This window comes from Eretmochelys imbricata, chromosome 20, assembly GCF_965152235.1.
Source record: "Eretmochelys imbricata isolate rEreImb1 chromosome 20, rEreImb1.hap1, whole genome shotgun sequence".
NCBI lineage: Eukaryota > Metazoa > Chordata > Testudines > Cheloniidae > Eretmochelys > Eretmochelys imbricata.
The window spans coordinates 2,739,402-2,795,846 of NC_135591.1; the positions used below are offsets into that span (position 1 = coordinate 2,739,402).

Sequence of the window (56,445 nt, forward strand, 5' to 3'; positions counted from 1 at the left end):
TCCTCCTTTGCCCTTGTCTTTGTGGAATTTCATCTTGTTCTCAGCCCAGTCCTCCGACGTCTCGAGCTCAGTTTGAATTGCAGCCCCAGCCTTGCCGCCCCCCGCCCCCAGCTTGGAGTTGTTGGCAGATTTAATAAGCACACTCTCTGCCCCATTATCCAAGCCGTTCATGAAAATATTGACAAGGACTAGAGCCAGGACTGGCCCCAGCGGGACCCCCTAGCTGCGCCCCCCAGCGAACCATTGATGTCTACTCTCCGGGGCCTGTCTGTCTTTTGTCTGGTAGTTTCATGTTGACCACTGCTCCCTAGGCTGCTCACGAGAATGTCACATGGGACTGCGTCAAAAGCTTTACTCCAGACAAGATATATCACATCTGCTGCTTCCCCCACCCACTCAGCCTGTCGCTACGACTGTTTGGGCTCCTTGTACCGTCGCTCCTGCAGGTTTCCTACAGCGTGCAGAGCTGGAGTAAGGGGTGGCGGCTGGGGGAATCAGCAGGGCTGGGACACAGAGCCCCCAAAAGGTCTGTTTGCTCAAGGGGGCTGTGGGCAGCGTGGGGAGGGGCAGAGCTAGCAGCCCTCCTCGGTGTCAGGGTTTTACGGACACACACCCTGTGAGGTAGGGACGTAGCCTTAATCTCCGGTTACTGGTCGGGGAAACTGAGGCATCGAAAGGGCGCTGGCCAGGCCCACCGTGAGATAGCAGCACAGCTGGGAACAGAACCCAAACTGTTCACACAGCGGAACACTTAAAGGGAAGTGCATGCTTTTCACGCCACTTCTGGCAGGCCAGGGTCTGAGCCCCCTTCCCTCCCCGCCGGCAGGGACTAAGCCCACCTCCTCCCCCAGCATCGTCCCCATTTAACAGGCAGGGACAGTGACTGGGGGGCGGCAAAGTGACTGGCCCAAGGCTGCAGAACAGAATTGGGGCAGAGCTGGGGTTCGGCCTTCACAGATCCCGGCTCCAAGCTCAGTTTGAAGGCTCCTCCCGACAGACTGCTGAACAAAGGTTCCCAACCCAACCCGGGGAGGCCGGGCAGTGTTCTTATCCCCATTGACAGAGGGGGAAACTGAGGCACAGGAGGGGCCTGACTCACCCAAGGGCAACAAGAGAGCTGGGCATAGAACTCAGGAGTCCTGACTCCCAGCCCCCCCCTGCTGTAACCACTAGACCCCACTCCCTTGCCAGAACCAGGGAGAGAACTCCCAGCTCCCACCCCACATTAACCCAGTAGACCTCAATCCCCTTACTCAGTTGGGAATAGAACCCAGGAGTCCTGACATCCAGCCCCCCCTGCTCTAACCGCTAGATTATACTGCCTCCAAAGAGGGGTTTTTTTGTGGGGGTGGAGAATTAAATTCACTGACAGGATTGACACACGGGGGGGGGGGCAAGTAAGGGAAACCGGGAGGGGGGCATAGATGTAGTTTAACCCTTTCCTTCCCCCTCCCCTGGTCGCACACACAAAAGCACCCACACACGGGGGCAGTTCTGGACACTGGGGGCAGTTCCATGGGGGGGGGGCATCCCCAGCACCAAGTACAATTATTTCCAAGGTTTTATCACAGCAAAAAAAAAAAAAAAAAAGAGAATTAAATTAAAAAAACAACAACAACAAAGAGATACCAGACCCCCTCCCTGCTGCCCGCCCCCCGGGTCCCCCGGACCCCCTTTGCCGTCCGTGAGCGAGCGCAGCACATTCGGTCCCTTCCATCTCCCCTCCGCTGTGATTCCTACCGGCCAGTCAGAACTACAGTCCGGATACTGGGCCAGGCTTTGCCGCCGGTTCCGTCCCCGCCCCGGGGGCGCAGCGTGTCTGGGGGGCGCTGCCCGGGCTCCTCTTTATAGTGCCTGCGTTTTCAGCTCCATGGGCTCCCCGGGGGACTCCGAGGGGGCCTGGCCTTCCGCCGCCTGCTCGCCTTTGAGGATGGCGAGCCGCTCGGCCAGGCCCCGCATCCGGGGGCAGAGGACAAAGTCGTAGAGGAGGCCAGCCAGCGTGGCCCCTAGGATGGGCCCAACCCAGTACACCTGGGGGGAGGAGGCACAAGGGGCGCGAGGGTTAGGCAGAGCCTTGGGGGGGGGGGTTCGTCCATCCCTGAACAACCCACGCCCCACGCCCTGCTTCGACCTCCTGTCCCTTCACGCACTCCCCACCCCGCTGCTGCGGGAGCCTCCCTGTCACCCTGGATTTCTCTCTGTCCTCTTCCTTTGCAGTCCCCTGGAGCAGACCCCGCCCCCCCCCCGGATCTCCCCGTCTTGTTTCATCCCTGAAATTCATGGTACTGGGGGTGGGGGGAGAGCCCGCTGCTCTGAAACGCCGCTTGAGCTGGCGTGATGAGACCCAAGACACAGGGGTGAGCTGTTCTCAGTCCACCCAGCAGGGGGCAGCGCAGCACACTGTAATGCAGCCCCCTCTGGGGACGGACATGGCAGCTGTTTATACAGGGATTGTTCCACCCAGCACTGATCTGCAGCCCCCTCTGGGGAGAGACACGGTACCTGTTTGTACAGGGATTGTTCCACCCAGCAATGAAATGCAGCCACCTTTGGGGTGGAACATGGCAGCTGTTTAATGGCTGCATGAGCATGCAGGCCAGGGCATGAAGGACAGTTGAACCCTCAGGGTAGGGTATCTTGGGAAGTGGGCCAGGACACCAGGGACGTCCAAAGGCCGGTGTGGACCCAAAAGAATGGCTGCGGGGAGCAGCACACCCCTCCCTGCTGCCCCCTCCTTACCCAGTGGTTGGCAAAGTTGCGGGTGATGACGGCAGGGGCAAAGGACCGCGCGGGGTTCATGCTGGCTCCCGTGTAGTACATCTGCAAGAGAGGCAGCGGGAAAGTGAGGTTCCCCCAAGATCCGAGCCCCCCCACAGCGCTGGCTGGCCCAGGGGTGGGGGCAGGGGAGTGGAGCACCCATGGGAGAGGGTTGGGGGTCCCCAGCTGTAGGGTTTATTAGGTCACTTTGGGTGCTATGCCCAGGGCTTCTCCCCCCCCGGAGGCACTCTAGCCCACCTCTCTATAGTCATAGCCATTTCTAGGCCCCCCCCGGGGGTCTCTATGGTGAGTCTGGCACCCCAAAGACCCCGCTGCCAGGGAGGAGCCGGGGGATGCAACCACAGAGACCCAGCCCAGGTCATAGCATAGCCCCTGCCCTGACCCCCCAGTCATAGGGATGTGGTGGGGGAGGTTTTATGCAAAGGCCAGGAGGCATGGTTGTACGTATGCAAATTAGGGCATTGCCTCATTTACATAACACCTGGAGCCCTCTGGGCCTGGGCTGGGGGTCTTCGCTTTGCAGCGGAGATGAGTGGGCTGGGCTCAGGCTGGGCACGGCCTGCCAGGACCCCACGGAGCAGGGCCCTAGGTCTCGGGGCGGGGGGAGCCCGCGTGCGTTACCCCGAAGAGGTGTCCCAGGGCGAGGGAGAAGCCGATGGCCAACGCCACCGAGCCCACGCGCCCGTCGTGCCGCTCGTCGCACGTGGCAAAGAAGCAGAGGACGAACTGCAGCGTCAGGAAGATCTCGACGGTGGTGGCTTGGGCCAGGGTCACGCTGGGGTGGATCTGCAGAGACGGGGGAACGACACACAGAGAGAGGGATCCAGCTGGGATCAGCAGCGCCCGTCCCAGCACTCGGGGCGGGCAACCTCCCCAGCGTAGCCCCTGCTTCCAGCTCTCCCTCCACGTAGGGGTCCATCGAATGTCCCCGGTCAGTACCGTGCCCCTCGCTGCAACGCCTCCCTTAGCCCACACCCGGCCAGGTTTCCTGCACCCCCCGTCCCAATGCTGCAGACACTGTTAGCAGCTTAGAATCGTCGAGTATCAGGGTTGAAGGGCCCTCAGGAGCTCATCGAGTCCAACCCCCGGCTCAAAGCAGGACCAATCCCCAATTTTTGCCCCAGATCCCTAAATGGCCCCCCTCAAGGATTGAGCTCACAACCCTGGGCTTAGCAGGCCAATGCTCAAACCACTGAGCTATCCTTCCCGCTGCCGCGCTTCCAGCCCCCGTCCGCAGCGGGCGCTGCTGAGCGGACTCACCCTCCCGGGGCTGGAGACGCTGGCTGCAGAGGGCGCCTGCCGCTTGGGCTGGGCCTATCACATCCACGCCCCGGGGGGGGCCCTAGCTGAGCTCATCCAGCCGGGGGCTGTGCTGGTGTTAGGACCCTCCGCAGCCTGCGGCGACACCGGGGGCCACAGTTTCCCCAGCCCTCGGGCAAGCAGAACCCAGTGTCCTGTGGAGGGCACAGGGCGGGAGGAGAGACCCCGCGCGCGAGGGAAACCCACCCCCCTGGGGGGACAGGAGGAAACAGCTCCCAGAGGCCCACGCTGGCCCAGCCTTTAAACGGGCATCAAGGTGCGGGAGGGGTAGGGTCTAGTGACAAATCCACTTTGCCAGCGTCACCACGCTGAACGCCGTGGGCCATGCAGGGCTCCCCAGAGACGCAGCTCAGATCCTGCCGTGCTAAGGGGAATCTCCCCTACCGGTCAGCTGCACAGGGGCTAGGACACACTACAGAGCAGTTCCGCTGCCGATCCAGAAAAGGGCAGCATGAGCGTGTCTCTCCCTCTCTCTCTCACACACACACAATTGTACATGAAGTCAGTGGAGGACAGGACTCTCCCAGGCAGCCACCACCGCCCGTCCAGCCACGCTTGCTCGCACGGAATAAGCAGCTCTGTCTGGTGCCAGAGGCACCGCACCCTGGCCGGGGGACTGAGCCGCTTTGCGGTCTCCTGAAGACACTGGGTGGGAACAGCGCCTGATCAGCGGGGATCTGCTGTTTTACTAGATCTATTGGGGGAGCTGCTGAAAACTGCAGGCAGGTCCGTGCTCCGGCTGCTGGCGCTGGGAGCAGAAGAGGAAGGGTTTGGCTCCCGGGGAAACTGAGGCGCGCAGGGACAGTGGCGCGATTCTATCCCCGTCGTGGTGCCAGCACGGCTCTCGGGTGTTCTGGAGTAAGGAGTGACTCTAGGCCCTCTGACCCTGGGCTCGGGATCCCCACGGGCGCGACGGCAGCCCAGCTATCGGGGCAGCGTTACTCGGCTGTCTTCCTGCCCGTCAGTTTCCCCGTGTGTGGCTGCAGCGGGCCCTGAAGGGGGAAGAGGCCCCACTGCTGGGTTCGGGTCTCCCAAGCCCCGTGCGCTCAGCTCCCTGCACAGCTCTCAGGCTGTCCGGACGTCCCGGCATGGGACCGTCGGGTCTCGCCTGGCCAGGAAGATAAACTTAGGGGCACAAAGCCGGCCTTGGGAGACAGCTCCCCCTGCCCCCAGGGATCCTCCCTGCCCTCTAGCGCGGACCCTCACCTCACCCAGCCCTGGCACCCCCAAATCACTCCCTGCCTTGGGAACCACTCCTCCACCCTCACCACTAGGTTCTCCTTCCCGAGCCAGGGAGGGAACCCAGGTGTCCTGACGCTGCTGACTGCCCCCAAGCCAGGCCCTTTCACAGACTCCAGCAGTGGCTGCCGTGGGGCTGTGGGGGGCGACATGACATGGAGGGGCATGGGTGCTCATTCCTCCCACGGCTCGTGGCGCAGGCAGCCGCAGGTCCGGGCGGGGATGGGACGACGGCTGTGCCCAGCATGGGGAGCGACTCACTGCTCTGGTCCCCGTGTCGCTGGAGATGGGGCGGGGGGCTGGGTCTGAGCCCCATAAACCAACCATCTATTCATGTTGGCATTATGAGGTCAGGACCCTTGCTCCCCCAGGATCTGGGGTCCCCCTCACCCCCACTGTAGGGTCCTTTCCCAGCCCATCTCCTGGTCCTACCCCAGCCCAACCCCCCCAGAGACAAGCCCCTCCTGAGCCCCTCCCCTTCCCCCCAGGGTCCTGAGCCCCATCCCGGCACCCCCAGCAACAAGGAGCCCCCCCATTCCCCTCCAGGTTACCGTGTTGAGTGCCAAGTTGCCGCGGATGGCAGCTGGCGTGAGCCCGTAGAGCACGGCTGCCCCGGCCACCCCGCCCAGCACCTGGGCCACCATGTAGAAGACGGCGCGGAGCAGGGAGAGCTGGGCGCCCACCAGGAAGGCGAAGGTGACGGCTGGGTTGACGTGGGCCCCGCTGACGTGGCCCAGCACCTGCACCAGGGTGGCCGCGGCCAGCCCGAAGGCCAGGGCCACCTGCAGCACGTTGAGGGGCCCGACCCCCCAGCGCAGCGAGGCCCCCAGCCCAAAGAAGACGTAGATCATGGTGGCGAAGAACTCGGCGAAGACGGCCCTCCAGAAAGAGGGGGAGCGCACCTCCCACATGGCGGGGGGCATGGGGGGCGCGGGCTGGGCCGGGCGCCTACAAACTCACTGCCCCCACCGGCTCTGGCTCCTTTCTACGGGGGACGCCCAAGCTGGGGGGTTTATATGGGGCCCTTGGTCCAGCCCAGGAGGTGGGATTCGGGACTGGGACTCTTAACTCCTTCATTGCCTGCAGCTGGGATGGGCCGCCCTCGGCTGTATAAAGGCTCCCCCTCCCCAGCTGATGCCAAGAGGGAGGGACAGGATGCGGAAGGGACTCAGGGGTGGGGGGAATCGGGGGGAGGACATCTTTCAGGGAACCCTCCTCTGCCCCCCACCCTGGGAAGGGCCCTCCTGTCCCGCCGACCCAGAGTTCAGCCGCTCCCCACCACCCAAAGAAGGGGCAGAGCTCAAGACTGTCGCCCTGGCTGGGCTGGGGGGATGGACAGAGCTGCCCCCCAAGTCACCTCTCCTATTCTGTGGGGGAATCAGGGTCTCCTTGTCACTGGCCTCCAGCAAAGTGTGGGGGGAGGTAGGTGCCAGGCAAAGGGGGCGTTATGGGCCCGCGATGGGCCGAGGGGGGTTGGGTTATCTGGAGCAGTGTTCGGGGCAGCACAGATCGCTCTGGGGAACCACCAGACCGTGAGGGGGGAGTGCTGCTGGCCCCATCCTGGGGCATCCGAGCCCCTTGGGACACCAGAACGACCCAGCCAGGGGGCCAGGCCCCGTCTCCTGCCATGCTGGCTCCTCACGATCGCCCAGGAGAAACAAGGCGTTATACCTGGGCCTCTCGGGGCAGGAGAGCAGCTGCCAGGACCATGGCACGGGGCTGGGGGCACGCTGCCCACCCCTCGTATGTCCTGCCCTCCTTACACCCTGTGGCCCCGCGCCATGTCTTGGTGGCTCTTGCCAGCGGTGCCAGGCTGGGGGCACCACATCAGCATCTGGCAGGGACCAAATTGGGAAGATTTTTTTCTCTTGGCCCCGGGCAACAAAACCCCGAGGGCTGCCCCTGCCCTGCCCTGCCAACCCCTGAGCCAGGCGGGCTCTCTGCACCCCAGCAGTGCCCAGCACCTTCGGGACTGCCAGGGTGGGGTTCTGGCAAGGAACTGGGTGACTGGTGTTACCCTGAGAGGAGGGGCCAGGATTAGGTCTGAGCCCTTCCCGCGCCACTGCCTGGATCCCCTGCCCAAGCTGGAGTCACGAGGTCAAACCCCATTCCCATCTGAAGCACCCCCCTGGATCAGTTCCCTGGGGGCTGCAGGATCAGGCCCTGCTGTGCCCCTCCCTGCTCCCTCTACCCATCCCCCCAGGGCGGGATTTTGTCTCTCCAGCACTTTGCAGCCCATTCAATGGGCCCGGTTGTTTGCCAGGAAGGTTTACTCAGCGCTGGCTTAACGGGAGCTAATTCCCCCAAGCCGCGGGGGATTAGCCGCGGCTGTGCCATTGGGCAGGAGGGTGAGAATCTGCCAGGCCTGCAAGCGGCCAGGATAATGGGTTTGCTTCACTCAGCACCGAGCGCCCGGCCGGGCCTCGGCTGTCAGACCTGGGATGGGGGGATGGGAACCAACCTGCCCTCACTCGCAGCCACTCCACTCTAGCTCGAATTCGGGAAGGGGGAACCTGGGGGGGGGGGCTATTTGTGTCTGGTGCTGAACACCCCTCAAAAGCTTTATGCACCCACAACCCCCCGGGCTGTTCTCCCTCATTTCCAAGTAGGGAAACTGAGGCACACAGACTAGAAAAGTGACTTGCCCAAGGTTACACACAGTAAGTCTGTGGCAGAGCCAGGGACAGGGACAAAACCCAGGAGTCCTGGCTCCCAGCCCCCCTGCTCTACCCACTAGCCCCACTCCCCTCCCTCTCCTGGGGACAGAACCCAGGAGTCCTGGCTCCCAGCCCCCCTGTTCTAACCCACTAGCCCCATTCCCCTCACGCTCCTGGGGACAGAACCCAGGAGTCCTGGCTCTCAGCCCCCCTGCTCTACCCACTAGCCCCACTCCCCTCACGCTCCTGGGGACAGAACCCAGGAGTCCTGGCTCCCAGCCCCCCTGCTCTAACCCACTAGCTCCATTCCCCTCACGCTCCTGGGGACAGAACCCAGGAGTCCTGGCTCTCAGCCCCCCTGCTCTCGCACTTTGGTCCCTGCTCCGGTGCCCGCTGGCATCCAAGCACGGTGTGAAGACTCCCCAGCGATGGTTGTCATGGTTGCAGGGCTAGTTACCCCTCTGCTCCCCCCCCCCCCGCAGCGTCTTTTCTTAGTCCTTTACCCCCCACCCCGGGCGGAACCACCCCCAAATCTCCCACTTGCAGACTGGGCCCTGAGGCTATGGCCCCTGGCGCATCCATCCTGCCTCGGGCAGGTCCAGCCGGGCCCGGCCCCCGCAGCCCTCCCCTTGGCGGGCTGAGCCCTGACGCACAGTGACCAGGCAGCTGCTCACCCAAAGCCGGCTTTAATCGGAGCAGCAGCTACAGCGTGTGGAGGGAAAGGGGGTCAAACCCACTGCCAGGCCGCGCCCACGGCTGTTGTCCCTCGGGCCCTGCCATGCTGCTCGTTCAGCCACCCAGCTCTGCGGGTGCCAGCCGGATTCCCCCGGACGACGTGCCCTTTCCAGCCCCTGCCTCAGCCCCTCCGCCCTCCTGCGTTCCCGGCCCTCTCCCTGCCCAAGGGGTTGCTGAGACGTGGGGTATCTCAAGCCTGCTTGTTTTCCCAGCCAGCCCCTTGTGAAACTAACCCGGCCCATCCCTCCAGCACCGCCCCGGCGCCAGGCCCGTCCCTGATTACCGGGCAGCTCCCGATCCGTCCCAACGGTTCATTCCCCTCCAGCTTCAGCTGCCAGGCACTGGACCCCGCCCTGCCTTGGCCCGCCGGCCTGCCGAGCCCTCTGCCCCACGGATCACACCTGGAGCAGGTCGCTCCAGGCGGGCCCAGGGGACGCTGAGAACAAGTGGCCGGCTGCAGCCAGAGCGGGGTGAGCCCCGTTCCCAAGTGGTGCTGCTGGCTTGTTCTGGGGGCGATCAGCAGTAACCGGGGGCGGGAGGGCACTGCTGTAGCCAGGGTGGCCTGTATCTGTGGGGCAGGGGAGGGTCCAGACCTATGAGCAAACCCAGACTGCGAATGGGGGGGCACGAAGCCAGAGGCCGTTTTGCCCTTGAGCTCGGTGGCCATGGGGTCCGTGTGGTACCCAGCGATCAGGCTGCAGCACCCAGCCCTGGCCCCAGCTGCCTTGGGGCACCCTGTCTGGGGCACCCCAGTGCCCCACGGGGCTGCAGGAACAGCAATGCGGTGAACCAGGCTGGGCTACGCCACCCACCGCTGCCAGCCTGGGAGCCAAGCAGGAGCCTGCCAATAATGATCAACAGTACAGAGGAGCCGATAGGCTCCCAGCCAGCACCAGGGCTGTGGGCATGGACCGTGCCAGAGCTATCCTCACCCACAACGAACCCTCTCACGGTGCCAGCATGGACAGAGTGTGCCTTGCGCCCCCCCAGGAGTCAGGGGAGCGGCACTGCCATTTTGAGAGGGGGAAACTGAGGCACAGAAAGCAGCCAGTCACGTACTGAGTGAGTGGCATTGCTGCAGATAGAACGCAGGAGTCCTGGCTCCCAGCCCTCCCTGCTCTAACCACTAGATGCCACTCCCCTCTCAAAACCAGGGATCGAACCCAGGAGTCCTAGCTCCCAGCCCCCCACTCTATGCACAGGCTATGCTGTCTGTCCAAAAGCGGTGGCCCTGTTTCTCTGAGCCCCAAGACTGAGCTGTGGCGGGTTCTGATCTGAACTGGCCCTGGTCTTGCCCGTCCCCTGCCTCCACCGGTGGATGCTGGGTGCAGCTGGCACCGGTGCTGGAGCAGCACTGGGGGTAGGGGTCACTCAGTGGGGCTAGCAGGTGGGGTGAGGGTGGGCTGGATCATGACAGTGGGGGTCGCTCAAGGAGGCTGGCAGGTCCTTGGTGGGCAGGACGGGGCGGGGGAGGCCATGCTGGCTCAGCGCTGCTCCCCCTTGCGGGGTGGCTTGGCACGGGCGGTGTCCTGGGGGGCAGTGGAGAGGGAGGAGTGGGACACGCTGGCCGTCTCCACAATGTCGATGTCCCGGCAGGTCAGGCAGGCGACCAGCTTCTCCCGGGAGGCGCTGGAGGCAAAGAGGAACTCGTAGGAGAGGCCAGCCAGCACCGCGCCCAGCGAGGGGCCGATCCAGTACACCTGCGGGGGGCGGGGGGGAAGACAGGGGTCAGCGAGATCCAGTACACCTGGGTGGGGGACAGGGGTCAGACAGGGCCCAGGGAGATCCAGTGCACCTGGGGCAGGGCACAGGCCGGGGGTCAGACAGGGCCCAGGGAGATCCGGTACACCTGGGGGGGGGACAGGGATCAGACAGGGCCCAGGGAGATTCACTGCACCTGGGGGGGGGACAGGGCCCAGTGAGATCCGGTACACCTGGGGGGGGACAGGGCCCAGGGAGATCCGGTACACCTGGGGTGGGACAGGGATCAGACAGCGCCCAGGGAGATCCAGTGCACCTGGGGTGGGGCACAGGCCAGGGGTCAGACAGGGCCCAGAGAGATCCAGTACATCTGGTGGGGGACAGGGCCCAGAGAGATCCAGTACATCTGGGGGGGGACAGGGATCAGACAGGGCCCAGCGAGGGGCTGATCTAACACACCTGGGGGGGGGCAGGACATGGGCTCAGGCTGGCCCCACGCTCCCCACATGCCCACTGCAGGCTGCTCAGCTCCAGGTCCTGGACCCAACATGGCCTTTGCTGGCTGGGCACCCCCTGCCCTTGCCCCCCCCCCCCCATGCACCCCAGCCTGGCTCACCCAGTGATGGTCCCAGATGCCCGTCAGGACGGCTGGGCCCAGCGATCTGGCTGGGTTCATGCTGCCCCCGGAGAACGTCCCCTGCAGAGACAGCAGGGTGGTGAGTGGACATTGCAGGACCCCGCCGGCCCAGCCTTGCCCTCCCTCTGGGGCAGGGGTATCTCTTACCGCAGCCAGCGCTCCAGCCGTCACGGAGAAGCCGATGGCCAGGCCGCCCGGCTCGCCCGCCCCTCGGCGCCGCTGGTCCTCCACGGCGAAGATGGTGAAGGCCAGCTGGAAGGTGGAGAAGGTCTCCATGGCAAGCGCCTGCCCAGCGTTCCCCTCGCTGCTCACCTGGGCCCGGGAACAAGACAGGGCAGCTCACACCCGGCACCGGCCCGGCCCTCAGGCCACGTGGGCAGCAGGGAGAACTGGGGGCCTGTGGCCCCTGGACCAGACACAGTTGGGCGTTCACCCCTGGGGGGCATCAGGGGCTGTGTTGGTGTCCTGGTGACCCAGCAGCGAGAGGTCTGGGGGGGTCCCCACTGGGCTGCGGGGACAGTGAAGGGGGGTCGAATCCAGTCAAGGTGGGATCCCTGCTTCTGGGGCACGGGAAGGTGTGAGTCTGACAGGTGGCCCTGCCCACACGGTTGAGGGGCCACACTTCCATTGGGGGTCAGGGCAGCACTGCAAATGGGCAGCCGGGGGGGTCAGGGTGTCCCCCTGGAAGGCAGGTGCACCCTGTATCAGCACGCGCATCTGTTGGGCTGACCCAGGGACCGGTTACCCAGCTCCCCCAGTGCCCATGGGCCCCAGACAGACGCTGGGAGCCAGAAAGCCCAGGGCCTGAGGGGCGGCCGGGGTGGGGCCCCCTGTGATCAGGCTGGGACACTCACCCTGGTGACGAGGTGGCTGGCAGCTGCAGTGGGCAGCGCCAGGCAGACGGCGGCCGAGGCCAGGACGGCACCCAGGCACTGGGCCAGGATGTAGGCGGCTCCGTGCAGGGCATCCAGCTTGCGGGTGCAGAGGAAGGCCAGGGTGAGGGCCGGGTTGGCCTGGGCCCCGCTGACCTCGCCGAAGCAGTGAGCCAGGCCCAGGGCCGCCAGCCCGGCCGTCAGAGCCGGCTGCAGTGCGGGTGGGGCTGTGATGCGCCCGGGGCCGCTGGGGCACGAGGCGCCCAGCACCAGCCAGACGAAGATCAGGGTGCCAGCCGCCTCCGCCAGCAGGGAGCACCAGAACCGACGGCTCCGCAGGTCCTGGGGGGGGGGACACACACACACACACAATCAGCAACCAGGTGGGGGGGGACCATGGCAACAGATATGGGGGCGTCTGGTCCCCTGGCAACGCGCGGCGGGGAGTCTGGAACCATGGCTGCAGAGGGGACACTGTGGGGAGGGCAGGTCACGGGGCAGCGTAGGGGGCTGGCTGTGAGCTCTTCCCTTCACTAAGCCATCAACCAGCAGATCAGACCCCTCCAGTCTTGCCCCCCCATGCCAGGGACCCCTGGCACAGATGCGCTTCACCAACCTCAGTCCCTCCACGGAGCCCAGGATGGATGGGTCTTAGTGGGGTCAGGGAGGAGCTGGTCTCAGGCACCGAATCCCGTGGTTTGTGGGGGGGTTGGTTTGGATGCTGGACTCCCCCACCCAGTCATGGTCTAATGGAGCTGGAGCTGAGTATGGAAAGAAAGAAAGAAAGAAAGAAAGAAAGAAAGAAAGAAAGAAAGAAAGAAAGAAAGAAAGAAAGAAAGAGCGAGCCTGTCCCTGGATGGGTGGATGGATGCAGATGGGTGGAGAGATATGGATGGATGGACAGACAGATGGATGTGGCTGGGTGGAGACGGATGGATGGATACCAATGGATAGGTGGATATGGATGGATGGACAGATGCGGGTGGGTGGATGTGGACAGACGGATGGACACGGGTGGGTGGGTGGATATGGACGGATGGATGCGTGTGGGTGGATATGGCTGGATGGACGGACATGGGGGGGTTGGTGGATATAGACAGATGGATGGATGGGGGTGGGTGGATAGGTATGGACGGACGGATAGATGGGTGGGCGGGGTGGATATGGACAGATGTGGGTGGGTGAATATGGACGGATGGATGGCCAGGGCAGGTGGGTGGATACGGACGGCTGGGCGGACGGATGGGCAGGGAGTTCAGAGAAGTTCTCCCAAACTTCCCAGGTGCCCCATAGCCAGGGGCCCGCTCAGCTGCCCGCTGGGGTGAGGGCAAGGCGGGCAGCCCTTACCTCGCCGATGGCCATGCTGCCGGCTGGCTCCCGAGGGCTCTGCTCTGGGAGACACAGGGTGCTGCGCTGCTCTCCCTCCAGGGATCCTCAGACCCCCCCTCCCGCCCCCCCCCGGCCAGGCTCCTCTTAAAGGTACAGCAGCCACGGGCGCTGAGCAAGGGGCCAGAGGGGCATCGGGGCAGAGCCCGAGGGGGGCCCGCTGGGCAGAGGGGGCAGCAGCGTGTTTCCAGGGCACCTGCTCCTGGGAACCCCCCCCGTCTCCTTAACCGAACCCACAGCAACCAACCCCCACCCACACATGCCACTCTCCTGGCTCACAGTCCCAGCCCTGGGCTTCGCCGCTCCCCCCCAGCATGGCCAATGCCCCACATTCCCCAGCAAGTCCTGCCCCGGGCCCCCCATCAGCTGATGCTCCTCACTCCCGACCTGCAGCCCCACTCCCCCCGCTATTCCCGAAGTCGGCTTCTCCTGAGCAGAAACTGCCAGAGTTTCTTTAGTGGGGGCCCTGGGGGGGGGGCTGACAGGACCAAGCGTGTCCTGTGGCCGTGGGTAAAGCCGGGTGTGCCCCCAGGGGGTGGGTTTGGGGTGCAGGATGGGCAGGGCCCGGGTGGGGTGGGGGGTTGGGGTCTGGAATGGGCAGGGCTGGGGGGGGCAGTTTGGGGTCTGGGATGGGCAGGACCCCAACCTGAAAGCGGGGCGGGGGTGGGGGGTGTTGATGACTCAGGTGCCTGGAAACCAGCGGGTGTCATGGCAACCTGCCCCTTTGAATCCCAAAGAGGAACCAAAGGCCTTTTGAAGGGGGTTGTCAGGACGACCGAGGACCGTTGTCCAGGGCTGGGATTCTCCCTCCTACCAGAGATGAAAGGAGAGAGGAAGGGGGGCTGCGGAGCTGGGGCACGAGGGAGGGCGAGTGTGCCACTGGCTGTGCGAAGGCACAAGGGAGGGTGCAAATGAGTGTGCGAATGGCAAGTGTGCAAACGAGCATACATGGGGCGACCGTGCAAATGAGTGTGAACGCGGACAGCATGAGAAAGAGCGTCTGAGTGACGCTACGTGGAGCAGGTCTGCACGGCCGGGTGGGGCAGGTGGGGGAGCGAATGCACATGGGAGTGTGTGCACCGGTGAGTGTGAACGTCTGTGTCAGAGAGTGTGCGCAGGCAGGGGGAGGTGTGGATGGAATCAGGCAGGCAAGGAGTGGGGGGCTATGGGGCCAGGTGCCCTGAGATTGCGGGTGCGAGTCTCCTCTCACGCTGCTGGCACACCCGTGTACCACGAGTCCCGCAGAGCCCAGCCCCAGCATGGGGGGGCACCGATCACAGCGGGGGCCTCTGGAGACTACAGTAACACCAATGCCCTAGGTGAGCATGGGGAAAGCTCCCCCCCCCCGGACGCCAGAACACATGGGGGGTGCGTCCTTGGGGTCACCAGGCGCCTGGGTCTGCGGGTGAGCAGGTGTCTGGGCTCAGTTGCTCCATTTTAGAAACAGGGAAAGTGAGGCGCGGGGGAAGCAAGTCCTATTGGTGCAGCTGCGATGGAAGCCAGGAGTCCGGCCTCCCGTCCGGCAGACCAGTACGGTGCAGGAGGGGGACAGCGCTGGGCCGCCTAGGCTGTAAACCCCCTTCGATTGGAGGCCAGGGCCCTAAAGCCGCTGGAGCCGTCCCTGGAGAATTCCCCTCCGCGCTGCTCCCCCAGCGTTGCTGGCTCAGCAGAGCCTCCCCCCGCCCGCCCCCCAAGAGCTCCAGCTGGAGTCAGCGGGGCTTTACAGCTGAAGCACCTGGCTCAGCAAAACCTGGGGGTGCAGCGGCCCCGGGCTGACCCCGGCCGGTGCCGCGTTTGCTCTATTCTTCCTGCCATTCTCTGCGCGGCGTGTGCTGACTTGCTGCAAAGAGCCAGAACAATCAGCGGCCTCAATAGCTGAAACAAAGCCCCCCCCCCTTCCCCCCCCCCGCTGCCACCCAGCTGGGACTCCAGCCCCCCCCCCCCCGCCCCCCAAACACACCCACGCTGGGTGGGCGGCCCTGTCAGGCCCCATCAGCATCAAACGCCGGCCCAGCGAGAGACCCCCGCTGCCCACTCCTGCTGCGGCTGCCCTTGCCGTGCCCTCCCCGCGGGGCCCGCTCATGGGTGGGCACCGACGTTACTCTCTCTGTGCCAGCTCCCTGCCCGCCCCAGCCACCACATGGGTGCCCCTGTCGTTGGCATCTCCACCCTCCACCCGCCCCTGTGCACACACCCCCCCTTGTCCCCCCCAGAGCCAGGCGCTATGTGCAAAGAGCCCCTCCCCCCCCCAGGGAACCATGGAGACACCCCCCCAGCGAGGACCAGGGAGAAGCCCCCTTCTCCACTTTGCATGGAGCGGGTGCTGCTGTCCCATCGCACCTTTATCCAGCACCCACCGGGGGTGACACACACACACCCCGCCGCCTTTCAGCAGCTCTTCCCCGATCCCTGGCACCGCTGCCCACACACAGCAGCACTCGGGGCTGTGCCCAGGGGGCAGGTGTTTGCGTTGTCCTGTCTCCCTGTCTCTCCTCCCACCTCTGGGAGCCCTGGGGTGAGGTGAGACTGGTCTGAGACCTGCTGGTCTGGGGCAGGACAAACCAGTCCCCTCCTCCCCCCACCCTATAAACTCTGTGCTGCTCCAGCCAGTCGGGGGCACCACCCGGTTCCAGGGGCTGGTTCTGTTTGGGGCATGAAACGCCCGTCCAGCCCTCACCTCCTGCCCTGAGCCAGGCAGAGCGCAGGGGGACAGTGACTGGATGGGCAGCGCTCTCCCCAGGAGCAGAAGGAGGGGAATAAATGGGGTCAGGCATGGAAGGGCCAAGGGAGAAACCTCCCTCAGAACGGAGCTTGGCCAACCTAGATCCGGGCTCCTTGTGGGATTTCTTTCCTCTCGTAACTGAAATATGTGGGGCCTGTCAAAACACTGAATCCAATTATTCCATCGCCTGGCGCTCCAGGCCCGGTTCTCCATGGCCCTGTGCCTTCTTGGGCAGTCATGTGTCCCTACGCGGATTCTCACTCACGCAAAGAAACGTGGCATTCGTGAAACCTGATGGGATGATTCCCACAACTGGACTATTAAAATCACCAGCCACAAAACCCTGTGTAGGAAGGACAGAGGGGAACAGAGGTGGTTTTTTTTGCGGGGGAGAGGCGCTCTACATGAAAGACACCCTTCCCGGCTTTAGAGATACTGGTAACTCAAGCACAGGATCTCCACTCAACTCCAGGTGCTAGGACTTTAACAAAAACAGTAATTATCACGAGACTCATGACAAAATCACGAGAGCTGGCATGCTGGTCACGTGTGGAACGAACGGTGGTGTTCTTCCGGGGGGCTCTGCTTTGGGAGACGTATGCTGGAGATTCCCTGCTGCTGGCAGGGAAACATCATTCGCGTTTCTGAAAGTTACAGGTGTTTAAAAACTGGAGAGGGTGCAGAAAAAAGCCACCAAAATGATTTAAGGTGCTCCCCTGCCCCTAATCAATCAGAGCTTGTCCGTGGAGAGGAACGGCTCTACAACAATGCCTGACAAAACAGCGAGAGGTTTAAGGAGCAAACTCTATTTGGCTGGTCAGAGAGAAGCTGGAGTGTGAGCTGATTACAGTGTATGAGTACCTTGGCAGGGAGATAACACCAGACATCTAGTGGAGACAGGCAGAACAAGAACCAACAACTGGTAACTGAAACCAGACAAATGCAAATTAGAATGCAGCAGGCCCATTTGTTTTTTAAACAAGGAGGGTGATAAAGCATTGGAACAAATTACCAAGTGTCCTCAGATCAAGACTGGCTGCCTTTCTGGAAGGTGCTTTAGCCAAACCCAAGTTATTGGGCTTAACGCAGGGGGAACAAGGTGAAAAGTCTGGCCTGTGCTGTACATTTCATGCCCACTTTGCACTGGTCTAAATGACTGTACAAGATCTGGGATGATGGAGAATCAGGCCTGAAATACAGAGCTCCCGCGACAAAAATCTCCAGCGGCTTCGCTCGTAACACAGGGGTTGTGGGTGAAACGTTACTTGGTACCAATATTCCACAGCACGGTGGTGGGGAACAGTGTAAGTGGCTCTGGCTCCCAGCCCTGTTCTTGCTGGGTCCCCCGGTGAAAAGAAGCAGCTGGTGGCTCTTGCAGCTAAGACCACCCCCAGGCAGCAGCAGGGTTGCAGTTTCCATTAATTACTGAACTGTTGAGCACCCCCAGAGGTGATGTCCAGAGGCGAGAAGGAATTGCTGTCTGCAGCTTCAACATCACCACTGACCTGCTGTGTGACTGTGCGTAAGTCACTTCCCTACCCCATGCCTCAGTTTCCCCTCCCCAGTCTTTGTTAAGGCCAAGGGCTGTTTCTCAGCATAGGTGTGTACAGCGCCCAGCACAATAGGATTCTGTTCTACGCAGGTGCTTAGTCAGCCCTCCTCAGGTAGGATGGCGACAAAGGCTGTATAAATTCCTGAATACGCTTAGATTAGACTGAATAGTCTCTGGACTGAGAGGAAGGAGGGGCCAGTGCTTAGGGCCCCAGCCTGCGACTTGGGAAACCCAGGTTCTGCCACAGACTCCCTCTGTGCAACCTTGGGCAGGTCACTTCAGTTTCCCCACCTGTACAAAGGTGATAATACCCCCGCCTCGCCTCCCAGGGGTGTTGTGAGAGTACATATGTTAAAGACTACGAGGGGCTCAGATACTGTGGTGAGGGGGGCCAGGTGACCTTAGCCAGAGAGATCCTTGTTGGGGCCAGGACAGCCTGCGTGCTGTGTCTGTGCAGCGCCTGGCGCACTGGGGGTGCTGCTGTCAGACCCATAAGAATCAAGTTGTTCTTTACGGCACAGTCAGTTGAGGTGGCTGTCGAGGACCACGGGGACGTTACAGTGGATTACAACAGGTACTGAATAGTAATAACAACACTTTGCACTTCTCTGGGGCCTTCAGACCACACGGAGCTCGGCAAATATCTGGGCCCTACTCCACCCACCCTGGGTCGGGGCTCTGGGGGTCAGCCCTGCCCCGCAGCTGGGCACAGAGAGTCACAGAGCGAGAACAGGTTTCAGAGTAGCAGCCGTGTTAGTCTGTATCCACAAAAAGAAAAGGAGGACTTGTTGCACCTTAGAGACTAACAAATTTATTTGAGCATAAGCTTTCGAGAGCTACAGCTCACTTCATCGGATGCATGTAGTGGAAAATACAGTGGAGAGATTTTATATACACAGAGAACATGAAACAATGGGCGTTACCATACAGATGGTAACAAGAGTGATCAGGTAAGGTGAGCTATTACCAGCAGGAGAGCGGGCGGGGGGGTGGGGTGAGGTGGGGAACCTTTTGTAGTGATAATCAAGATGGGCCATTTCCAGCAGTTGACAAGAACGTGTGAGGAACAGTAGGGGTGGGGGAGTAAACACGGGGAAATAGTTTTACTTTGTGTAATGACACATCCACTCCCAGTCTTTATTCAAGCCTAAGTTAATTGTATCCAGTTTGCAAATTAATTCCAATTCAGCAGTCTCTCGCTAGAGTCTATTTTTAAAGTTTTTTTGTTGAAGAATTGCCACTTTTAGGTCTGTAATCGCGTGACCAAAGAGATTGAAGTGTTCTCCAACTGGTTTTTGAATGTTATAATTCTTGACGTCTGATTTGTGTCCATTTATTCTTTTACGTAGAGACTGTCTGGTTTGACCAATGTACATGGCAGAGGGGCATTGCTGGCACATGATGGCATAGATCATATTGGTGGATGTGCAGGTGAACGAGCCTCTGATAGTGTGGCTGATGTTATTAGGCCCTGTGATGGTGTCCCCTGAAGAGATATGTGGACACCATTGGCAACGGGCTTTGTTGCAAGGATAGGTTCCTGCGTTAGTGGTTCTGTTGTGTGGTTGCTGGTGAGTATTTGCTTCAGCTTGGGGGGCTGTCTGTAGGCAAGGACTGGCCTGTCTCCCAAGATCCGTGAGAGTGATGGGTCGTCCTTCAGGATAGGTTGTAGATCCTTGATGATGCGCTGAGGGGTTTTAGTTGGGGGCTGAAGGTGACGGCTAGTGGCGTTCTGTTATTTTCTCTGCTGGGACTGTCCTGTAGTAGGTGACTTCTGGGAACTCTTCTGGCTCTGTGAGAACAGGGGGGGAGCCCTGGGACTAGAACCCAGGTGTCGGGGCCCCCCAGCGCCCCCGACCACTGAACCCCACACCCCTCCCAGAGCTGGGGAGAGAACCCAGGCATCCGGGCCCTCCAGCACCCCCTGACCACTCAACCCCACACCCCTCCCAGAGCTGGGGAGAGAACCCAGGCGTCCGGGCCCTCCAGCACCCCCTGACCACTCAACCCCACACCCCTCCCAGAGCTGGGGAGAGAACCCAGGCATCCGGGCCCCAGGGCAAGGCCCCCCCAGCCAGTCCCGCAAGCTGGGCTCTGGAGCAGGGACTTACCCCGCCCCTTTGGCAGGTGGGGGGTCAAAGGTCACGCCTCGGCCCCGCCTCCCAGGCTCCAGCGGAAGCCAGGCCCATCCAAGATGGCGGCGCCCCCGCCCGGCTACTTCCGCCCGGGTCACGTGAGGCGGGAAAGCCGGGGACTTGTCCCACGCGGCTCCAAGATGGCGGCGCCCATGCTGAGCGCTCTGCGGCGGCCGGGCTGGGGCCTGCGCGGGGTGGGGCGGGCTCGCGCCAGCGGCCCCCACCGGAGGGGTAGGCACCGGCCGGAGCCCCGCCCCCCGGGAGCCCCGCCCCGCCGCCCTGGGGGGAGAGCCGCCCCCTGGGCCCGCCGGGGCTGGGGTCCGCCTGGCCTGGCGGTGCCCCCCCCCCCCCCGCTAGTCCTGGGGGGCTGAACTGCCCGCTGCCCCCGGGGCTGGGGGCTGAGGGGAGCGGGGGCTGGCGCTGCCCCCGGGGCTGGGGGCTGAGGGGAGCGGGGGCTGGCGCTGCCCCCGGGGCTGGGGGCTGAGGGGAGCGGGGGCTGGCGCTGCCCCCGGGGCTGGGGGCTGAGGGGAGCGGGGCCTGGCGCTGCCCCCGGGGCTGGGGGCTGAGGGGAGCGGGGCCTGGCGCTGCCCCCGGGGCTGGGGGGCTGAGGGGAGCGGGGGCCTGGCGCTGCCCCCGGGGCTGGGGGCTGAGGGGAGCGGGGGCCTGGCGCTGCCCCCGGGGCTGGGGGCTGAGGGGAGCGGGGGCCTGGCGCTGCCCCCGGGGCTGGGGGCTGAGGGGAGCGGGGGCCTGGCGCTGCCCCCGGGGCTGGGGGCTGAGGGGAGCGGGGGCCTGGCGCTGCCCCCGGGGCTGGGGGCTGAGGGGAGCGGGGGCCTGGCGCTGCCCCCGGGGCTGGGGGCTGAGGGGAGCGGGGGCCTGGCGCTGCCCCCGGGGCTGGGGGCTGAGGGGAGCGGGGGCCTGGCGCTGCCCCCGGGGCTGGGGGCTGAGGGGAGCGGGGGCCTGGCGCTGCCCCCGGGGCTGGGGGCTGAGGGGAGCGGGGGCCTGGCGCTGCCCCCGGGGCTGGGGGCTGAGGGGAGCGGGGGCCTGGCGCTGCCCCCGGGGCTGGGGGCTGAGGGGAGCGGGGGCCTGGCGCTGCCCCCGGGGCTGGGGGCTGAGGGGAGCGGGGGCCTGGCGCTGCCCCCGGGGCTGGGGGCTGAGGGGGCTAGCTCGGGGCCTGGCGCTGCCCCCGGGGCTGGGGGCTGAGGGGGCTAGCTCGGGGGCTGGCGCTGCCCCCGGGGCTGGGGGCTGAGGGGGCTAGCTCGGGGGCTGGCATTTTCCTGGTACTGCCCCCCTGGGGTGGGGGCTGGCTCTTAGGGGGCTGGCGCTGACCCCCCGGGTTGGCTCAGGGGTGGGGATGGCATGACATCACATCCTCACCACTGAGCTGCCCTGGTCTTGCGCTCCCACCGCCTCCTCTCTCTTCCCCAGCTGGCCTGTGCCCGGTACCTGCTCTCTGGCACTCTTCCCCCCCCCCCCCCCCGTTCTGGGATTGGGACCCTAACTCCCATTCTCCTTGCTGGGGCAGTGTGTGGGTGTTGTCCCGTACCCCCCCCCCCCCCAAACTGGGCTGCCTTTGCAAATGTTTGGTGCGACCTTGTCAAGTGATTTCCCAGTCCCTGATGCACGGCCCCTCCCAGCCCCTGAGACTCGCAGCTTGACCTTTCTCCCATTTCTCTGCAACCCACTTCCTGGCCAGCTCACTCCCCTCGCTGAGACTTGGCTCCCACCATGGAAAAGATTAGAGCAGCTGCAGGGGCGGCTGTTTTTAAAGGGACTTTGAGCTCAGCCCCACGGTTAAGCTTTGTTTAAGAACATCCGAGATCTCACATGAGTTACTGTGATTTGCTTTGCATGAGTGCCTGGTGGGGCTCAGGGATCCTGTCTGGGTGCTCACAGGGGTCCCCATACCAGAGACTGGCTTCAAATTGAGAGAAATGGGCATTGGGTTCTTTTGATCTGCCTCCTACTTTAGGATTCATGCTTTTCCCTGCTCCTATGAAGGTTATAAACTTACTCCTATGTTTTTTGCTGGGAAGCTGAGATGGTCCTGTAAATCAGCTCACTCCAGGAGCCAAGACATTTAGCAACATTGGGGTGTTTCTTGACTCATGATGAAATTGCAAGAGCTGGCAATGCTGTGATCATTAATGCATGTATCCTTGCAACGCCCCTTGTGAGAGAGGGAACTGCGATTAACTTCATTCTACTGATGGGGCAGAAGAGAGATTTTCAAAAGTGACCTGCCTGTAAGACTCAGAGCAGGGTCTGTCTTTTAACTGCATCAGTATGGTGTCTTGCACAAAGGGGCCCTGATCTCAGGTGTGACTAACCCTAAAAATGTCAGGTGTTAGCAAAACAGGAAAGGACCCCAAAATATAATTTTTATTTTGCGTGCCCTTTAAACCAACAACCTAACTGCCTCACCCCAGCCCACTAATGTGAATTATCTTGGTTCTAGTCATCTTGGAGTGGAAGAATTTGCTGTCCTAGTGGATTCTTTCTGTGAGCTCTCAGTAAAGCTTCTTCTTGTTTTTTCCCCCTCTCCCGCAGACATCAGTTTCAAGCTAGATGAGCGAACGGCTCACAGCAGCCTGGATCTCTCCAAAAAAGACACCGGCGTCATTTACCGCATGCTGGGGATTGACCCAACCAAAGTCCCCCAGAACCCTGAGCGATTTCGGGAGTGGGCTGTGGTGCTGGGGGACGCTGCCGTGTCCAGTGGCCAGCACTACTGGGAAGTGACAGTCAAGCGCTCGCAGCAGTTCCGTATCGGCGTGGCTGATGTGGACATTTCCAGGGAAGGGTGCATTGGGCACGACGACCACTCCTGGGTGTTTGCGTACTCCCACCGCAGGTGGTACGCCATGCTGGCCAACGAAACCACCCCCATCAGCAACATCGGCAACCCTGAGCGCGTGGGGCTGCTGCTGGACTACGAAGGCAGGAAACTCAGCCTGGTGGATGTGGCCAAACAGGTGTTCATCCATACCCTGGCCACGGAGTTCCAGGGGCCCGTGGTGCCCGCGTTTGCTCTCTGGGATGGGGAGCTGCTAACTCATTCTGGGTTGGATGTGCCCAAGAACCTCCAGGACAGTTAATGGTCAACCGCAGGGCCTGGGATGTCTGGACATGCCCTTCTGTAGGGAAACCTCCTTCAGTGTGAGGCAGAGAAAGGGATTTGGTCAGTCCCCTCACCCCGTTCAGCCCCGAGGGGGTGCTCTCCAGGCAGCTCTAGAGCTTGCTTTCCCCTTGGGAAGGAGCAGTCCCCTCTCAGTCCCCAGCTAGGAACCAACTCCAGCTCTTCTGCTCAGCTAAAGCAGGGTCCTCAGGCCAAGATTCTGCCTGCTACGTCTGTGGCTCAGCCCTGGAGCAGAGAAGCCCCTCACCGCCCCTGGAGATCAGGCAATCCCAGACTTGTTTCCCTTCTCCATCTTAGGTAGTCTTTAGAAGCTTTGGGGCCACCTGCCACTCCTGTGCCAAACGCCCTGCCGGTCCTGGTGCCTGTCCCCCCATCAGAGCTCCCGGTGGCAGATTTGGATTTGAATGACATGAGGCCTTGCTGGAGGGAGGGAAGCGTCACTGTCGCCCCCTTCTGCCTCAGGGAGGGGGGACAGTCGGGTGCAGCAGCTCTCAGCTGGTCGGTCGTGCGTTTCAGCGGCTGCACCTGAACCCAGCCGGAAATCCAGATCCCATTCCCCTCCTGTGGCGGCAAGGGCCGTTACGCTTCCGTTTCCACAAGTGCTTTATTAAGACGCAGCTTATTAAGCCGTTCTTTATGAAGACGCTCCCTCTTCTCCCACAGCATCCCCGCCAAAGCTGTGGTCGCTTCCCCCCGCTGTCTGGAGCCAATCAGCAGGCCCCAGGGATGGGCGGGCAAACGAATCCTGGCGCCGTTGCTTAGTGCAGCCACAGGGCTGTTCCTAGGTGCAGGGGAAAAAACCCAGGAAGGAGCAATACGTTTGGGCAGGGACTTTGTGTCTGTAGCTTTCCTCTCAGCCATGGTTTGTCTGGCTTAGCCGGGGGAGGGGGAACAGTGTTACCCCCTCACCCCCAACCCCATTAAGGACTTTGCCACTGCCCCTTCCCAATCCTTCAGGGCAGGGGTGGCCAACCTGGGGCTGAGAAGGAGCCAGAATTTACCAATGTGCATTGCCAAAGAGCCACAGTAACACGTCAGCTTCCCCCCCGCCCCCAGTGTCTCCTGCCCGCCACGATCAGCTGTTTTGTGGTGTGCAGGAAGCTTGGGGGGGGGGAGGAGCAAGGGCACGTCAGACTCGGGGAAGGGGCGGGGGCCTTGGGGAAAGGAGTGGAGTGGGACAGAGCCAGGGGTTGAGCAGTGAGTACCCCCCAGCACATTGGAAAGTTGGCGCCTATGGCTCTAGCCCCTGTGTCTATGTGAGGAGCTGCATATTAACCTCCGAAGAGCCGCATGTGGTCCCATCCCTCAGCAGCTCCGGTGCATCCGGCTACGTTCACACAAACCCAGCCCCCCGGCGGTGCTTTGCTGACTGTGTGTAGTGGTGGGTCTTCCAATCCCCTCCCCTGTAATAAACCGGAGAATCCTCAGCAGTGTGCGTCCCCTCTCTCTGCGCCGGTGTCGCTCTCCGACGTGTGTCAGGAGGGGATTCCTAGCGAAAACAGCCGCTCCCTAAACAGTGCCCAAATGCAGCCAGGTTGGTCTGTCTGGGCCCCACCCCCCCGCAGCTTTGCTGATGCTCCTCACTCCTGACCCGCAGCCTGCTGCTCTCCTAGCCCTAGGCTCCCCTCAACTCTGCCGGTGCCCCTGACCCGCAACCCCCTGCTAGCCTAATCCTGGGCTCCCCTCAACTCTGCTGGTGTCCTGACTTCCGACCCACAGCCCCCTGCTAGCCCAATCCTGGGCTCCCATGAACTCTGCTGGTGCCCCTGACTCCCGACCCGCAACCCCCTGCTAGCCCAGCCCTGGGCTTCTCCCACAGCTCTGCTGGTGCCCCTCCTGACCTGCAGCCCCCTGTTCAGTAGTGGTCCATCTTCCAAAAGCCAGAATCTTGCTCTCAAATAAGGCCCCAGTCCTCCCCTCCTCTGTTCGGATTTATTAGGTGTGTTACAGTTGCACTAGGAGTGCCAGTCCTGGGCCTGTTGTGCGAGGTGCTGCACAGACAGAACAAAAAGCTACTCCGGCCCCTAAGAACTCACAATCAAAGTGCGCGTTCAGGACTGGTCAGAGATCTGGCCGTGCAGAAGCCTCTACGGGACTCTGTGTGTATTACACAAGAACTGCAAGAATCAGGAGTCGTGGGGCTAACAAGACGTGCTTTAAACCACTGCTCCAGCTGCTGTTCTCTGCTGGAGCTGCGCTTCCCCCTTCCTCTGTACGTGGTGGTCTCTGGGAAGGCAGTGAGACCCTCTGATCCGACTACTATGGAGAGAAATAACCAGCACCCACAAAACGATCATTGAGGTAACCCAAACCCACACGCTGATCTTAAGGGACCTACCCCAGAAACAAAGTCTGGGCTGGAAGGGACCACAAGGTCATTGCATCCAGCCCCCTGTGCTGAGGCAGGACCAGATAACCCTAGACTAGCACTGACAGCTGTTTGTCCCACCTGCTCTTAAAAACCTCCAATGTGGGGATTCCACAACCTCCCTTGGAAGCCTGAGTGGGACATTAACTATCTGTAGAGTTAAAAAGTTTTTCCTAATGTCCACCCTAAACTGCCCTTGCTGCAGATTAAGCCCGTTGCTTCTTGTTCTACCTTCTGTGGATGTGGAGAAGAATTCGTCACTGTCCTCATTAGAACAGCCCTCAGCGTATTTGCAGACTGTTCTCCGGTACTCCCTCAGTCGGCTTTTCTCAAGACCAAACCTGCCCGGTTATTTTAACTTTTCCTCACAGGTCAACCTTTCCTTTGATCATTTTTGTTGCTCTTCTCTGGACTCTCTCCAATTTATCCACCTCTTTCTTAACGTGCGGCACCTGGAACTGGATACGGTTCTCCAGTTGGGGCCTCCCCAGGGCTGAGTAGAGCAGGACAGTTACTTCCTGTGTCTTACATATGATGCTCCTGTTAATACAGCTCAGAATGATATTAGTCTCTTCCAGCTGCATCTTCAACTTCATTGAAGATTCACCTGCATGTCTACTAATGTGATATATGCCATCACGTGCCAGCAGTGCCCTCTGCCATGTACGTTGGCCACACCGGACAGTCCCTACGTAAAAGAATAAATGGACGCAAATTGGACATCAGGAATGGTAACATACAAAAGCCAGTGGGAGAACACTTCAATCTCCCTGGCCATTCTATAACAGATTTGAAAGTAGCTAAACTTGAACAAAAAACCTTCAGAAACAGACTTCAAAGAGAAACTGCAGAACTAAAATTAATTTGCAAATTTAACACCATTAATTTGCGCTTGAATAGGGACTGGGAGTGGCTGGCTCATTACAAAAGCAGCTTTGCCTCTCCTGGAATTGACACCTCCTCATCTATTATTGGGAGTGGACCACATCCACCCTGATCGAAGTGGCCCTGTCAACACTGGTTCTCCTCTTGTGAGGTAACTCCCTTCTCTTCATGTGTCAGTATATAATGCCTGCAGCTGTAATTTTCACTCCATGCATCTGAAGAAGTGGTTTTTTACCCATGAAAGATTATGCCCAAATAAATCTGTTAGTCTTTAAGGTGCCACTGGACTCCTCATCTTCAACTTGTGATCCACTCGAACCTCCAGTTCCTTTTCAGCAGTATGACCGCCTGGCCAATTATTTCCCCATTTGGAGTTGTGCATTTGATTTTTCCTCCCTAAAGTAGTACTTTGCACTTGTCTTTATTGAATTGCATCTTGTTGATTTCAGACCAATTCTCTCATTTGTCAAGGTTGTTTTTAATTCTAATCCTGTCCTCCAAAGTGCCTACAACCCCTCCCAGCTCAGTGGCATCCACCAATTTTATAGGCATCCTCTCCACTCTATTATCCAAGTCATTAATGAAAATATTGAATAGAACCAGACCCAGGACTGACCCCGGGGGAACCCCAGGAGATACGCTCTCCCAGTTTGATAGCAAACCATTGATAACTGCTCCGAGTACCGTCTTTCAACCAGTCGTGGACCCACTTTATAGTAATTTAATCTAGACTGGATTTCCTTAGTTTGTTTATGAGACTGTCATGTGAGGCCATGCCAAAAGCCTTGCTAAAATCAAGTTCTATCACATCTACTGCTTCCCCCCATCCACTAGGCCAGTAACCCCATCGAAGAAGGAAATTGGGTTGGTTTGGCATGTGTTGGTCTTGACAAATCCATGCTGGCTTGTCCTTATAACCCTGTTGTCCTCTATGAATTGGTTTATAAACGGATTGGTTAATCACTTGTTCCAGTATCTTTCGTCATATCGAAGTTAGTCTGATTAGTCTATCACTCCAGGGCCCTCTTTATAAAGGTAGGTTCTCTGTTTATCCATCTCCAGTCCTCTGGGACCGCCCCCGTCCTCCAGGAGTTGTCGAAGATAATTGCTTCAGCTAGTTCCTTACGTAGCCCAGGACGAATTTCATCCGGCCCTGCCAACTTGAATACATTTAAATTAATGAAATATTCTGTATCTTAGGGTTTCCCTGTTCGGGCTTGTTATTTAGCATGTTGAGCATCTGCTCACCATTAATGTCTTTAGTGAAGATGAGGGTGGATACAAATCAATGTTATTTTTTAAAAAATTGGAATTTTTTTATTTAAATTGGATTTTTTTGATAAAATTCTTTTTGAGGGAAAAACCTGTCTAAAGATCGTTTTAATTAAGATACATTATAGCTCAAAGATCTCTCATCATGGAATAGGGATTATAAATTCTAATTCTGTAGTATGAGACAAAATATTCATGTCATGTTTAAGAAAAGTTTTGTAAATGCGTTCCAATGGTTCACGGATTAGGGACCCAATCTTATGGGGCTCCACAGGCTTCTGTAGAGATTATTTAGGTTAATCTTTCTATTTACCCGATGGGATTCAGTGCTCAGTCTAGAAGATACCATCAGAGATGCTTAGTTTTGCAGTTTTCAAACTGTGGATTTGTGTCTCCAGAGGTAACATGCTTGTTAACAGCAAAAATGTTTTAAAATAAATAATATACAGAGGTGAGAAATAACAGACCTCAACCCTATTGTCCCTCTGCACATTTGTGTACACAGAGGCAATCCCTTACCTCTCTCTAAAAGTGCAAAGTTTCAAGAAGTTCAATGAATAGAAGATTGTTGGGGGCGGAATAGATCTGGACATGGAGAAGAAGTCTGGAGATAAATGTGAGAAGGGAGGGACAGGCAGTAGAAACAAAAGTGAAACTGTTTGAGCAGCGTAGTCCAGAAATCTTGCGGTCTTTCTGAGTGTGGCCTTCATTGATTGGAGATCTACATACCATGTCACTAGAAGGGAAAACCTATAATGGCAGCAGGCCGTAAAAGAGACCCAGTTTGGGAATACGAACAATTCAAGAAATATATGTTTGCTAATGATGTTTTAAAGAAAATCACACCAGTGAACTGGTGGAAGTCGCTCAAGCACTTGGATTCAGAGGCTGTTGAAGTGATCATCTCACTTTTAACAGCAGTAGCTTCTTCTGCCAGTGTAGAAAGAACATTTTCTTTCTTTGGACTAATTCATTCCAAATGGAGAAATCGTTTGGGTCCTGAAGAAGCAGGAAAGCTGGTTTTCCTTTTCCAGATTATGAACAAACAGGAGAACGGAGGTGAAGACGACTAAGTTAGCTGCAGAAGCCAGTATTTTAAGTTTCTCATGTTGGCCTGGCTGACCTCATCCATTTAATTTTTTTTTTTAAATATTTCCTTGAACTATTTTAGTTTAAAACAATTTTAACAAAAACAAACCTGATTTTAAAAAACTTGAATGTTTAACTAAATTCAAAAATTTATATGCTTGTTTTGTTATAATATTATATGTTTGCTGTTGAAGAAAAAAAATCCAGAATATGTAACATTGTTGTTAAATAAAACAATTTAACTGTCTGTCTGGTGATGTTCTCCTCCTAATACAGCATAGCAAGGAAATCCTCCAAATAAATAACCTGTTGAATTGGAGACAGTGCATCTCCCCATGACTTCATAAATATCTGCTTCAATTACCTTTGGTAAATGAAATATCCAAACAATCGTTCAGTTTCTGATATAGCTGTAAAACTAACCTGAAAAGTTTTCAAAATAAATCACTTAAAATGTATAGTGTGTACCTTCTAAAAATGAATCCTACATCTCTTGCTAAGTTGTGAAGAATACGTATTAAGGTTATAACAACCAACAAGAAAGCACTTTTATGTAGAAAACCATGATTACATCAAGTCTTCCTGACTAGTGAATTAAATCATGATTTAAATCAATTTGATTTAGATCAAATCCACCCTGGTGAAGACTGAAGCGAAACAAGCGTTAAACCCCTCAGCCTTCTTGGTGTCGTCAGTTATTAGCTCTCCTTCCCTGCTGAGCAAAGAACCTCCACTTTCCTTCATCTTTCTCTTGCTCCTAATGGATTTAAAGAACCTCCTCTTCCTGGCTTTTATGTCGCTTGCTGGATGTAACTTGTTTAGCCTTTTGCTCCCTGCTTGTGCTAGTCCTTTGTGCTGCTCCTTAACAATTGGGCCATGTTTCCACTTTTGGTAGGATTCCTTTGTGATTTTCAGGTCATCAGTGAGCTCCTGGTGGAGCCCCATTGACCTCTGCCTGTTCGTCCCTTCCCAGCGGGAGAGTTTGCTGGTGTGCCTTGAATATTGTCTCCTTGAGAAACTGCCAGCTCTCCAGAGCTCCTTTATCCCTTGGATTTTCTTCCCATGTCAGTGCCCACGTACAGTGACCCACCATTGGGGTGGGGGCACACAGGCCAGAAATGTGTGGATCCCGGGGGCGGGGTCTGGCCCTGCCTATGTTTGACATCGAGACAGAGCTATTGTGATATATTTAGTAGCCAGTGACGCAAGCCCCAGAGAGAGCAACAGTCTCTGAATGTTTAGGGCCAGGGACTAAATTGGGATGGGAGGGGGGAAAGGAAAATCATAGTCTCCCCCCCAGCACTGCACCCATGCACCCACCCTGGCCAGGAGATGCGTGCACCCCCCTACTGATCCTTCTGCTGCTGCTGGGGGCTGCTGTTCATTGCCTCCCATCCCTTTGGGGCAGGGGAAGCGCAGAGCCCACTGGCTGTGCCATACCTAGGAGAGGGGATCCCCCAGCCCCCTATCTCCTCTTCCAGGGGCGCTGCCCCCAGCTGGCTCCGGGATGCCCTGATGAAGCACAGGGCTGAGGCTGTCTCTCAGCCTGGAGTGAAGAGCATCTGGGGAAGGGGGGCTCAGGTGTGAGGCATCTCCACCCAGGTCCCATGCCCCTTTAAGGGAGCTGGGAGCAGCTGTGTGACAAGTACCCAGCGCAGGTAGGAAGGGAGGATCCAAGCATGGGGACTGACACAGGCTCTGGCCTATCAGCGAGGGAAAGGGCTAGCGGGAGAAGGGGAGGGACCCAATGGGGAACAGAGGGAGGGGATCCAGGAGCCCACCCATCCTTTCCAGTCTCCCTGTGTCACATGGGAGAAGCGGCCAAGATGTTTGGGGGGTCCCTCTCCAGGGGGCCAGAGGGGGCAGTGCTTGGGGGGGGGGAGTGGTCCATCCCAAGGGGAACACAAAGGGGAGGGGTGCAGTATTGGGATCTAGATGCATCCCTGCTTTTCAATGCGTGTTGCTTAGTGATTTCCTTGCAAGGGGGAGAAGAAAGACAGAGAGGCAGACACATGCCCCCATGCCATCCCCAGCCCTGCTCCCCTCTCTGTGTCCCTTTGCTTAGTGGCCTGTTTGTATTAGGGGCCTGTCCAGGATACGCTGCACCGGGAGCTGCCCAGACAACCTACCGGGGGAAAGGCCCTGCCCTGGGGCACTCACGGGCCTGGCATAAGATGAGACAGCGGGTGGGTGCAGCCGGGCAGAGGAGACAGCATGCCAAGATGTGGCCAGAGGCCCCGATTCTGCAAATGGGTCCATGGAGAGTGCCGCTGGGGCCCTGCCTGCGTGGATCAGGTCTCAGGAGTGGAGCTGACGCCTCTCGAGGGGGGTAGTGTGGAAATCCGTGCCTGTAAAACTCTGATCCAAGCAAAGGAAAACCCCCTACCCACCCAGGCCACTGGTTTCCCAAAGCGCTGTTATCCGAAGGGGGGAATAAACGGGATAGAGAGACGGACTTAAAGGCATTTTAGTGTGTGGTGGCAGCATGTCCTAGTGACTAGAGCCCTGGACGGGGGCTTGGGAGACAGGGGCTTGGGCACATCACTTTCCCCTCTCGCTTGTAAACTCCTTAGGGCAATGAACTGTCTCCCACTAGCGGGCCGTGCCGCACCCACCGCAACGGGATTCTGCTCGACACAGGTTCTCATCCAGCCCTCTGCCAGACGGCGTAGAACATCCTGAGCACGCCAGGGCGGGAAAGGGGAAAGTTAGTCTGTGGAACTCTCTGTCACATGATGACTTGGAGGTAGGCAGCAAGTGTGAAAAATTGGGATGGGGGTGGGGGGTAAGAGGAGCCTAGATAAGAAAAAGACCCAAAAATCGGGACATCTGGTCACCCTACATGGAGGCCAAGAATTTAGCAGGACTCAAAGAGGGATGCGATGTTTCGAGGGAGGACAGGACTAACCGGAGTTAGAAGAAAGAAAAGGAGGACTTGTGGCACCTTAGAGACTAACAAATTTATTTGAGCACAAGCTTTTGTGAGCTACAGCATGAAAACTTATGCTCAGATAAATGTGTTCATCTCTAAGATGCCACAAGTCCTCCTGTTCTTTCTGCGGATACAGACTAACACGGCTGCTCCTCTGAAAGCGGAGTTAGAAGAGCTGATGCTAACACAGATTTTTGGAAGGGAGGTAAAACCTCACGCTCCGGGATTGAAACCAGTCTCTTAGAGGTTAGAATGAGACCTTCGCAGGGGCTTGATTATCCCACAGCTGGCTCTGGTCCCTGTCCGAGGCAGGATGCTGGTGCAGATGGACCAGGGGTAAGGAATCCCGGGGGAAAATCACTCCCGGTCTAGTGGAGTGGTTCCTGTGACCCAACAATAACCAACCACTGCAGCTTCACCAAGCTTCTCCTCCGTTCTAGTTGTGTGTCATCACCTGAGGAGTGACGCCCGCCCGCCCCCGGACATGACCCAGGCGCAACGCAGAGTAACAACACATGGGTAAAAAATGGAGGCCCGTCTGGCTTGGGCCTTGGGTGTTTAATGGGAACCAGACGTCAGTTTTCTAACCGCAGCCACCTGACGGTTCCAGGCTGCTCTGAAACGCCCCCGGTTCATGCACATGTAAATATTTATTGCATCAATACAGGCTAGCCAGTAAACCAGCCGGCCGCTGCTCATTTCAGACCCAGACCTCCTACCCTGTTTGCTCTCTCAGTTTGGCTGGTGAATTTTATGCTTAGGGGGGAGGAGGAAGAGAAGAATCGAAGGCTTGCTTGGCTCTTGCTTGATCCTGCCCGGCCGTGGTCCCCATCCTCTCCCTGTCAAGGGAGGTCAGGAATTACTCCCACCCAAGAAAGGGCAGAGACTGGGAACAGACCCCAGGAGTCCTGGTGCTCAGTTCAGTGCTTTTTGCTGCAAGGTCATCTTTCCTTCCCTTAGGGATTTCAGTTCTCGTCAGACGTGCAGTCCCATTGCAGAGGGGCAGGTTCTGGTTTAGCGACTGAGACCTAACACCCCCACCCCCCCACCCCACCCAATAGTCAGGGGTCTGGGGACTAATTTGCCACTCTTGGGTTTCCTTAGAGGAACTTGAGCTTTCGTGAGCTACAGCTCACTTCATCAGATACATACCGTGGAAACTGCAGTTTCCACGGTATGTATCTGATGAAGTGAGCTGTAGCTCACGAAAGCTCATGCTCAAATAAATTGGTTAGTCTCTAAGGTGCCACAAGTACTCCTTTTCTTTTTGCGAATACAGACTAACACGGCTGTTACTCTGAAACCTTAGAGGAACTAAAACCCTGTGGATTTTTACAGAGCCTTTTGCATCATGGGAGGTAGGTCCCGCATCACGCACCAGAGGCAGCAGGTTTAAATTTTCTTCCCCCCCCACGCATGGTCAGCCTGTGGAACTCCTTGCCAGGGGATGTGGTGAAGGCTGAAAGTATAACTGGGTTCAAAAGGGAATGAGCTCCGTTCATGGACGAGAGGCGCCCCAGTGGCTATTAGCCACAGTGGTCAGGGACGCAGCCCCATGCACTGGGTGTTATAAATCCATGGGATGCCCACATTGTGAATACTGCCTGCAGATGTGGGCATCTCATGCCATCTCAAAAAAGATCTGTTGGAATTGGGAAAGGTTCAGAAAAGGGCAACAAAAATCACTAGGGGTTTGGAATGGCTGCCGTATGAGGAGAGATTAATAAGACTGGGGCTTCTCAGCTTGGAAAAGAGATGTCTAAGGGGGGATATGATAGAGGGCTATAAAATCATGACTGGTGTGGAGAAAGTCAATAAGGAAGTGTCATTTCTCATAACACAAGAACCAGGGGTCACCAAATTAAATTAACAGGCAGCAGGTTTAAAAGAAACAAGAGGAAGTATTTCTTCACACAACGCACAGTCAACCTGTGGAACTCCTTGCCTGAGGATGTTGTGAAGGCCAAGACTATAACAGGGTTCAAAGAAGAACTAGAGAAGTTCATGGAGGATAGGTCCATCAATGGCTATTAGCCAGGATGGGCGGGGATGGTGCCATCTGATTGCCAGCAGCTGGGAATGGGTGACAGGGGATGGATCACTTGATGATTCCCTGTTCTGTTCATTCCTTCTGGGGCACCTGGTACTGGCCACTGTTGGCAGACAGGACCCTGGGCTTGATGGGCTTTTGGTCTGACCCCAGTGCGGCCGGTCTGGTGTCACCTACTGCCCAGGTGGGGCATACCTTGACACCCCACTAGGTGGCAGCATTCCTCCTTCATTTCAGTGCCCAGAGGCTGGTGTCCCTTGGGTTGCAGGCAGGAGGGGGCAGTTCTGCGGAGGATTTGGGGTGGGATCATGGGGCCTTGGAGCTGGCCCTCTCTCCACCTGGGGTGGGGTGGGAGAGGGGCACATGTAGCACCCCTCACTGTTTGCCCCGCCTGCCAGGAAAGGAATCACGATGCCCTGCGGGCCCAGGAAGTCGTTTCTGAGCCATGGGGCATCTCGCCGGCTGGGGGAACGATGCCCATATGAGAACGGGATGCCGTCTTGCCCGCGCCCAGCGCTCTGCTCCACCATGCTGGCACCAGAGTCATCCCAGGGCCCACAGAGCCGAGCAAAGCAGCTGGGTTATGCCAGGCAAAGAGCCACCCTAGGGGAAGGGAGGAACTCACCCGATTTATCTGGTTTCACTGCCTGGCCTAGGGACCCAGGTGTTCTGGGTTGGGGACGCCCAGAGGGCAGGGCTGCTGAACATTTGTACAGCAAAGCATGTTTCCTAACATGAGCTAACCCAGCCTCGCAGGGAGATGGGGATGTACTGTAGTGATCAAGGGTCACTGCCCTCTGCTGGATATTATCAGAGCAGCGCAAGTGTGTGTCATAAGCCCTATACTGCTAGCAACGAATGAAGAGTCTCCTTTAGCTCAGGTGCTGGGGGCTGGGTTCCTGGAGCAGAAGGGTGCCATTTTAACCCTGCTGTCACCATGTCTGGCATTGAGTGATGACAGGGAAGATATTGGGGGGGGCAAGAATTTGATACAGAGGGGGGAAATAGGCACAGGAGGGCTGACTTGCCCCGACACCCTCAGTGGTAGCGCTGGGAGTAGAACCCAGGAGTCCTGAGGCCTATCTAGTGCCCTACGCACTGGCCCACGCTGCCTCTCCTGATGGCGGATGAGCACATCCACAGAACAGAGCTGATGTCCTAGGCTCCTTTGGGATGGTCCTGCAGAGTCCATTCCAGCTGGGTGCCAGGATCCAGGTTGGATCTTCCCCCCTCCCCTCTCTCAGAGAATTTACGGGCTCAGGAGGGGGGTGGAGTTTGGATTCTAGGCTCCGCCTGGCATGGTGGCAGGGAAATCCTGGACTGGAATCCCTTCCATAATGGGCCCATCTGGAATGGACTCAGGCTGCAATCCCAGCTCTGGGCCCCTGGCAGGGCGTGTGTCAATGGGCCCCCATCCCATCAGGGGAGACCATGGGTTTGGGGCTGGGTGCAGGGGGATTCGCTCTGACCCTGCTGTAGCCCCAAGGTTCCCACGGTAACCCCCCCACCCCAAGCCATGGGTAAGCCCATGGGTGCCCGTCAGTGCAGTTCCCTGCCTCGGCCAGAGGGGGACACTGCAGAGGGCACCCCCCCCCCCTCCCCCCACCCCCCACCCCCCGGGTTGGCCTTGCTGGAGCTCGGCCTGCACTCTGGCCACATGTTCCCTGCCCGGCCAGGCCCCTGCTGAATGGCTGGCCGGCCTCCAGCACATCTGCAGGGAGCGCGGCCCAACGGCTGCAAAACCCGGAGGCCATGACGACAGCAGAGGGCACTCCGGCCTGTTTCCTCCCCCTGGGAGGCCATGCCCCAGCTGGGTCCCAAAGCCTGAGCCCCCCCACAACAAGGCACCTGCTGCTGCCCCGGCTCCATCTCCCCCCACCACCCTCTCCACACACATGTCCTCCCTCTGCAGATTGGAGAGAAGGAGAGGGGGAATCTGCAGAGCCTGACTCCCCCGGCACAGTCCCCCCGCCCCCAGTCTGCCATCAGCTTGAGGACCAATTGGGTTTGGGGCCCCTGTAGCAAATAGATCCAACCTCTCCCCCACTTTGTTAGGCCATTTGGGGAACCCCCCTGGCTTCGCCTGAGGACTGGAGCAGGCCCCCTGCTCCTAGGTCACCCAGGGACCACATGGCCTCCCGCACCATCAGCTCTTGAGCTAAGGCTGGGGGGCGTGTGACCCTATGCAGCCCTGATGGGGTTTAAAGCCCCCCCCTCACGCCCCAGAAAGCAGGCCAGGCCTTATTGGGGGGGGGCAACTGGGGACAGAGAGCTGGGCATCCCGGCATTCTGTGTTGTGGGGGGGCTCCCCATCCCGCCTCCCCTTAGGGGGCCTCCCGGATCCCAGTCAGCTCCTTCCTCTTCCCTGCCCCCCCTCGCCCGGGAGCTATGCGAGGAATTCACAAACAATCCGGCCCTTGGCTCAGGGTCCGGCCTGGTGTGTGTAGGGAGATCCGGTTTCCCGGCTCCGGCCAGCTGCGTAGGGAGCCCAGGAATGCGCTGCTGACCCCAGGCAGCCCCCCACTCCTTGTGCCATCTTCCTGGGGCCTAGCTAGGGAAGGGGCAGACAGTCCTGCCGTCCCACCTGGGTTGGTGGGGGGGGGATGTTCCAAAGTGGGGGGTCTTAGAGGGCCACACCGAGGGGCATGTTCTAACAGGCGCATACATTTGCATGCATTTTTCTGAGTTGCTTTCTTTCCAAGGCCCAATTTCGGAGCACCACCTCCTGGCCCGTTCTGTCCCGTGGGCATTCTCCTGTCTCCCCTACCCCATCTGTCTGTCCTCCAGGCCCCGAGGCATCCCAGATCCGCTTTGGGGGCTTGAGCCCACCCTCTGACTCCAGGCCACGTTTTCCTCCTCGCTCCTCGGGAGGGCGGGAGAGAGCCTCTACCTGCCTCTGCTGCAGACTGGGTGGGGCCCTGGCCTTTCACCTGCTGCAGCTGCAGGGAAATCCCGGCCTGGGATCTAGTCCCTGGTGGCCTGGGCTGGAGTCTGGTTACCCTGCAGGAGGCATCTGTGACTGTAACAGGGGCTGGTCCTAGGCCCGGCCCCCCAGCTCCCCAGAGGGCTCAAAGTGGAGCTGCAGAGCGAGAGGAGGCGGCTGCTGTCACCCCGCTCCCCCATAGCGAGGAGCAAAGAGTCTGTGACCTAGTGCTTAGAGCAGAGGGAGATGGGATTCCTGACTTCTTCCCCTTCTGTCACAGACTCACTGGATGAGGTTTGGGGAGCCAATCTCTCAGGCCACTCCGTACCTCAGTTTCCCCATCTGTCAGATAAGGGTTGCTGATTCCCTGCCCTTGGGGAAGAGCTTTCCATCCAACCCTCTAATTCACCTGTCTATCCCTCCATCTACACCCCTATTTCCGTCCCCCCCGACTTTATCCATCACCCCACTCTCTATCCATCCTCCCATCCCTCCCCGCTAGCCATCCGTTTCCACACCTATATACTTTTCTCTCTCTCCTTCCCAGCTCACCCTGCCAGGCATCTGGCTCTAATTGCCTCTCTTCGCTGCAGCTCAGCTCCCCTGGGACCCGGCTGCTCCCTCCCCAGGGCTCCCTGCCCCCCTCCCCTCCCCAGAGCAGCATCCGCAGCTGGGCCCTTTGTTTGTTCCAGCCCTGGAGCTGGGCCTGGGCTGGGTTCTACATCCCCTCCCCTTGGCATGATGTTTCTCTCACCTCCAGGCCCCAGCCCCAGAGACACCCCCCCCCTTGCAGGAGAGAGGGGGGGCATCCAACCCCAAATACCTGGAATCAACTGCCCCATGAAACCTCACCCTGAGCCCGTAAAGCTCCTCCAGGTGAAAGGAGCTGGGGTGGGTGCCCTGTCCCGGGGGGAGCCCCTTGTGTTCTGTTCTGCAGGGGGGCTCCCAGCCTGCCTCCCCCGCCCAGGATCTCCCAGCGAGCAGGGATGGGTGTGGACTGGGGACCAGCTTGCTCCAGGGTGAAGCTGGGCAGGGGGCTGCTGTTTTTTCTCAGTTCCCCCAGCAGCTCAGTGTGATCGGCCCAATTCCTCACCTCCTGAGCCAGCTGCCTAGGGGCCAGCACACCCTAGAGGGGAAAGGCCCCATGTCCCATTCCCGTCCCCCCCGACCCTCCCCCAGCCAGCCAGTTCCCACCCTGGGGCCGGATCAGAGCTGGCGCCCCTAGGGGAAAGGCCCCGTGTCCCAGTCCCTGCCCCCTTTGCCCCAGCCAGTCCTCTCAGCTTGGGCCATCCTGGCGTCACAACTGCAGAGAGATGACAGGGCCAGATTTTCCAGGCCTGCCCCACAAGTGCGCTCTGTGATGTGTTCTGGCAGCGTCCAGCGGCCCCAGTCAGGGGTCCAGGCCCTGCTCGGCACTGGGCAGAGGGCAATGCAGGGGACCCCTACCCCAGACAGCGGGGAAGGGAGCCGTATGGGAGCTCTGGACTGGGGACAGCCGGGACTGGAGTTGAGCCCAGAGTAGGCCTGAAGGAGACTCAGGGTGATGGCCACTGGGCTGACCAGGTTATTCCTGAGAAGTCAGGGGAGGGGGATCTGGTCCATAGATCACCCCCGCCCTGAACTCCAGGGGATGCTGATGGCTGCAGCCGGATCCTTGGCAAAGGGAGGCGCTGGGGGTGGGACCATGAGCCCCCGGGGAGGGACACACGGAGCAGCTGGGTGACACGCAGCACGGGAAGGGTTAAGTCTGTCCCCATCCTGAGTTGGGTGTCCCCGCCCGCCACCTCTCTGGATGTCTGGGCCTGGGTGGGGCCTCGTGATCCCCGAGTACAGAGAGCAGGGGGCTGGGGGCCCCATGGCCCCGAGCGTTCCCCATCCCTCGGTGACTCATGTGAAAGACACACAAGGGAACACCCAGACGGGGCAGCGTGGCACGACCCCGCCCAGAGGGGGCGACGCTGAGACCGGCTCACACAGCCCCTCCTGGCCTGGGGGGATGACGCTGAGACCGGCTTACACAGTTCCTAGGGTGTGGGTGGCCCCAGGGTGACCCCGTTCCTGCCAGGAATATCCCCCCAGCTGGAGACCATGCCCCCTCCCAGGGATGTTAGGCTGGGGCTGCCCTCTGTCTAACCACCCCCGCCAGTGCTGGCCAGCAGGGGGTGCTGCCCTGCACCCACCTGCCCCTCACCAGGCCCCAGGTGACAGCCCTGCCCAGGACAGGTGCTGGGCTACTTTGTCCGGAAGCACATGGATGGGAGATGAGTGGGGGGCTCAGTAGGGGGCGCTCTCCCTCGGCAGTCAGTGCCCCATGCACCACTAGGGGGTGCTCTGCTCCAGGGAGTGGGGCCAGGCTCTCCCCTGGCAGTCAGTGCAGGCCCCAATGCCCCAAGGTCTGCCAGGAATAGGGGGGCTGGCTGGAGCAGGGGTGAGAGGCCTTCCCGGGGGTCTGGGCCTGCTCGGCGGGGCTGTTCCCTGTAGGGTGACCGATGTCCTGATTTTATAGGGACAGTCCCGATTTTGGGGTCTTTTTCTTATCTAGGCTCCTCTTACCCCCGCCCCCCACCCATCCCGATTTTTCACATTTGCTGTCTGGTCACCCTAGTTCCCCGAGTAGCGCGGGGCGGCCAGCCGGAGACGCGGCGTCGGGCCCAGCGCCCCGAACGCCGGCCTGCGCCTCTGCACCCTGCCGCCGGGCCCGGCTTCCCGCAGCTGGGTGCGTGCAGCGCCTGGCGCGGGGGCGGGGGGGAGGGGGGTGGACCCTGATTTCTCCCTGCGACTCTCCTAAAGCCGAAACCAGGGCCACACCCGTCCCCCCAACACCAAGAACTTCGGCAACACCCCGGCCACCCCCCGGGCCGAGTGGCTACTGATTCTTTGGGCTGGTTGCCCCCGGGGCCGGCATTATTTCGGGGGGCCGGTGCTCGGTGCTGTGCAGGAGGTCAGACTAGAAGGATCCTCACTGGGTCCCTTTGCGGGCTGGGGATCCCCCCCCCCCGCCCCGCCCCGCCCCGTCGGGGAGGAGAACCAGCCCCTCCCTCGGGCGCCGCTCCTTCCCCCGGGCGCTAGGACCCAGTGGAAAGTTGTCATCCCAGCCCCGGATTCCAGGCTGGCTTCCCTGGGTGTGACGTCAGCCAGCAGCCCCGACTCCCCCCCCCTCCAGCGGCCCCCCCCGCCCCGTTCCCAGGCCCGTAACATTAGGCAGGAAAATGTTACTTTCCGTCCAGCCCCGGGCCGCCATCGCCACATTTGGCTACAATAAGACCAGCAAGAAGGTAGGAAAAGCGGCTCCGCCTGGCCCCCCCCGCCCCAGCGCGCCCCAATGCCCTTGGCTCCCCGGGAGGGGAGAAGTGGGGGGGGGGTCCCAGGCCCCCGCGCTCCCTGCACCCCCCCAGTGAGCCGCGGGGCCCGGCTCAGGCCAGTCCGAGTTAGCCTTTGTGCTTGGGGAAGTTGAGGCCCCCCCCCCCACATCGCCCCCCTCGCAGCACCGCCCAGGGTGAAGATCTGGGCCCCCCCCTCCCCCCGCCCCGCCGCGCTGCTCGCATCGCTTTTCCGGGCACCCCCCCCCCCGCCCCCCGCGCCCGGGCCCAGCTGAGCTGCGTCCGCGTCCCCCCCACCCCCAGCCCCGGAGTGTGGGGGTGGGCTGGGGGGTGGCGGGGTCTGACCTCCATCTCGGGGTTCAGGGGCAGAGCGAGGTCCCCGTGTTCGGGGAGACGGGTTTGATTGGTGGGTGAATAGCCCAGGCAGGCCAGGCCTGGCACCAGATTCCCATGGACGGAGGCACGTGGGTGCCAAGCGGGGGAACCCCCGTCTGCTCCCCACCTCCCTCTGGCTATGGCTGGCTCTGGGGCCAGCTGGGGGGCGCTGTGGAAGGGGTCGGGGAGGGGCTGTGTCCCCCTTGTGCCAGGCAGAACGCGAGGGGGGTGTTATTGGGCATTGGGGTCAGAGTTAGGGGGTTTAGGGTCTTGCTGGGATTAGATTTGGGATTTGGAGTGGGGTCTCGTGAGTTAGAGTGGGGGGTGACGGGGAGCCAGGACTCCTGGGTTCTATGCCCAGCTCTGGGAGGAAAGTGTAGCCTGGTGGTTAACACAGTGGGGCCTGGGGCCGGGGGAGCAGGACTCCTGGGTTCTAGTCCCAGCTCTGCCACTGGCTGGCGGTGTGACCTTGTGGGGGGGGGGACAAGCCTCTGTGCCTCAGTTTCCTTGTCTGCAGAGCAGACTGGGGCGCGGGGAGGGGGGGCAGGCGGGTGAATTCTCATGTCTCTGAGTCCCAGCGAGACCCTCTGCCCTTCACAAGCCTCTTCTCCCACAGCGCCACCCCGGTGGGCAGAACCCTTGTGCCCTTACCCCCCCAGCCATAGCAGCGCATACCAGCTCGCCTCTTTCGGTCCCACGGGGCGGGGATTCATGCAGCACCAGGGGGCCTCCAATACCACCCCCATGTTCTTTGACCCCCCGCCCCCTTGGACCCCAGATTATACCCAGAGGTTCTGTAATCCAGACCTCTCCCTGCCCTTTCGGGGCTCCCTTCTGCAGACCATGCCTTGGATTCCCCCCACCCCCTCTTGTCCCCGTGACATTAATGTCCTGAGCATTGGAGATGAGTCTGCAGCTCCAGCCAGCCAGGCTGAACTCCCCATCCAGAAGCCATGACTGACAGGCCCCGTCACCCACCCCGAGTGTCCGCACCCCCCCACCCCCACCCCTAGGGTCCACGCCGAGTCAGGCCGCCAATGTCACTACCGCAGGAGATGGGGAGGAAAGTGGAGGGCTCCGAGAAGCCAGCTGTGCAGATTTAAAATCAGTCCTTTGTGCGTGCGAGATCTGTCACTTGCCACCCCACTGAACTTTCTCCAGGGGAGCGTGTGGGCCCGTGGCGGGTTCGCGTGGGCGAGCCTGGGGGATCAGAGCCTGTGTTGTCCGCGGCGTACTTGAGCCAGCCTTTTCTGTCGGCGGGAGCGTCCGGGGGGGTGTCGGCACGCGCTTTGGGTGCTTTGGGCGTCTGTCTGTCTTTGCACGCCCGGTGCGTCTCCCTGTAAGTGCTGCTGCGTGTCCGGCGTGTATTCGGGGCCGCGGTGCGCGCCTGTAACCTAGATCCCGTGCGGATGTGTGAGGCGGTGAGTCTGATGACGTGCTGGTGAGTTTGCTCTAGCGGGTCGGCGGTGGCCCGCGTGCGATGGTCGTGCACGGGTGTCGTGCGGGTGAGTCTGTGTGTGACCGTCCGTGGGGCGGAGCGGGGGGGGAAGCAACAAGGCGGGCGAGTTTCTGGCGCACACCACCGCACCGTCGTTGGAGGGGTGGGTGGCCTTGTGGAGGAGCTGCTGGGTGCGAGTGCGTCGTCCAGGGATTTTGTAGATCTGGGTTTCCAGTCGGGATCTGGAACTGGGTTTCCAGTCGGGATCGTTGGGGGACACGGTCCGCCCAAAGACGCAGCCGGTCCACCCCACGTGGGCAGTTCTCAGCCACAAAACAGCCCCACCCCCGACGTCTGTAATGCAGCTGGGGACGCGGGGAGTCAGAATACGTCTTCCCTGAAGTTAGGGGAATTTTTGCCTCATAATTTGCTGACCGTCTGAGTTACTCATCTCGAACGAGTGGAAATACTCTGCCGGGAGCTCTGCGATTTAGGCCATTTCTTGGGCTGAGACATGCTACTTACTGATTTTGCGTATTTAAAGGGGTCCAGTGGCTTGGTGGCTGGTACTGTTTTGTTTTGGGCAGCCCAGGTTGATGAGGCTCTGATCCGGGTGCGGAGTTTCTAGCTGCTACATAAAACTACCACGACTAATAGCTTCATAGACTTTTAAGGCCAGATAATCCTGCCTAGCAGAGGCCAAAGGATCTTGCTGTTCCTGCACCCAGCCCATATCTTGTGGTCGAGCTAGAACTAATATCTCGAGTGGACAGGAACTCAGCTCAGACTCCAGGGCCACCTAGCGTCCTGTCTCCAACGGGGGCCAGCACCAGATGCTTTAGAGGACGATGTAAGATCCTGCCTTTAGCCCACATGGGATAATCTGTCCCCTACTCTGGGCTCATCCGGCTCGCTAAGAGGTTGGTGTAAGCCGTAAAGCAGGTGGGTCAGTCCCGGGGCTGGTTGGAGAAAAACTCCATTTTGTGGGAAATGTTGAGGTTTCGAAATTTGTTTCCATTCCATGTTCAGGGACTGGGGGGAGGAAGCGACCACACAGTAACCCGGGGGTCAGGGCACGTACCGGGCATGGGGGAGACTCCGGCGCGGTCTACGCTACAGATTTATGTCAGTGTATCTACATCGCTACGGGAAACATACGTCCCTGAGCCATGCAGTTAGACCAACCTAGTGTAGACAGCTCTCTGCTGGCAGGAGCGCTTCTGTGAGCAGCACAGCTCCCGCCTCTCGCGGCGGTGAATTCACCGCGCCGATTTCCCGTTGGGGTGGGTAAGTGTCTTCTCTACACACCACAGCTGCACGGGACGTGTAGACAAGCCCTCGGACGTGGCCCCGGGTCTCCCCCTCCCAGGCAAGGTCCTGGCTCCTGTTCTGGGCCGCGTCTCGCTCTCGTTCTCCTGCGGTTCCTCGTTTCTAGAGCGTGACCCCTCCAGGAGCTTTGACCTGTGACGGCTCAGGCCAGTCTGTGCCCTGAGCCTGTTTCTTACCTCTCTCTGCCCTCCTGGCGCTTCTTCTGGGATCCTCGTTGTCCGTTAGCACGAGGGTGGCGCCTCCTGGGATGTTCACACGGCTTTGGGAACCCGGCTCCGTGGATTCGGTGCTTCCGAGCCCGTGCTGGGTCGTCCGTCCGCACTGCATCACCTGCCTGGGTTAACGCTTGCTGGAACCGCGGCTCCCAGCCACACCGCTGCATCCACGCCTCTGTCTGGGGTCTGCGTCCACGCTGCGAAATGACAGGGCTGGGACCTAAATCACAGTGGGACTCAGTTCAGACCCTACTCCCCTGCTCCAGCAGGTCCTAGGACCTGGGTCCTGAGCCAGACTGATTTGTATGTGGACGGAAGTGGGGCTTGGCTCAAACCTGAGTCAGAGCCCAGCCTTTAGTGTGTAGGATAGACGTAGCTAAGAACCCCAGTCATGGGCCAGGGCCCCATGGTGCTAGGTGCTGTGCATTATTTAGGTCTATTACAGTAGCACCCAGGAGCCCCATTCGTGGGCCAGGGCCCCATGGCGCTTGGTGTGGGCTGGCAGAGCTCTGGGAAGCGGCTGTGCTGGCCCCAGAGATATTTGACATCATGGTTTAAAGAACCAGCCCCTCTTGTTAGCTTTGAAATGAAACCCTCGGGCCCACAGGATTTCCCTTGCGAGCTGCCTGGGGTCAGCGGGGCCCTGACCTGCTCCTGCGAGCCCAATGGGAACTAGACACTATGCCCTGGAGCAGGCCCCTCTGCCCCAGTGGCTCATCTGGGTAACCTGAGTGAACAGCCCGCCAAGGGGAGCAGGGGGCACAAAACCTAAGTCTATGGTGGGGACGGTCTGATGGGACTGCCCACAATGGCATGCAGCCGATCTGCAACTATTAGCAAATATCTCCACTGGCCGGGGACGGGACGCTGGCTGGGGAGGGCTCTGAGTTACGACAGAGAATTCTTTCCTGAGTGTCTGGCTGGTGGGTCTCACCCACATGCTCAGGGTCTAACTGATCCCCAGATTTGGGGTCAGGAAGGAATTTCCCTCCTGGTCAGGTTTGCAGAGACCCTGGTGGTGGTGGGCGGGGGGGGAGGGGGGGTTCGCCTTCCTCTGCAGCGTGGGGCACTTGCAGGTTTCAACTAGTGTCAATGGTGGATTCTCTGTAACTTGGAGTCTTGAAACCAGGATCTGAGGATGTCAGTGACACAGCCAGAGGTTCGGGGTCTGGTACAGGCATGTGGGGGTGTGGTCCTGGACATGCAGGAGGCCAGACTAGGGTCTCTGGGTCTGAGTCGGCAGGCCTCACGCCTGAAAAAGGAATTGCGGTGTTGGGGCGCCCGGGGGGACCCCAGTTCTGAGCAGAATAATTACAACATGGCCGTGTAGGTGTCCCTATGGAAATCTGAGCAACGGGGAGGCTGTGTGGCCTTGTGGTAAAGCATGGCCTGGTATCCAGGAGGCCTGGTCCTAGCATCTTGGGCAAGTCGCTTCTTGCTCTGTGCCTCAACTTCCGCATCTGTGAAATGAGGTTAATGATCCTGCCCACCCTCGGTCACATGCTGTGGGAGCGGCGCTCGGTGCTGTTCGTTTTATACCTGACAGTTTTTGATGTTTCTGTTAGTTTAAAAAAAAAAAATTGTCCAATGAACCTCGATCCTGCACCAATTTCCCCACGTGCCTCCCTTCCCGCTCCTGAGACCTGCCGTGAGCTTTGGCGGGGCTAAACGTCTGTGTGAGACGGGGCGCTGGGGGTACATCAACTAGGCCAAGCTTCCCAAAGGCCCCGCACCCACAGATCGGGCCTGGAGCTTGCAAAGATCTCAGCAAGGCGCGAAAACAAGTGGTCGGGTTTTTCAAGAGGGGCTCGGAGAGAGAGTCGCACTGGGAGTTGTGTGGTGAAATGTTGCCCTTGTAATATCATTATTAATTAGGGGTAATAGGATAGCACCCAGGTGCTCCAGTCAAGGCCCCATTGCCAGGCGCTTTACGTGATTTATTAGGTGTCTTACGGTAACATCTAGACGTCCCCGCCATAGGCTGGCACTCCGGTATGCCAGGCACTGTACAAAATGCCCGCTCCTGGGCATTGCTTCCTGGCAACTCCACTCTTTGGCAAACCTGGCACAGCCAGTGGGTGCTGGGGACTATGACCCCCGGCTGACCTGCAGCCCCACTGCCAAACAGCAGCTTCAGCCCGCAATAAATCTCTGCAAATGTAGGTAGCACTGGAAGGGGAAAAAAAACAAAAATGCATTGAGGAATGTCATGGTATCAGCCACACCCAGCTGGCATCACTGCCCAGGCATGTGTTGTGGTGATAATTAGTGATGTCACCAACCATTTCCTGTGGCGGGCGGGGGGCGGAAGAGAGAGAGGGGACAATTCTCCTGCTGGCCTAGTCCAGCATCACTGGAGGGTTCTGTTCCTCTGCGACTGACTCCTGCGTGGGGCTCTGCAGGAGCTGGTGGGTGAACCCAGACCGGAGCGGTGGCTTGGAGCTCCCTTTTTCACAGTGATCTCGGTTTTCGGAACGGTCACAGTAAATTTGGGCTCCCGCGTTTGTGAGTTTTGTATCGGTTTTGGTGGGTTTTGTTTTTAAATTCTCGGAGACGTTGACCAAACTTTAGCTCAGAACAAATATTTCCTCCAGAAACAGCGTTTTAATAGCGATGGCAAACCCCCCACCCCACCCCCGAATTCTTGTATCTCCAAGAGCTTTGCAAAGGAGGTCAGCGTCAGCGCTGTTTTGCAGCTGGGGAAACTGAGGCACGGAGCTGCCGTGACGTGGTGGCAGAACCAGGAGTTGAACTGAGCTCGCTGGACTCCCGGCCCAGAACTGAGCCTTCCCCACCACCCTGCCTTCCTCTCAGGGCCCCCTCTAGTGCCTGAGAACCCCAGAGTGAAACTGACTGGAAGGGAGTGTGAAACTGACCGGTCTGTTTTCACTCTGGAGGGGCCAACCCTGAGCCTCCAAAATCATGAGTTTGGTTTGAAAGTCAGGGAGATTTTATCCAAATTCTTCTTCAGAGCCTCCTTGTGTCTGAGCCTTGGGGGGGTCACACTCAGGTCACGTTTTCAGGGTTTTTCCCTGCAACCAGGAGGGTTAGAAATTTACTCTTTGGGTTTTTTTTTCACCCCCAATTAAAGCTGAGATTCTCGCCTGACCCTCCGGCTCCTGGAGCCGGGTCTTTCAGAGAAACACCAGATAGTGCTCAGAGCAGCCGCCGATGAAGTGAGCTGTAGCTCACGAAAGCTTCTGCTCTAATAAATGTGTTAGCCTATAAGGTGCCACGAGTCCTCCTGCTCTTTTTACCAGATAGTGTGAGGCTCGCGATAAGATCGTGAGCGTTGGCAAGACATGGAGACCCGCCACTTTTTTTAAAGCAACCCCAAGGTGGAAAAGCAATTTGTGCCTACGAGCTCGGCACTGTACCAACATACTTCAGATCATTCCATTCCGCTCACCTCTGGGGCGGGCCAAGAACCCAAGCCAAGGGGGCGATCGCTCCGTCAATAACCGTGTATTTGTTAAGCTCTTACCGTCTCAGAGGAAAACTGACGATCTCGCCGGCACATCCCAGCTTAGGGCTCCACCAGGCTAGCCCTCTCTCCAGCTGCCTGCTTGGAGCTGTTCCACTTTGTACAATAATTACACACCGGCTGGGCCAGTGGCAAACACGGGCCCGACGGCCTGGTGGTCAGGGCCCTCGCCTGGGGAAAGCAGAGGTCTGCATCAGGCGGAGCAGGGAGTGGAATCGGGGTTTCCAGCATTGCCATGCTCTGATCACTGGGCTGTTGGCTATTCCGGGGCGGAGGCGCATCTCTGGTTCTGACCTGAAATCCTACCCTGGCCCGGGAGCCCGCGGCATCAAAACCGGCGCATTTCCACGGATGGTTTCGGTTGCCACAAACCGGTGTTTTCCCTGGTTTGGTTGACAAACTCCGGAGCAGCTCTGGTGCAGAAGTTGTGCCGTTTCAGACTCTCTGTCCGGCTGGCACTCCTTCCCTGGGTGTATTGCGGTAGCAGCCCGACCGCTGGTGGCGCAAGGCGCTGTACGTAGGGTCCCTGCCCCAGAGAGCTTCCAGTCTGAAGAGACAAGGGAGGGGAAATCCAGGGACTGCGGGGACTTGCCTGAGGTCACAGGCTGGGGCCATGGTGTTGCTGGGAGAAGAACCCAGGTAGCCTCACAGCCAGGCCCCTAAACCAACCTTGCTCCTGGAGCTGGGGAGAACCCAGGTGTCCTGACACATCCCTCCCTCTGCCAACGTTCGATTCACCAAACCCACCCCCTCCGTTGCTCTCAATCCCACCTACATTAGTGGCCTCAGTTCTTCCAAACCCACCCGCCTCTAACGCTTCCTGTCGCCCTGGGCACGCCGCGTCTCTGGCACGGGGGAGATCTGCCGTGGCCGGGGATCTCTGGGCCACGCCCTCCCCCAGATGCAGAGTCCTGTCGGCTTCATGGGGACGGCGCTGCAATACGGGGGCCTAAGGGCGGGATTCTGGTAAGGGTTAAGGGAGTTAGGCACACAATAGGAGTCTGGCACCTAACTCCCCTGGGCTTTTTGAACCACCACCACCCCCATGTGGGTGAAACTAGCCCGCTGTACCATGTTGCTTTCCACGTCCCGCAGGCACCCCCCCATCCCATTTAACTACCAACTCAGTCATACCTCCCGCCCCTCCCCTGGCAGCTGTCTCCGTCCACTCGCTGCAGCACCCCGACATACCACCTGGGCTTCTCTGAAGCCACCGGCAGCTTTGGGGGAAACCGTGTGCTCGGCTCCCGCAGCCCGGGAGTGAAATGAGCAGCGGAGGGGAGAGGAGCTCGCGTCCCGTCCACCCTCTCAGAATAACCAGGTTCAAACATGATGCTGAGAATGTGGCAGGGGCCAAGTCATGTGCTTGAAGCGTGTTTCTTTTCTTGCCTGCGTGGACCTGCGTCCTGCCCCTCGTGGCTGGCTGGGCCGAGACGGGGGGTTTTCCGCCCTCCAGTCTCGGCGGCAAAGGCAGAGCAAGAGCCGGTGGCTGGGAGGTGAAGCCAGAGCCCCCCCGACAAGACGTAGGGCCCAGGTTGTGAACAGGGAGGGGAACTGATCCTTGGACCCACTGCCCGAGGCATGTGGGGTTTCTCCGTCACTTGGAAGGCTGTACCTCGAGATGGGGCTTTCGCAAAGATTGGGTGTAGCTCAACCACAAGGTGTGGGCTGGCTGCAGAAATCCTTGGGACGGGGGTGTGTGTGAAACTGAGGCACGTACATGTCTTGCTCAAGATCCTGCAGCAAAGTGGGGTGAGAACCCAGAAGTCCTGGCTCTCCGCCCCGCTCAGTAAACGGATCACCTTCTCTTGTGCATCGGGAAAGCTTCAAATGAGGAAAGGGGTGTCAGGGAAACTCAAGTGGGCGTTTCCCCTCTGACATTCGTCCCTGACCTGGTTCTGTTTCACCCTGTCTGGGCCCCTTTCCCGTCCCAGGTCTCTGGCGCTGGCCCTGATCCTGTTCAATTTGGGGTCCCTCCTAGTGTCCTGAGAAAGACTCATTTCTGTCTCTGGTTTTGTGAAGGCGACTCTGCTCCCACCTGGCCCTGGACTCACTTCGGGCACCTCCCACCCCCTTCCCACACCGTGCCTCAGTTTCCCCAGCAGTAACTCACAAGGAGGAGTTGATAGATTAGTATTTGCCAAGGGCTTTGGGCTCCCTGGGCAGAGCAAAGTTTTGCTGATGAGCCCGTGCATGTGGGCCTCTGGCGCTGCCCTCTGCTGGATGGCACGAGAACTGCTCACGGGTGGACCATAGACCCCATACTACTTGGTGCTGCTGGAGAGTCCCCCATTAACGCAGTGGGGCTGGGGGCTTTCGGAGCAGGGGGGCCTGAGTTCTAGACTTGTAGCTGTCGTGAGGCCCCGATGCTGTGGGCCTCATGCACGCAGGCCCTGCACGTTCTGGGGTGAGTTCCAACGCCGCGTCTGTCAGTGGGTTGAGCGCCCCAGAGACGCTCCTGTGCCGGGCTGGGCTGGGCTGGTACCGGCTGCCCAGGGAGGAGCATTGGACCAGCCCCAAGCTCTGCCCCGGGCCAGCCCCCCGTGCCGCTGCCGTCAGGGAGCAGGGAGCCGGGTTCCGCAGAGGGAGATCCTCACGGTGAGCGGACCTGCCGTGTCCCACGCCTCTCGGCGCCTGGGCCCAGGGAAGCCGGTGGTACCATTCCCGTGGGATCAGCGTTGGGTGCTGGGCAAACGTGGCCGGCACAGGCCTCCTGCTGACCGGAGCAGCTTTGATCACATGGGTCCAATGGCCCCAGGAGCAGCCAGAGCCTGAGAGCGAAGGGCTGAGAGTGCAGGGGCAGAGGGCTGAGGTGGAGGCAGGGAGGGGCTGGTGCCCTCACTCCCGACCCCCAGCCCCCTGCTAGCCCAGCCCTGGGCTCCCCCCCACCCAGCTCTGCCAGTGCCCCTCACTCCTGACCCGCAGCCCCCTGCTGTCCCAGCCCTGGGCTCCCCCCAGCCCTGCCGGTGCCCCTCACTCCTGACCCGCAGCCCCTGCTAACCCAGCCCTGGGCTCCCCCCAGCTCTGCCGGTGCCCCTCACTCCCGACCCACAGCCCCCTGCCAGACCTGGGCTCCCCCCAGCTCTGCCGGTGCCCCTCACTCCCGACCCGCAGCCCCCTGCCAGCCCAGCCCGGGGCTCCCCCCAGCTCTGCCGGTGGCCCTCACTCCCGACCCGCAGCCCCTGCTAACCCAGCCCTGGGCTCCCCCCAGCTCTGCCGGTGCCCCTCACTCCTGACCCGCAGCCCCCTGCCAGACCTGGGCTCCCCCCAGCTCTGCCGGTGCCCCTCACTCCCGACCCGCAGCCCCCTGCCAGACCTGGGCTCCCCCCAGCTCTGCCGGTGCCCCTCACTCCCGACCCGCAGCCCCCTGCCAGACCTGGGCTCCCCCCAGCTCTGCCGGTGCCCCTCACTCCCGACCTGCAGCCCCCTGCCAGACCTGGGCTCCCCCCAGCTCTGCCGGTGCCCCTCACTCCCGACCCGCAGCCCCTGCTCTCCCAACCCTGGGCCTCTCCTGAGCTCTGAGCCAGCCCTTCCTGAACACTGCAGCGGTTTTGCAATGTGGAGCGACGCCCACACAGGGCGAAGCGGATCCCCCCCCCCCGCCCCCGTGACCTCACTCAGCAAATCACAGCCCAGCCTGGGGAGTAGTGAGTTGCTGTCCCTGGCCCCACATGTGCATTGCACGCCCCTTGCACGCTGGGGCACGAGCGTTCTGGCTCTCCTCGTGCATCGCACGGCCCCTCCCTTCCATCCCCCCGTGCACATCCTGCCCTGCTGGGTCTGGGGCGGGGGACAGGGTTCCAGCTGCGAAGGGCTTTGACAGCAGCCCAGGGGTTAGGGGCTGAGCCCTCCCTCCAGGCCAGAGTTGGGGTTGGTTCCAGGCAGGCGGGAGCTGGGGCGGGGTGTGGGGGGCATTTCCCCGCCTGTGCTCGCCCTGTGGCTGAACTGAACACGGGGCCTGCAGTTCAGCAAGGGGTGTGTGTGTGTGTTCCCGCCCCCCAGGCTCTGCTCCAGGAATCCCCCCCCACCCCAGGAATCCCGCCCCCCCCCCTCCGCCCCAGGTGCTGACAGGCGCATCCCTCTGGCTCTGTCCTGGTGGGGCCCGGGGCAGCGGCCGACCAGCGTCACCAGAACCCCAAGGAGCACGTGGGCCGGTGGCTGGGAGCCCGGGCTCCTGGCGCCTATTCTGGACGGTGACCTTGGCCCCATCCCTTAGTCCCTCAGTTGACTCTGCTGTGCAGGGTGGCGGGCGCCTTAAACGGGTGCTGGTTCCACCGGCATCCAGAGCGCCCCCTGGGGGCGAGCGCGGCCCGGGGCTCGTGGCGGGCGCTCAGCATGGCCGGAAGGTTTGAGGCCGGGCTGGGGGCCGGTGGGCGCTTTGGAGGCTGGGGCTGTGGCCCTGGAGGAATCCGGCTGGGTTTCCGCAGGGGAACCTCCCGCCGCAGCTGAGTCAGCTTCCTCCCTCCCCATGCCGTCCTGCGCCGGGAGATAAACCTGAGGAGCCAGCAGGCCCAGCCGGTCGAGGGCCGTGCTAATATCATACTCCCCCAGGCAGCGGGGCAGATGGGGAAACTGAGGCACGGGTGGGGGAAGGGACTCATCCAGGGTTGCACGGCGGGGCCATGGCAGAGCTGGGATCAGAATCCAGGAGTCCTGACAACCAAAGGGGGGGGGAGCGGGGTGTGGGGAGTCCAGGGCTGAGGGGCTGCGGGTCAGGCGTGAGGGGCACCAGCAAAGCTGCAGGGGGGAGCCCAGAACTTGTCTCTGGGGGTGGGGGGATGGTTTTGGGGGGTGAAGCCTCAGGTTCGACCCCCTCAGACTCAGCCCCCACAGACCCCCCCCCCAGCCTTATGCCATTGACTGTACCTAGGATGGTTTAAACTGGCCCCTATAGGCGCTGACTTACTCAGATCCTGGGGGTGCTCGTCCCACATTCTGGCCCACACCCAGCCCCCACTCCACCCCCGCCCCGCCTCCTGTTCCACCCCACTCACCCCTTCCTCCAAGCCCCAGCCCTGCCCCTTCCCACCCTGCTCTGCCCCATGCCCCGCCCCCACTCCACCCCTTCCTCCAAGCCCCCGCCTCTTCCCAGCCCTGATCCTCCCAGTCTTCTCCCTCACCCCCCCCAGCACCTCCTGCAATCCGCTGAACAGCTGATCGCGGGGGCTGTCGGTGGGTGCTCCAGCCCCGGAGCACCCCCAGAGTCAGCGCCCAAGCTGGCCCCTGAAACCCACAGCCCTGCCCTCCCCCCTGTGAGCATCATGGAACGCAGTGAGGGGTCACCCTGGCATCTCAGCCCCCCGCCATGCTCCTCCCCAGGGGTGGCTGCATGTCCCCAGCACCGCGGGGGGGGGGGGGGGGCACGGCGCGCTCTGGAAGCAGCCTGAGGCAGGGGGTTGTTACAATCCGGCCTCGGTTCAGTGGAAGCTCCCTTTGCTCTCTGTCCACTGCCCCCAACCTGCCACCCCATCCCTCTCCCCTCCCCGCTAAGGAGGGGGCAGGTAGCCTCTCTCTGCGGCTCCCTGAGATCCCTGGGAATTAGGAAAGTAGGCCGGGGCAGGAGGAAAGATTCAAAGAGCCGGAGGGGGCACGTGAGCCAGCCAGCCAGCCAGCCGCGGATCCCACTTCCCCCACCAACGTCCCTCGGGAGCCCCGCCCCCCGCTCACCAGCTCCTCCCCCTCTTGTCTCCCAGCAGCCTTATGTGGCAGTGGCCCAGCAGATGGCGCCCCCGAGTCCCAGCGGCAGCAACAACAACAGCAGCGGCGGCGGGGGCGGGGGCGGCGGGGGCGGCGGGGACCAGCTGAGCAAAACCAACCTGTACATCCGGGGCCTGCACCCGGGCACCACCGACCAGGACCTCGTCAAGCTGTGCCAGCCGTACGGCGTGGGGAGGGGCCGGGCGGGGGGCTGGCTGCTTCCCGGGAGGGGGTCGGTCTGAACCCCTGAGGGAGGGTTCCCCCCGGGGGGCATCAGGGCGGGATACGGGGCTGACACATCCCCCTGATAGGGTGCGGAAATGGGGGACGGTGGGGGGGTCTGACGGGCAGGAGATGGGGGGTGTCCGACGTGGGGGGGGCGGGAGATGGGAGATCTGATGTGGGGGGGGGCGGGAGATGGGGGTGAACTGACATGGGGGAGTGGGAGATAGGGGGTTATCTCAAATGGGGTGGGCGGGAGATGGGGGATCTGACATGGGGGTGTCCCACGTGGGGCACATGGGGTACCCTGGACGCTCCCTTAGATCTTAGCCAGAGGCTGAGATGCGGCCGCAACCCCGGGGCTCGTTCCCCCCCCCCCAAATGCTGCTTCTGTCAGGGGCTCTGAACGGAGCCAGAGACACCCCCCCACACGTCTCCCCGACCCCCCCCCCCCCCCAGCATTCCCAGATCACTGCAGCCACTGGTTTCCTTTGGGGACAAGAATCCATCCTGGGCTCCCCCCAGCTCTGCCGGTGCCCCTCACTCCCGACCCACAGCCCCCTGCTAGCCCAGCCCTGGGCTCCCCCCCAGCTCTGCCAAAACCCCTGGTGAGCTGGGATTGGGCCCAGCGGCGTGGGGCCATCGCCCCATTTTGGGAAGGGCTTTGAGTCCAGTGCCCAGCAGGGACTGGGTCAAACTGTCCCCCGGGATCTCTGCATTGGCCGGGGGTGGGGGGACATGAGGGGCTCCGGAGGGCGTGGGGGGCCCTGCTGGGCAGCAGCCCATGGAGGGTGGATCTGGCCCTGCAGTGGCCCAGGAGCTGGCATGGGCCGGGGGGGGCTGTTGCTGCCGTAACCTCAGCTCACCCCGGCCGGGAATGCTGGAAGTGGCCCAGAGCCCACGCCAGCCCTGGCAGGCCCGTGCAGTTCCGACCAGGAATTCGCGGGGGGAGGGGCTCTGGGAGCTGCTCTCAGCTGCGGGGGGTGGGGGGGTGACTCCTTCAGGGATGGGTCAGGATTCGGGGGCGGGGGGGGAACGGGGACGGACAGGGTGTTTCACATCACACCCCGATTTCCCAGGGCCTGGCTCCTCCCGCTGTGACATGGCTTCACCCCCTTGTGGTGCGCGGGGTTGCCAGCTCCCGCACAGTTTGTGAAGGGTTAATTCAGCCTCCCTAATTGGGCCCCAATTTGCAGATGGGGAAACTGAGGCACGGGGAAAGGTAAAATGGGAGGGGGGCAGAGGCTAGTGGTTAGAGTGAAGGGGGAGGAAGGGATGGAAACCAGGACTCCTGGGTTCTCTTCCCACCTGTGCTGTTGACTCCTCCTTCCCCCCCGCCTCAGTTTCCCCACCACCCATTTCCATGGCTGGTGTCTATCCAGGGCCATGGGCCCCTGCCACATTCTCTGCCCTGCCTTTGGGCTCAGGGGGGTCCCCCGGTGCCGCGTAGCGCCAGGGACTTGGTCAGTCCGGCAGCTGGTCGGATTTCCTCCCCCACCCTGCCTGTCTCAGGTCCCTCCCCGCCAGGAAATCCGGCTGGGCTGACCCGAAGGGGGGATGGGCTGTTTCCCTTCCCTGCCTTGTGGTGGTGGGGGGGGGCTCAGAAGGCATCTGCCCTTTAAAGGCCCCCCCCATTGGCTGCGGCATCCTGGGGGAGGGGAAATCTCCTCACCCCCAGTGCTGGAGGGGGGTTCTGGAAACTGTCCCGCTGGGGATCCCCAGCCCGTGGCACCCCTGGCTTTGCAGCTGCTCAGTGGGGCCTGTGGAGAGGGGGAGGGCTGCCCCCTGGGAATTCCTCGTTTAACCCTTTCCCAGCTGGCGGATCTTTCTTAGCTGGCCCCAGTGGGAATTCGCCCCAAGTTTATTGAAGCTCCCCGAGCTCTGCCCCCAATGTCCGCAGTCCCCACCCTGGCTGCAGGATTCGCCTTCACTTCCTGGCCTAAATCAGCGTGGCTGTTAAACAGCCCCCTGCCCCACCCCAGAGGCAGCCGCATCTCAGCGCCAGGCGAGGGATCCCTGTATAACCAGCCCCTGCAGAGGCAGCCACAGGCTCCGTGCCGGGTGAGGTTTGGGGGTGGCAGGCATTGTGGGATGCCCCATTAGGGGGTCCCGCTGGCCGCTCTGCCCCATGCCCATGGTAACTCCTCTCTTTGGCATACCCCCCCCCCCCCAGATACGGCAAAATCGTTTCCACGAAAGCCATCCTGGACAAGACGACCAACAAGTGCAAAGGTGAGGCCCGGTGCCCCACAGCGGCGCCTGGGACCCCCCCTGCTGCTTTCCCCTGGAGTCTGGGCTCTGGATAAATTCCAGCAAAGGGTCCCGATGTACCCAGCCCCTGCACCTCACCCCAGACCCAGCCACATCGCAGAGCCAGGCGAGGGATCCCTGTATAACCTACCCCTGTGCCCCACCCCAGAGCCAGCTGCATCTCAGTGCTGGGCGAGGGGTCCCCATATACCCAGCGCCTGCCCCCACCCCAAAAGGGCCTCCTCTCAGCGCTGGGTGAGGGGGTTGCAGGGTGGTGGGAAGCAAAATATGCCATAAAGCCCTTTAAGACAAAAAAACTTCCTCTATATCCTCAATATCCAACAGACACACTCTGCTCTGAGACTGCTAGGTCCCCCTCCCTGCCCCCCCTACCCCTCCCCAGATCTGGGTCCCCCCTCACAGCCCCCCCTTCTTTCGCAGGCTACGGCTTTGTCGATTTCGACAGCCCCACGGCGGCGCAGAAGGCCGTGACGGCGCTGAAGGCCAGCGGGGTGCAGGCCCAGATGGCAAAGGTAAGGGCCCCGGATGTTGGGGGGTGTGGAGGGTGTGTGTGTGTGGGGGGGGGCGTTCCAGCCACTGGCCTCCTCCTAAAGCACTGAAAGGGTTAATGGTTCCAGTTGTAGGAGCTCCCTTCCCGGGCCCCCACCACCTTGGGGGGGTCCCCCGCCCCCCCAAGGATGTGACACTTGCTTTGCAGGCTTGTGACTCGCCCTGCAGCTGGTTGGGCACCAGCTTTGCCCAGGTGGCTTTGGGGGGGTGCCAAGCCGACTGGAGAATTGGGGCCATGGGGCTCTCTCGGCCCAGGGTTGGGGGGACGGACGGGGCCTGATCTCAGGCCAGGCCGGAGCTGCGGACGATTCTTCCCAGGCCAGATTTGGACTTTCCGTCCTGCCCCGGGACAGGGAGAAGTTCTGAAATTTGGGGTGTTGTCCCAGGACGGGGAGCCCGGCTCCCTCCAGCTCTGCCGGTGCCCCTCACTCCCGACCCACAGCCCCTGCTAGCCCAGCCCGGGGCTCCCCCAAACTCTGCCGGTGCCCCTCACTCCTGACCCACAGCCCCCTGCCTGCCCAGCCCTGGGCTCCCCCAGTTCTGCTGGTGCCCCTCACTCCCGACCCGCAGCCCCTGCTAGCCCAGCCCTGGGCTCCCCCCAGCTCTGCACCTCACTCCTGACCCGTAGCCCCATGGGGCAGGGGGAGAGGAGGTAATTCCCCACACAGAAGCCAATTTCAGGGGAGGGGAGACCCTGGGGGGCCCCTTTGGGGGGTGCTGGGCAGCCCCTCACTGCTGTGTCTCCATAGCAACAGGAGCAGGACCCCACGAACCTGTACATCTCCAACTTGCCGCTCAGCGTGGACGAGCAGGAGCTGGAAGGGATGCTGAAACCCTTCGGGCAGGTGATCTCCACCCGCGTCCTGCGTGACCCCAACGGCACCAGCCGCGGTGTTGGCTTCGCCAGGTCAGAGCCCCCAGCCCGGGGCACCCCTGGGGGGGGTCATTGGCACGGGAGGAGATGGGGATGTTGGTGGGGGGAGGGATAGTGGGCGCAGGGACGTTGGCGCTGGGGGTGGTCGGCGTGGGATGGGGAGGGGGATGTTGGCACTGGGGGTGGCTGTTGGAGTGGCACGGGAGGGGGGCATTGGCACTGGGGGTCATTGGCACGGGAGGGGGCGTTGGTGCTGGGGGTCATTGGCACGGGAGGGGGAGG

The 56,445-nt window shown here is 60.6% G+C and overlaps 4 protein-coding genes across 4 annotated transcripts in view; 2 read left to right on the forward strand and 2 right to left on the reverse strand.

The window, feature by feature from the left end:
- Positions 1-1,845: 1,845 nt before the first annotated feature.
- MIP (major intrinsic protein of lens fiber) lies at positions 1,846-6,260 on the reverse strand. Its single transcript, XM_077838449.1, has 4 exons — positions 5,889-6,260; positions 3,400-3,564; positions 2,740-2,820; positions 1,846-2,031 (listed from the first exon to the last, which is right to left on the reverse strand). The coding sequence occupies exons 1-4, from the start codon at positions 6,258-6,260 to the stop codon at positions 1,846-1,848; spliced, it is 804 nt and encodes a 267-aa protein (XP_077694575.1).
- A 3,953-nt stretch (positions 6,261-10,213) lies between these two features.
- LOC144277848 (aquaporin AQPAe.a-like) lies at positions 10,214-13,301 on the reverse strand. The gene is made up of 5 exons (XM_077838883.1): positions 13,287-13,301; positions 11,922-12,281; positions 11,215-11,379; positions 11,047-11,127; positions 10,214-10,429 (listed from the first exon to the last, which is right to left on the reverse strand). Exons 1-5 carry the CDS (start codon positions 13,299-13,301, stop codon positions 10,214-10,216), a joined length of 837 nt encoding a protein of 278 aa, XP_077695009.1.
- Positions 13,302-19,793: 6,492 nt separating this feature from the next.
- Positions 19,794-24,297, forward strand: SPRYD4 (SPRY domain containing 4). Its single transcript, XM_077838800.1, has 2 exons — positions 19,794-19,965; positions 22,282-24,297. The coding sequence occupies exons 1-2, from the start codon at positions 19,794-19,796 to the stop codon at positions 22,827-22,829; spliced, it is 720 nt and encodes a 239-aa protein (XP_077694926.1). The 3' UTR covers positions 22,830-24,297.
- A 15,255-nt stretch (positions 24,298-39,552) lies between these two features.
- RBMS2 (RNA binding motif single stranded interacting protein 2) overlaps positions 39,553-56,445 on the forward strand; it is a 24,928-nt gene continuing 8,035 nt past the window's right edge. The window contains 5 exon segments of the mRNA XM_077838365.1: positions 39,553-39,664; positions 52,244-52,428; positions 54,643-54,701; positions 55,161-55,252; positions 56,039-56,196. Of these exon segments, the coding sequence (XP_077694491.1) occupies positions 39,599-39,664; positions 52,244-52,428; positions 54,643-54,701; positions 55,161-55,252; positions 56,039-56,196 (560 nt within the window). The 5' untranslated portion in view covers positions 39,553-39,598.

Coding starts and splice junctions, on each gene's coding strand:
- SPRYD4 (XM_077838800.1), top strand. CDS start 19,794: ATGGCGGCGCCCCCGCCCGGCTACTTCCGCCCGGGTCACGTGAGGCGG. Junction 19,966..22,281: donor CAGCGGCCCCCACCGGAGGG/GTAGGCACCGGC, acceptor CCTCTCCCGCAG/ACATCAGTTTCAAGCTAGAT.
- MIP (XM_077838449.1), bottom strand. CDS start 6,260: ATGCCCCCCGCCATGTGGGAGGTGCGCTCCCCCTCTTTCTGGAGGGCC. Junction 3,565..5,888: donor GCAACTTGGCACTCAACACG/GTAACCTGGAGG, acceptor CCGTCTCTGCAG/ATCCACCCCAGCGTGACCCT. Junction 2,032..2,739: donor GCAACTTTGCCAACCACTGG/GTAAGGAGGGGG, acceptor TCCTCCCCCCAG/GTGTACTGGGTTGGGCCCAT.
- LOC144277848 (XM_077838883.1), bottom strand. Junction 11,380..11,921: donor CCAGCCACCTCGTCACCAGG/GTGAGTGTCCCA, acceptor TCCCGGGCCCAG/GTGAGCAGCGAGGGGAACGC. Junction 10,430..11,046: donor GCATCTGGGACCATCACTGG/GTGAGCCAGGCT, acceptor CGCCCCCCGCAG/GTGTACTGGATCGGCCCCTC.